Source organism: Aulostomus chinensis, chromosome 6 (assembly GCF_037954235.1).
Source record: "Aulostomus chinensis isolate RoL2024-O1b breed Wild chromosome 6, RoL_Achi_v1.0, whole genome shotgun sequence".
NCBI classification, from domain to species: Eukaryota; Metazoa; Chordata; class Actinopteri; order Syngnathiformes; family Aulostomidae; genus Aulostomus; species Aulostomus chinensis.
The window spans coordinates 16,166,783-16,238,871 of record NC_141325.1 but is presented as its reverse complement, the minus strand read 5'-3'; the positions used below and the strand labels follow the sequence as shown (position 1 = coordinate 16,238,871).

Here is a 72,089-nt window from a genome sequence, read left to right as displayed (position 1 = left end):
GAAAACCCAGATGTACCAAAATTGAATAAACTGCTCACAATTCCATGAAAGTGTTGATCAGCCATCATACGTGTGTTTGGCGGAAAGGCCTCGAGGCACTCAGATGAAAAATACAGAATTTCTGAATTTGTAAATCTGACATAAGATGAAACCCTTTCGTATGTTTAGGGGCAAGTGAATACTGCCACTCTTTCAAGTGTATCATAAAAAACAAACCTGTACCAACTTCTAGGATTCATAGATTCACTTGAGTTGGCCGTGAACAATGCATTCTCTAAAAGGCCAAGACGTTTTGAAATGCCACCAGCAAGTCAACCTAAGCTTGAGTAATTCTCGGTGGCAGTACGTTTCAAAGCCCAGAGTGCATATACACACACTGTAAGTGGCGTTGTTCAGCTCAGCTTTGACAAATACTTTTGGCAAGCAGAGCCATTGTAATGCCCCCTCTGTTAAATGCAGATACAAATATCCCTCAGCTCTAAACAGATAGGTTTTTTTTGGTTAAAAAAAAGATGCTTTATTGACTCTGCTGCTGTTGTGGTTCAGAATAAAAAGGGAACAGATCTTCTCTTGGGAGTGGACGCCCTGGGCCTGCACATCTACGAGCCAGGCAACAGGCTAACACCCAAGTGCTCCTTTCCTTGGAACGAGATCCGCAACATCTCCTACAGCGACAAAGAGGTTTGACTTTCTGTTGTACTTTACAGAGATTATACAGACATATCTGAAAAATATGATGAATCCAAATTGTCAGCCAAATTTCAACCATGAAGCTCGGTCATCTCTGAATGCACGAGTTTTTTTCGTGTATTCTACTCTTTTTTTCTTCTTTAGTTTACCATCAAACCCTTGGACAAGAAGACAAATGTTTTCAAGTTCAACTCCTCACGACTGAGAGTCAACAAGTTGGTGAGCTCACGAAAAAGTTCAGAGCCTTTTTTGGCTATTTAGGCAGTTTAGAAACCATTTGCAAATTATTTTTTATGATTTATTATATGTTAAAATTAAGGTGGATGCAAAGGCTGAAAGTGGTTGCAGAACTCGTGTTTTTGGATACAGTACAATATACTTTCTTAGTCGTCCAAAGAGGAAACTGAATGCCACCATAAAAATGAAACAGCAATTGGACAGTGGACATAAGGGGCAGTTCCTGCATCAAGATGAAAGACATACGGACCTCTTTGGGAGAATATTTCATAAATATCATTTTGTCTTCTGCAGATCCTCCAACTGTGCATAGGGAACCATGACTTGTTTATGCGACGGCGACGTGTAGACTCTCTTGAAGTACAGCAGATGAAGGCCCAGGCTCGAGAGGAGAGAGCCAGGAAACAGGTACAGATAATAGATAAGGAGAGAAAAAAGCATGGGGCTGCACAAAAATAAAGATTTTGTAAGTCATAAATACGTGTCATCCTTCCCTCGTTCTCACTCACCACCACCCCCCACCACCCTATTTGTGCTGTTCAGATGGAGAGGCAGCGCCTGCAGCAGGAAAAGCAGCTGAGGGAGGAGGCAGAAAGGGCCAGAGATGAACTGGAGAGGAGGCTGATTCAGCTGCAAGATGAAGCTCACATGGCCAATGAGGCTTTGGTAGGTTGCAGTAGGTTATCTTAAGCCAAAATGTACACACATACGCAAGATTTAATTTAAATTTTGTCCAGGTCAGTCCTCTCACACTGTCTTCCTTCACCTTCAGTTTTTATCCTCTGGTCATGTATTATTTCCTTGTTTTTTGTCTGTTTGCCTTCCATCTTCTCCCTCTATTTCCTCTTCTACTTTACTTGTCCCGCCTGTGTTCTTCTCCAGCTGCGTTCAGAGCAGACTGCGGACCTGCTGGCAGAAAAGGCCCAGATCGCAGAGGAGGAGGCCAAGCTGCTGGCCCAGAAAGCTGCCGAGGCTGAGACAGAAATGCAGCGAATCAAAGTCACTGCCATTCGTGGCCAAGAGGAGCGACGGCTCATGGAGCAGAAGATGCTCGAGGCGGAGATGCTGGCCCTCAAGATGGCCGAAGAGTCAGAAAGGAGGTGGGAACAGGAGGGACCGGATGAATGACTGTGGAGTTTACCCTTAATGCAACTTGCTGTGAGACTGTCAGCTCTGTCTCCTGCATGAACAGATTCTTTGTATCTGACTCACACACACACATCATTCTTTCAGAATATATTCCCACATCTTACTTACTTTCCAAGAGTTGTTTTTCCTCCTTTATTTGAAATGCTTTGAACTGAGGAAGCAGTCTTACAGCAGCATCAAAATGCAGTTCTTAAAAATAACTTTCTCACCTCATGAGCCTCCCTGACACCTCTGAGGAACTAGACTGTTTAATGTCAATGTGCACAAATACGCCACTGCACCTCCACTTACCAGAAGTCAGTTGATATACTCAGTTAGGTTACGCATTTAAATTGCTTGATCAAAGAAGGAGAACTTTAACTGGTTTAAAATCATCTAATTTTAAGAGCTTTGTTCTTTTCACTGCAGCGGAGGAGCAGGTAATCTCATGGTTGCAGCCACACAGCTTCCCTCAGAGGAAGAAAGGGAGAGAGCTTTAGTTCAGCCGCTCTCCCCCTTAGGTCCAGGGCACAGCGTTTAATTTGCGCTAGTTAATTGTTAGCAGTAGTATCAATTGATTGTTGGACTCCCTATCAAATAGTCTCTTTTACAACACACTGGAGCTCCACGGTGCAGTAACGGACTATTAGATCTGTGTTAATCCACCTAACAAAGCACTTTTATCATTTTTATTCTTTTTTTTTTAGACCTTCTGAAGTCAGATCAAGTGCTTACCATATCTTCTTTTGACATTTTTATGTCTCCACAGCAGCATAAGCCATGCGGAACTTTTTTGGGAGTTGTATGTACATCTATTCTGCACTTGCACCTGCAATTCATTTCTCCAGAATGCCTTGAGCTAATTTATCCACATTTGCTTTAAATTTCCACTGAGACACAAGGATTAGCTGAAGAGATAATGGTAGTGAAAGGTCAAGGACACCGTCCACTCACGGACCTACAATATCCGTCCCATTCCTATTATCATGATACCTCCGGGATGCCTTGAAGGGGATGAGGTTAAAGGTCAATTGCACTGTCAGCTCACATGTGTGTGACATCTGCCCCACTTCAAAAAACGTGATATCGCTAGGACACGCTGACGAAATTACTTCCAATTCCTCTCAAACTTCCACTGGGCTGCAAGGATGAACTGAAAAGATTTTGGTGCTGTAACAGGTTGAGGACACTGTGACAGGGACACATTGCAGAAGCATTGGATGTAGTAAATCTAGGTGCTTCTGAACTGATTCAGATAGAGCACCAACAATATCTTCTGTTAATATTTTAATTCTGTGTAATCAGAAGGAACGAGACTGGATGCCAGTCCATTTTTATTACAACACAGTCTATGTATATACTTACAATATGATTTTGCAGCCTCTACTTGAGAATTTATTAGGCAATCATTTCAAACAGGCACCATTAACCACTTGCCAGTTAGTGCAGTTTTTGGACGAGCACTTTCTGAACGAGAGAAATTTCAACCTGTGGCACTCAACATGTAAATGACTACATCCACTCAAGCCCTCGAGCCACATAGCTCCCCCACACCGACGAGAAAGTGCTGAGTGTTCAGTATCATGATCAAAAGAAATGTAATCATCTGAATATCTCGCGTTCTCACATCTCCGTGTGCAAATTGCACAGGGGAATAATGAAGTCAGAAATGAGTCCGCTTGGTTGATGCATGAATCACAGCGGTAATGCAACGACATTCCTGGTTTGTTGAATACTAAAAAAAACCCAAAAATCATTCATGAACAATCATTTCTGCATGAATTTGGGTAATTCTGCTGGAGGCGGGGGTGAATGAAAACATTTATTGCATGTGTGTGTCCCTCAGGGCCAAGGAGGCTGAGCAGCTGAAACAGGACCTGCTGGAAGCTCGGGAATCAGAGCACAGGGCAAAGAACAAGCTGCTGGAGATTACCAGCAGGGTCTATACGGTAACTTACACATACACATACACACACTTAGACCACATGGATAGTTTTTTTTTTTAACTTGAAACACACAGATGCCAAATGAACAAAGTCAAATATAGATTTTCATTTATCCAGTTAAAAAGTGGAATATCTGCAGGTCCCAGCTCCTAAACCATCAGGATTTGGTTGGTTGCACAGAGATGGTGCACTTCAAGCTATAGTTTAACAGTTTTGTCTCCATCTTCTGGCATTGACATTTATCACATGCAACGGTTGACTAATGCTAACGTCATTCGCTCCGCTCTTAACCAACTGTTACAACTGTTCATGGTGGATAAATTGTTGAGTTTCCCTGCACAGCGACTCATTTTATTATCAGTATTAAATCCATTTAATCTGGTATCATTTGGAAAGTCTTTAAGAGCTGCACAATTAAATGTTTGCCCCCAATTTAGCAAAGGGTCTCATCGCATGTATGGGTAGAAATATCTGTGAGCAGGAATTGAATTTGACTTTTTTTTTAAAAAATTGAATGTAAAATCACATAATTTGAATTATGAAAAACTTAATTCGAATGATGAAATCAGTTCTATACGAATGAATTTAGATTCAGATGTAGTCGTGATAATCATTTGGATGACTGAAGAAGAACAATCAATTGCATGTGCAGCATGCATCATTCAGTATGCATCATGGGAATGGGACTACAAACTCCAAATAAACATGTGCTCGTAAGCTCCAATCACAAAATTCTGCTTTGGTTTTAAAATCAATACCTAAGTGAGACTAATGATGACTACTAGGAACCAGAAAGCCACTGTAAATTTGATATTTTTTTTGCTGAACACTGGCATTGAGCAGCAGAAGTTTGAACACAGAAAAATGGAAGGTTTTTATTCTCATCTAAATAATTTTCTGGAGGTGCCTGCTGATGAATAGAGGTAGGAGGTATTAGCTTGAACACAAATGGCAAGATTGGCCTAATTTAGGTTCTGATGTCATCAATATATCATAAAAAATGAGTATTTCACTCCAAATTTTCACAAGGTATGCCCAGGTGTTTTTACCTGAAGTGTTAAGGCTATAACATTTGACTGCTTCAACGTGTAGTCATTTTGACCCTTTTTGGGTCGTCTTTGTTTGTTTTTTAACATAATTTCATCTGCAACTGTCCAAGTGAGTGCATCCAGCTGGCTGTGTGTTTCGAGGAGGTGATTCTATAAGCCGTCATCCATTCTACCCACCGAGGCAGCATATCAATGAAAGTAGAATTTCATTGGATAACCAAAACGCCACTCATTGTCACAATCACAATTGGCTCAGTCTCTAACTGCATGAATGGGGGAACTACGTTTCTCACCGCTTGTATTAGTAGCTCCTTGATGCAATATGGAAGCTCCAATTGGGTGAATGGAACAGCAGTCAAAAAGTTAAAGTTCAACAACCATCTATAGAGTGTTCAATACTTTTTTTTTTTGACATCAGATCTAGATATACCCTGTGAAATATTGATGGTAGTTGGCAGACAAGAATTGTAGCTTTCAAGTGATGTTCAGCATGAGTCGCTACATCGAAAGAGAAGGATGATGCATATGTTGTTACACTTGTGTATTTACTGGCTTTCAGTAGGGCGACACTTACAGCAGTCAAGACAAAGCACTGTTAAAGATTAATTTAGTCGTCGTCGTCGTCGTGCAAATGTGTTAGCAAATTGGCTCCTTCTGTAGCTCCTGCCAACAATGTATGGTATGAATGTGTGTGAATGTGTTGTAATATGCTTTGAGTGTTCAGGAGACTAGAAAAGCACGATATAAATGCAGTTCGTTTACATCTTGTTTACTTTTTGATATTACAATACATTTACTGGACGAACAAGAACATAACAAAGGATGTAATTATTTTTATGTTTTGTTTTAATTGCAGGCCAGATTAGATAAGAAAAATCAATATATTTCTTTGAGACCCCAGTAAATTGTGATGTCATCATGATATTTTACAGATGATGTTATGGATAGATTGAAAGTAAATCAAGGCTGACATGTGTCAAGGTTTGTTTGTTTGTTTGTTTGTTTTTTATTTCAATGTTCATTTTATTTTGGCACTGTGACTCCGCACATGTGATCCTCAATCTGAGCGAGCTTGACACAGACGGTCCCTGAGCTTATAAACCCCCCCGCTGGCAGAGCCTGAAATACACAACATTTGATGAAAATGAACACACATGAAAAAGAAACACTAAAAAAATTAACAGAGGGTAAACGGAGCAGGAGTGGACGGAGGTGGAGTGCTCGATGTTGGCTGATTTGTAGAACATATGACTGTAAAATCCCTTTCATGCCTGATGCACTACTGCACGGATTCATGTTCTTGTTCATTATAAGCCTACAAACCCTTAGACAATACACAGGTACTTGTACACGAGCATAAATTAAGTATGCACTCGTTATGTAGTACATGGATGCACAGCGAAGAGGGAATAGCCGTACATGCAGTCCCTGCTCCATTTTTTTAATGAACTGAAATAACAGTTTGGACTGAAAATAATGTTTTTTTTTCTCCCCCTCACCTATGAATAAAATCTATTATGAAGTAATGTCACTCTAAGGGCCAAGAATCAAGAGAGACTTAGCTTCGAGCTAATGAGAGCTGCTGGCAGCAGAGTCTCAGCAGTGTAAAGGTTGTGTTCTGCTACCTCAGACAGCAGCTACCAAACTAAATTACAAGGTGATGTGTACACCCATACTGCACTGGCACTGTAGGGTTTTCCACAACAGAAATGCATGTGAACTAAAAGAAGAAATGTTAAAGGTCAGTTCTTACATTTACAAGTAAAGCTGGGCATCGGGGTGCAACTGTACCAGCTACAGAATTAGCATAACTGCTTAAAAACATCCCAAGAATTAAAGGATTTCTGTTCAGAAAATGTGTATTTACTTGGAGCGGCCAGACAGCTGGAGCTCATCCTGGGCTGCTGAAAGGGTCTCACTCAGACCTAGAAAGTGGAGCACTTTATACCGGTTCTTAAATCACTGCACTGGCTTTCTGTGTCTAAGGATAGCGCTTAAAAACCTTTTACTTGTCTATAAAGCACTAAATGGTCTCAGGGCTAAATACATCTCTGATTTAGGTTGTGCATGTCAAGGCATTGAGACCCCCTCAGGTCATCTGAGACAGGTTTACTAAGTGTTCCCAGGATCAGAACCAAACAAGGAGAAGCAGCTTTTAACCACGGTCCTGAGTCTGAGGTCTGCTTACTCTGCTCATTTAAGGACTTTGCACATTTCTGTTTGCTACAGTTTTCCATTGAATCTTATATAACGGCTAATCCTTTCTTGTAGTTGTTGGAGGGGTGTTGTAGTATGTCATCATGAAATTTAGGGCAGATTAGTCTCAGTGCCACCTGGTGGCCACAGGAAATGACATGTTATTTTTACACTTTGATGTACCACTTCTGCTGGGTCGACCAGGTCTATCTCAAATTTGGTTGCGGACCATTTAAGAACTTGCCGATGGGAAGACTGAGTTTTAGCTACATCCCTGTTTCCTTGGCGAAGTGGCTGATTTAGATGTTTCCTCAAACAGCAGGAAACTGTAGAAACTACACTCTGAATAGACTAAGCTTTTCCAAATTTTCCAATTCTTTCCTAGCAGTTACAGGAAGTGATATTTGCACTGCAACCCTCTCTAAATTGGGCTGGCAGGGTTGTGGGTGATGCTCTTGTCTAACTTTTCGCTTGTTGAGCAGTTTTTGTCAGATGTTACTGAAAACTCAGCCTACCTCAAACCTTGTCCAGTAAATTCTACCTCAGGTGTAACAATTACTTCTTTGCTGTGTGGAGAACCGGCATGAGAACTTGATGTACCTGCTATTGATGGAACAAGCTGCTCTAGGCCTCTAGACCAGAATTTATTTTTTTTTGGGGAAAATTTTGTGCAGCTGAAATAAAATACTCCATCTCAAATAAATCCAAACACACATTCACTGGTGAGCGTACATTCAAAAGGCCTACCAACCCCGGAACCTCACTATACACTTAACAGCTCACGAGGGAAAGGTCCACGCAGACACACACAGCCAAGCACAAATGCACACTATTCTCTGTTCCTATTCCCATCTTCCTCTGTCAAATTGCCCTCTTATGCTCTGCCAGAGTGTGTTGATGTTGAATGTATCAACCCTGTAGTTTGGATTCATATACCAACCAATGGATTTACATTTATATTGTGTATTAGGTGCGCTTCTTATTCAGCCGACCCCCGAGGTGGCATGTGGCCAATGCATTTCAGACATTTGGTCTGGATGTGAAAGATTGCATTAGTGTATTCATTGTCCTTGGCCATCAAAGTCTTTCACTCCCTTCCTCTGTTTTAACTGCTCCACATTGCATCCTTGCACAGAGCTTCTCCATTAATGCCTTATTCCCCCTGTATATACCGTCTCCCGTCCACTCCTATATCTTCTTTGCTCACTTTCTCTTTTCGTCTTTCCTTGTTAATGGTTCCTCCTCTTTACTCTGTCCCATTTTCACATCTCCTCCCTCCCTCTAATCTTAGCCTCCGTCTTCCCTCCTAGTCCCCAGGACTGCCGGCTGACAGCATGCCTCCCGACCTGAGCTTCAGCAGGGAGAACCTCAGCTTTGACTTTAAAGATACTGACATGAAACGCCTCTCCATGGAGATCGAGAAGGAGAAGTGAGTGGCTGGCCCAAATATGCTGATGCTGCTTGATATTTTTGGTGACAGCAATTTTGCATTTTATACTTTAGGGGAATGTGAGGCTTTGGTTATCATTAAGATGAAAACAAAAAATTGGGTATGTATTTTGTTTGTTGAACAGTGTAGTCATGTGTAAGTGTAACATTTTCATTAGTATGCACACTTTCATTCAGGATTTCAGGTGTTAAATTGGCCCTTTTTTTCTTGCTGCCAGTAATTGTAGATGTGATGCAGTAGCAATTTCGTTAATGAAGAGATTTAACCTTGCTAAGAAAATGAAAGCAAGTAAGCCGTGAGAGTGTTTTGTCTGAAACGTGGCGCCAATTAAGAACATTTAACTCAGCACCTTTTTTTTTTTTTTTTTTTTAATCGTCTTAAAATACTTCAAACCTGAACATACAATTCCTCCATGTTTAGGGTTGAATACATGGAAAAGAGCAAGCACCTGCAGGAGCAGCTGAATGAGCTGAAGACTGAGATTGAAAGTCTCAAGTTGAAAGAGAGAGAGACGCCTCTGGATGTCATTCACAACCAGAACACCGAGCAGGGAACCAGCAAGCACAGCAACTTCAAAAAGGTAGCGACCAGCTTTGTTGCTTGTTCAGTGGACACATAAACACAGATGCTCCACATACATGTTTCAGAACAGTACACGCATGATTGACTATCCTTATTCATGCTTCATATACCCACACAGAACACATTTCAGGTCTGTACCATTTATTCGTCTGTCCTTGATAGCTGACGTTTATCCTATTACACGTGATTAAGAGAATTTCTTTAGCCGTTTACCAGCTATGTTATCAGCTTTAGACGTATGAAGGACAACGTCTTATGGCCGGCGCAAACCACTGTGCTACATTATTGTTAGTTTACTAGAAAGATGACCAAGGCTCCTCACAATCAATGTAAATACTTTCATGCTGTCATCTCCCCGTGGTGAATATCTTAGGACATTTAAGTATTAAAACTTTAAACTTAACAGGACAGAGGGAAAAAAAAAACTTTAAAAAGTTTACTCTCCAGCATAACTCCTTTATATTAAATACTGTAATCATACAGTGCAGGCATACCTGGCTTTTAAAAGGAGATGGATAAATTCATGTTACGTACAAAACTCTCATATGAATAATTGACAAGTGACAAATGACGCCCTTTTTCCACTCCGATTATGAATCATTTCACTAATTTGAATAGATTAGAATCTCCCCCAAAGGCACTTGCACCATGTGCTTTGGACCATGCACTATGGTGCGTTTTAAATAGGGCCTTAAGCAATGAACTCTTAGTGGAGTCATCTCATTTTACATGATCTTTCTAGGATAATTGCTTATTAAAAAAATATGATGGTTCTCTCTTGTATAGCAGCCATGCCTCAGTATCCGACTATGTTCCTCTTACACATTGATTCTCATATCGTCACTTCATAGAGACGGTCTCCACTTGGCCCCGGGAGTTTCTTCGATGACGGAGCCCACTAGGGGAGTGGGAGGCATCACTCATTTTCTACTATGACCTGTAAAAGTGCACAGTTATTACTGGCCTAAAGTTTGGAGAGAAAAAAAACAACAACCTTGCAGAGTAAATACCAAGCACTTTTTTTTGGGGGGGGGGGGGGGAGCAACCTATGTCTTTGAGAATAGCCAATTCATCTCATCCCAGGGCCTGAATACACTGTTCTTCTCCGCCGCATTCTGGCTTCGTGATTATAAGAAATTACATAAAAGCGAAGAAAGTGACAGCTTGAGGGATATTTCAAAACTGATTGGTCAGAGGAACTGTTCAAAAAAAAGAGTTGCTATTTCTACTCTCCTCTGATGAACTAGCAAAGTAGACTCATTCTCCTTTATCTTCCCACTCCAATATCTCTATAATTTCAATAAAAGTATAAAGCAAAAAAAAAAAAAAAGTCCCAGCCCTCCTTCATTCTTGTCTGCTGGTGTAAAAATACGAAGGAAGCACTAATTGATTTTTACTTGGTGATTAGTCATTCAGCTGGGAGACCCATTGGCATGCATGTTGAGATTGAGCTAAGCTGAAGTGTTAGTTTAATGTGACCTCAAGTGGCAGGCATTCATCCTGCTGTTGAGGAAGGCGGATGGAGTGGGGGGGGGCTGGTCAGCTTTCCCCAAAAGTAGTACAAAGTTTAGGGCAGGATGAGGTTGACCAAAAAATATTCAAAGGCAGAGGAGAGCTAAGTGCTCAGAATGTACTGTGAAGTTGGCGAGCAGAGACGATGGCGGGGAAAGAAGAGCAGAGCCAATGTGGAACGAAACACAGATCTCTGAGCCAGAGGCATCAAGGCCGGCTGCACGTCTGTGCAGAGCTTTCTCCAGTCAGGCTTCCTCTCCCCCCTGGATGATTAATGAACGGCCCCTTAACACGGCCCAGCGCCTTTGCACTTATACCAGGCCACAGGCTCTCAGGCTTCTCTGCTCCGTTAGCAACAGACCTGCTGGACGGGCTCATTCTCAACAACAGAATCAAAACATCAGAGCTGGAGTCATTCCGTGTGAAGTTTCCCTGATGGGGGACTCGAGCAAATCCAAAAAGAAAATATATTGGAGAGGATGGATTTGCACTGCACTCTGCAGAATTCTATTCCTCACCGCCCCGAGTCCCCGTGTTGAAGAGAGCAAGAATTCTTTATTCTGTGTATTAATGTTGTGAAGTGGAATACAAAAGAAGGTCAACAATTGGTTCTGCTCTCACTGGGCTTCTCTGCATATTAAAACCTACAGAAAAGTTTGCTTCCAGTTCCAATGTTTGGCAGTTCACATTCAGGGGCTTTACAGTTGCAATCGAGTCATTTAATTGGTATATTTTTGTTATACCATTATGCAAGAACTGAAAAAGAATCCATCTATTAACAGAGGCATGTCCACCTCCAGACAGGTGGGTGGTGCTACGCCCCCTTAAAGCTGATAGCATTTATTCTGTCCTCTGGTTCGCTGTTTAAGTCTGACACACAATGAGTCCATCTGCGCTGTGTGATCATTGTAATCAGTCAGAGTTGCCACACTGAACACAACTGTGACATCCGGAGGGACAACGAGTCACTGAGCTGCGCAGGTCTATTTTTCTTTTGTCATCACGCAGCGACGCAGTTATCCACGTATTTAGAACCTCTATAAGGAACAGCTCAGTTTGCGCCGCGATGCGGCCAGAACAACCACCCCATGGGGCTGGTAAAAATCTCACTCTGTGCTGCTAGCAGAATGCCAGGTGTGTTTTCGACGTTAGCTGTGTTCACACATAGCCCAAACTGAATTTTCAGTTCGCTTTACTTAATGGAGTCTGATTGCTTGATCGTTTGTGTTTGTCTTCAAACTAACTGGCAAATTTGTTGCTTCAGGTTGACTATTTTCAATTTGTTTGTTCAAAGAGGTTAAAATGCATCGATCGCTCTTCAAATTTTGCACGTTCATGCTACGGTATTGGCATTATGCCAGCGTCAGAACAACTAATTCAGTTTGTGTTTATCAGTGTGGAATATCAAACAAATCAGCCAGCGACGCACTGCATCCCCGTTGAACATCGGACTTAATTGTAGAGACTGAAGAAAAACAGATGAGTCCATGAGCTGACATGGCAGACAGTTTGTCTCCTCACTTAGGACCAATGATGACGCCTCTCTGCGTGTTGCACTGTTCGACCTCCATGTTTAATACCGCAGCGGGATGTGTGGAGCATTAGCTGAACACTTCAGATGATTTTAGGCCGAATGAAGCAAATACACACTGGAGAAAATTGTTTACCTGTTACCTCCTTCTTCCTCCTCCTTCCTTTATCTACTTATGTTGGTCTGACTTTGAAAAATATGACTTCGGTCAAACGAACAAATCTAGTTTTAGTTGTATTAACACGATGAATGTACTCGTTCTAATATAATGCTAATGGACTCATTAATACCGAAAACCACTACCAGGAAACTGGCACACGTGCGCTTGAGGGTTCCTGTCAGCAAGGACAGTAGAACGTGATTGGTAAACATAACGGCGCAAATCCTCCTCTCTTATCACCCACATATTTGGATTTATTGAAGTCCACCATGTACACATGTCCCCTAGCTTTTCTGAAATGTCCTCTTTTATCCTGCGGCTTATATTGAATGTGACAGCTTCTTTAATCCCCTTACCCTGCAGATGTTGGAGACAGGTAAAAGTTTTCCCACCACAGAATTAGGCTGAGTGTTACTGTAGATGAGCCAATGGTCGACTCGCTGTTAAGGGGTTAAAACACTGCCTTTGGCCTGTATTAATCCATCACCAGCTCATTTAAACCTAGAGAGAAAACAATTAACAGTTCTTTCTCTGACTGCATTGATCCACCTCCCATCCTTGCCGGCCCCGTCTCTATGATTGTAGAAAACTACAGATTTTCTTTGCCTACCAGGATCAGTTCTGAATGAGCCTCATTTGTTTTTGTTTCACTGGGTGAAATGAAAGTAGGAAATATATGGGCGTTGGGGGGGGGGGGGGGGGGTGCTTTCATATACCATCAGTGATTCATTCCTAAACAGACTAATCTCAGAGGGGATTGATTTTTTGTCAACACAGCAAAGTGCACTGATACTCTCCGCTGAGCCATTATGATCACTTCATCTTTTGATTAGCCAAAATACAACATCCACAAACATGTTCTGCAGGAATGTGCTGGTACGTCTGGTGCATTTCAAAATTCACTCCGGCGTTCATTAGACACGTGCTGTAACACTTGGACATTTTCACAGTATAATAACTGGCTCTGAAAATTACAACGCTGCAATTACCATCCATGAAAACAAGGCGCCAGATTTTTGTGCCTGTACGAAAACAGAAAATTGATGGGAGAGCTGATTTCTGCACGTGACCTAGCAATAGGTGAGTATAGCGGTTCATAATTAACACGAAGAGCACCGCACCAAGATGGATCTGCTTTGGTAACATTCCAAATAAACTAACGTGTACAGAATATAGCTCTCTCATGCCACTGCCAGCTTAATTTGACGCCAACACACTTCATCCTTTTGGTATTTTAATCTGAGATGTTTACTTGTCATGGATTATAATAACGATAATCCGAGAATCATGTAGCACTGCTTCAGCCTAGCACGTTATTTAGGCCTGCACAATATTTTTGCCGCTATCCGATATGCAAATATTTTGCAACTTATTCGCTCAATAGCTGACATTGTCTGTGTAAAAACACGTTTTAAAAAATGGTAATTTGTTTTATACAAAAGAAAAAAACACTTAAAAGGCTGAATTAAAAAAAAAGTGAGTTTGGAAAAAGTTTTTCTTTATTTCTAAAACATTTAGAGAAGCCCATTGTTGAGTTCTTTTAACGACAAAAAAAAAACCCGACAAAAAAACCCCGAAGAGACTAATCTTACCTGCCAAACATGATTTCAGGATTTTATAGGGTTTGGGAGAAGCTCTGTCAGTTTTCTTTCACCCAGTAACCCTGTTGACAACCCAGCTTGAAGCTTTGCCTTGCAGTTGATTTTTCCATGCTGTTCGCGTTGTGAATATTGTCAACTGGTTTTGGCAGAAAGAGGGAAAGAGCGGGTGCACATTTCTCTGACATCAGTCTCTAATAAAGATTTTGATTTGCCATAGTTATTTCACTGCTTGCTCTGCTGCAGTTTATTATTGTCTTGTTTGTTTGTGTTGACACCTTCTGATTTCTTCCACAGCTGACGCTCCAGAGCACCAAATCCAGAGTGGCCTTTTTTGAAGAACTCTAATATTATATTACCAGTTTAGATGCTGTTGGACAACTGCCAAGAAGCTCTCACGTCCACATTCCAGGTCAGTTTAGGTAATTGACCACTTTCTGTATCATTATGTTCAATTTCTTAGGAACCACTGTGAACCGCTTCACACAGAAAAGCTTTGATCTGCACCATCTTCAGGGGTTGCATTTGGTATATGCACAAACAAGGATGCATGAATAATATTCCCGCACTAAATCTCACATTCATAGAAAAAAAAAAAATCGTGTTTACAGAGAGTGTGTGAGGAATATTCTCCAGGAATATGTTTGAAGCGAACTTACGTGTGGGCTTTATGAAAGCTGAAGAATAAAGGAAAATCATGCAAAAAAAAAAAAAAAATCATATGATCTATGAAGGCTGCTGAATCACTGTGGGTCGAATAAGACGGTAGAAAGAAAACCACCAGAGGAACCAGGGTTGAACAGGAAAAGGAACTGATGATATACTTAATATTTTGCAGGGCGAGGCTTTGCATGCTGACCCAAATATTTGATGTATATAGTTAGCCGCTATATGCGGGAATAGATTGTATGGTCATTTTTCTACTTTAATACTGACAGTTTGATATATATACCACTACATACATATGCCTGCAAATATCTCCAGATATAATAATATAAATATGTTTTTTTTTCTTAAATGTGACAAAGTTGTCACATCATGCTGCCTTAGGTTTCTTCTTGTATCTGAAAAACTCATGATTCAAAGAGAAGTTACACGGCGTTGCTCACGCGTCACAAAGGTTCCCTCGATCCTACAGCTTCTAGGGTTTTTAGTTTTCTTTTTGGGTTGTTACTGAAAATAAGCTCTGTGGCAAACCAAAGTTTATAGTGACATTTTGCCCAGCACGCTAATCTTCAAAAACGAACAACGCGTTTAATGATTTTTGAAGCATAAGAGCTAATGTTGAACAAACTAAACCACAAACGCACGATTTCTGTCTTCGGCAAGACAACTTCTGTTTTTTTAAGACACGGATGAAGACGTTGTTGTGCCGTAGAACGACATCTTTACATATCTTAAGCTTGTGTTATTCACGGACCTTATTTCAGGCATTTTATTGAAAACTCATCCCAAAATCCCCCTGACTTTGAGAGGAGGGAACAGGACGTTCAGCAACGCTAACTCACGTCAACGTTTAAGGACTCATTCCTGTGCCACCGTGTTGCACGGCCACTTATTGCTACCTATGAACCTTGTTTTCTGCAGGAACCATTTATGATTAATAACAGATTTTCGGGGGGGTTCTTTGACAAGAGCATTTGTCCATGTAAGCTTTTTATTTTGTGCATTTTTTTTCCTTGTGCCTGTATATCAAACGTTATACGTAAGGGCTAATAGGACCAACATCTTGTTTACCCAGAGAAGACATGTTACTTATCTAGCTGCGCCCAGTGGCTGGAGTACTTGATGAAGTGTCCTTAAAGCAAGGGACAGGGTGCACGATGCTCTCATGGTCTTGAAAGTGGACCAACAGATAATTTGAACGTGGATGGAGGAACTGTGATTATTAGATGTGAAATTGTGTCTTATGTGTTACGTGTGTTTTACGTGTTTGTGTACGTGAAGACAACCACTACTTTTTCTAAACTGAAACTTGCATCTTTTTTGAAATAATGTGTCTTCTTGAATTAATGTTCCATCTCCCTCTGAAAGCAGTTTATTTTTGAGAACATGATGGAATCAGTATTTACATAAAACTTTGGGTGAATTAAAAAGTACCATTCCTGTGAAACACATATGTACACTTTTTTTTTTTTGTGCGTGTAAAATAAATAAATATAATCTGACATTTGTGTGTTTGAGGGTTGTTTTTTTAAATCCAGAAATAGCTTTATGTCAGTTATTTTGGCAGACTTTGATGAATGTGAGCTTTGATATTGCCGGTGCCAAGAGCCTCTTCCCCCGACCCAAACACACATCTAGTTACACCTTTGAAATGAATCAAAAGTTACGTAAGCACCCTCCATCTTGTGTCGCATCACATTGCCTGTTTGCTTGACTGACAAGGTCTTTATGTGCGTGTGCTCACTGATGAGAGGGTACAGCGGGGTGTGTTTTATGCCCTGTGGCCTGCGCGCTCGCTTGTATTTTATGCCACCTGTTAATGTGAGATTGACGGCTCTGAGTGGCACTGAGGTCAGGGGCTTTCTCCCAAGCTCTGTCACCTCTGGGTTCACAGTCAAGAAAGGCCCCTCTTGGCTTGACAGTGTTGTGACAGAGAGGCATCTTCAGGAGCCAACTGTGTCTCTAGGGGCCTGGTGCTGAGAGGGACAGGGGGGTTTACAGCCTGTGTGTGTGTGTGTGTGTGTGTGCGTGCGTGCGTGCGCAGGGGGAGACATCAAGCAAAATGACACTTAGAAATTCTCATTGCCACCTCCTCCTCGACACTACCATCTAAAACAGAAAAGTCCTTTTTTTAAGAGGAAAAATATTGCTCCATTCTTAAGGATCACAGTTTACGTCACACACACACACTGGCATTTTTCTTGCAGTGAATTTTAAGAGGTTGCCGGTTCACAGCTGGATGAGGGGAGATGATGGAAACTGCTCAGCATCTGCCAAAGGCTTGAATATAGAGCAAGCCCACACACAATAGCACAGAAAAACACCTGCATCTGCAACCAGGTGGAAGGTTGGATGCACAATATTAACATAACATCAAAAGTCATTCATAAAATTGCTTGATTGCCAAATGTAAATCTTCCAAATCACCAATCCAGAAATCCATACACACAGCACCATCTCTTGGAGCTTAATAATTACCTGTCTCAATAAAATATATGCTGGATTTCATCAAAAGATGCTCAATGATATCAGCTATGACACTGAAAGTTGGACTTCCAGATCCCGCATCCAGGATTCGATGGAGATCATTTCCAGGGACTAAGACTCCTCTCCGTTCTTGTCCTTAACTTTTTCACATTGAATCGGGGAATTTGATGATCTGTATATGGCCTGAAGTATAATATGTAAGAGCTATATCTTAGCCATGGCCTACTCTGTAGGATTCAGGATGTATAGTCTCATCCAGTTCACCTCCAACAGTTAATCACTTGCTCTTTGCAATATTTCTGCCAAATTTCATCCAGATATGTCCATTCATTTTTTACTGCGTAGACCAACAGCACCACAACAAATTCCTCGTATGTGTAAAATCGTACTTGGCAATAAAGTCTTTTCTGATTCTGATTAGATATCCATCAGAGGGAGAAGGGATAAAGTAAGTGTAGACTTCTTCCTACTCCTTTTTTGGACATGTTTTGTCTTCTCGTTATCATCAGGTTCATAATACAAACTCATTTTGTTTAACTCCCAATGATTGCTGACCTCCTCTTGACCAACAATTTCAACTCTTAACATTCTGCCCAACGATAGAACCGCAGCTGAACTCCCTGGTGTGCTGAAACGTTGATCAATATATAAAAACAGAACCACAAAAACCTTGCTCTTCACAACTTAGTCCACATCAAAAGTTTGTATTGGTTTGAGTGTGCATGTGATGCCCAACTCTTCCTAGTTTGGATTCCATACCTGGCGCCACTTGGATGGTTTAATACTTCAAAGTATCTCTTTTCACATGCTTCATCTTCTGTCCTCTCGTGACATGGTGAGCTCCACTCTAAGCCATCTATTGTAAGTTTTATCTGCATGGGCTCTGCTTTCTGGAATCTACTGCCATAGGCTAATCTCTTCCTACCTGTCCTAAAATATGTCTGCTAAGAAATTCCCTCCTTTTTTTTTTTTCTTTTAACACCCAGGACAAATGCTGAAATATATTAATAAGTTGGCAAATGAATTTGGCTATTTGTTTTCTGTTTTTCTAAGGAGTTGAACGTTTGGACAAAGTGTAGTATTGAACGAACGTACCATGGATGTGCGAACGTAGATGGAGGATTCAGAGAATCAGCATCGGGAGATCGCATACTTCCACCAAGGTGATAGGGAATCAGGCTGCACGGTGGTGCAGTGGTCAGCACTGTCGCCTCATAGCAAGAAGGTTCCAGGTTTGAGTCCCGGCTCGGGCACGGGGTCTTTTTGTGTGGATTCTGCATGTTCTCTCTGTGCTTGCGTGGGTTCTCTCTGGTACTCCAGCTTCCTCCCACAGTCCAAAGACATCAAGAGAGGACGAGGCTGATTGATACTCTAAATTGACCGTAGGTGTGACTGTGAGTGTGAATGGTTGTCTGTCTCTATGTGTTGGCCCTGTGATGGACTGGTGACCTGTCCAGGGTGAACCCCGCCTCTCGCCCGTAGCTGCTGGGATAGGCTCCAGCCCCCCTGCGGCCCTTAACAGGAATAAGTGGAAGACAACGGATGGATGGGATGATAGGGAATCACCACAGAAGTGGAAATTAAATAAATACATTTAATGCAAATAAACTTATGGCTTAATGTAGATTCAGTATTTCCTCCATGACTAGCCGGCTGTTCCCTGAGGGAGTTTACCCCTGAAACAAAGGTTGCCCTTGTAATCCAGTACTCAAGTCTCATGTTACAAGTGCCTCATCCCTAAACCTGAGCGCACATTCTAGACTCTCCTACCACTCTGGTTTGACGGAAAGTGGTGATCTGCCACATCTAGAGTTTCAGACTTTGTCTTTATCATTCTTTTTTTTTTAAATGCTAATCTTCAAAACCATTGTTACAATTAAGATTAATTGTTGACATTTAAACTTTATGACAATGATAACATGTAAGTCTTCCATTAATCCACTTTTAGATATTATAGTAACCTTAACCCTTGAACACTAATGTTAAAATTAGTAACACCATAATTAACGTCAGGTATATTTTACCCAATATAATATTCTGATAAAACATAGTTTTCATCAAAATATATTGAAGTACAGTGGCAGGGTGGCGCAGTGGTTAGCACTGTCGCCTCACAACAAGAAGGTTCCAGGTTTGAGTCCCGGCTCCAGCACAGGATCTTTCTGTGTGGAGTCTCCATGTTCTCCCTGTTCCTGTGTGGGTTCTCTCTGGTACTCCAGCTTCCTCCCACAGTCCAAAGACATCAAGAGGGGACGAGGCTGATTGATACTCTAAATTGACTGTAGGTGTGACTGTGAGTGTGAATGGTTGTCTGTCTCTATGTGTTGGCCCTGCGATGGACTGGCGACCTGTCCAGGGTGAACCCCTCCTCTTGCCCGACTGCTGGGATAGGCTCCAGCCCCCCTGCAACCCCTTAACAGGATAAGAATAAGAAAATGGATGGATGGATGTTGAAGTCCAACACTGTAAGCCAAATTGTCAAATTGAAGTAGTCTTCTTTAATTTCCCAATATGCTATGTCACATAAAATGGAAAAAGGCACTATGAGGGACAGCAGCAACACAATGAAAATCACCTGACGTTAGTGTTCTAGGGTTGAGGTGAATGTTCTGACCACTTTAGTGCACAGTTGATGACATGCTACATATAATAAAAAATACATAGAAGCAATGTTAAGTCCTCCAGCCTTACTGACTGTGCCAAATGATACCTTTGCGCCCTTGGTATACAGGCAAAGTCAAGCAATTGCTCTGCAATGTCATTAAATGAACAAAGTGCAGATCAAAAATATCCATCCAGGGTCATGGGGGGGGCTGCCTCAGCTGTCATCAGGCAAGAGGCAGGGTTCACCCGTCAATTGCATGGCCACATAGAAAGAGACGGCCACTCACATACAATAGGAGCAATTTAGTGACTCCAATTAACCTAACGAGCGAGGATTTTTTTGTATGGGAGGGAGCAGGATTACTCAGAGGGAACCCACGCTGACACAGGGAGAACATGTTAACTCCTCACAGAAAGGCCCTGGTCGGATGGTGGATCCACAGAACCTTCTTGCTGTGAGGCAACAGTTCTAACCACTGCAACACCATGCCACCCCCAAGTAAAAAAAAAGAAGTCAAACATTCGCAACCCAGAAAGTACAAGAAAAGTTTTTTTTTTCCATCAACCCAATCCATTTCTTCCAGAAAAAAGACACGTTTACATAAATAGCAACAATTTTCAATGGGTTCTAAAACCCAGGTATGAGTTAGCATGTAACCTCCGCTTCCCTCATCTGAAAGTAAACGGGAATTTTGAATTGTTTTTTTCTGTACACGCCCCAGATAAAATCCGTGGCACAATTAAGTTTAAGATGTTTTAATTTTTTTTTAAATATCTACAGCATAAGATACATCAATAAATACCCTGAACATAAATTTTAAAGATTTTTATGTCTTAAAAACAGGGAGTATGTAAGCCGGTTTAGGGGGCTAAGAAATTGGGAGTTTTTCGAGGACGTAAACGTCGTCACTCTTAAAACAAATGAACATCATGCTTAGTCATGTTGATGTTTAACTCATGCCTCTGTGGTGTAGTTCGTACAAAGCCTGTTAGCTCAGTGAATCCAGTATTTGCATTTATGCCTTAAAAATCCTGAAACAGGTGTCCATTTGTGAAACTTATATCATAGAAGATAATGTGTAAATCTCATATTCTTTTGTTTGTCGTATAGCTTTTTTTTCCACTCATAATCCGAAATCCAGTGTAAAAATATCAATTTCTTGTTGGGGGAACCCATGGTGACGCAATCATTGGGGTTTTCCAACCAAAATGCACCATCTCTGCAGAAATCCTAGCTAAAGACACATAAGTCCGCTAGCATCAAAAATGGTATGCTGGGGTGTGTGGCTGTCTGCCACCTCCAATCCTGCTTTCCTCCACCAAAATACCATCACTATTGTCCTGCTGACTTGATTTTATTCATGTTGAGGAAAGTGGGATCTGTGATAGTGCAACTACATGGAGCACAAGATAGATTCTGACAAATACTACTACCCGTCAGCATATACCATAGAGGCTTTGCCAAAAGTCAAGTTAGGACATGCTCTGGACATGCCCACGAGCTAACGTTCTCAGATCATTCCCCTCCTTTCTATTCTGTTTCATGCTGCCGTATATCAGAAAACAGCAGTTTGACCCTCTTGAAACGCTCTTTCAGCTGGACCTTAAGTCATTAAATGTTAGACTTGTAGTTGACGAGCAGCTGAGAAGACCGACATCTGGAATGGTAGTTTAGCTGCTTCTTAATCTGGGAATCGAAATCACAACAACGTGCTCTGCAAAATCGTCCTGCCTTTGGGATCAATTTACTCTTTCATCACTGTCTCAAGAGCTGAAATCCTTCTCTCGCCTCTGTCTGTGGGTGCGGTGCAGTAACCTGCTCCTGTGGGAATATATGTTCTAGTCTCTTGATGTTCACGGTGTCCACGTGCCATTCCTGCTTGTCTCTCAATGCTGCTATTTACCCCATAGTGATAGTCACCTCACTTTACACATATGTTCAGTGAGATTAAATTTCTCCCATTGATCAGGGGTGAATAGGATTTGAAAACTTGGGAGCATCGCTGTGCTGCATGAGATTGCTGACGCATGTGTATTTCTTTCAAATTCATGCACCCACAGTATGACAGACTGATGTGCACACGAACTGAATCATAAAATCCTTCTTGGTCCTTCAAGCCAAATTAGTATCCTCTTTCATTCCAGGATGTCGGTGTCTCCGAACGAAATACCTGTGGAAAATCGCCATGATTGGGTTAATTATGCAGCCTGCAGTCAGCAAGGATTGAAATGAGTTTGGTATTTTTGGCTGAAAAAAAAACAAAAAAACTCTTCCTTTTCAAAAATGTGAGCTTGTTAGAGTGAAGGAAGGCAGCTGTCTGTTGCTGTACATCTCTGCACTGCTTCATGTGGTTTTTCTCATAACCCTGAGATAATGATGAACTCTATTCTAATTGCCTTGCTCCAGTATAAATTAAAATATGAATATCTAATTGTGTCTCTCACCCTGATATGGATCAATCTTCAGTAATATCCGTTCATTTTAAACTCATCTGGATCCATTATTTTCTCTTTTATTTGCTTTTACATCTGTTCTCTCTATCTTCAGGGGGACGGCGCTGCGTTCGGTGTCAATGACCATCATGATCACCTCTATTATCTTTATATATTCACAATTATCTCTGCACCAGAGGATAAAGTGTGCCATTTGTAGAGCAGTGTCAATGCAGTGAGACTGTTAGGGAGACATTGCCTAACATGAGAAGAAGTCAGCCATGAATCATTAATAAGTGGAATACTATTTGTGAATATATTTTTATTTTATGACTGATGAGATCGTGAATTAAAATGATATGTGTGTGTGAGGGTGTGTTGCAAAAACTCATTATGCATGCACATACCCTCAGGGACTTTTCAATGCATCTTTACCTCACAATTTCACTCTTTTTTATTTGCAAATTAGGTTCCTCTTTACATAACCTCCATTCTAATCGTCTCATCTGATGGCGTGACAGATGGAGCTCAGCCCCTCTCTGCTACTCAGACTAATGGTCTGACCGACAGGCCACTGGTGGCTTGTTTGGAAGTGTCAGACTGGTTCTAAAACAGAGTATGAGCAGAGAAATGAAAAAAGGCTCTGGGAAAAAGAAAAAAAAAGTCTTGAAGGTATTAATTAGCTCGTATGAAGAATGTGAATGTGTTTCCCTTCCTCATCCATCTTAACCTGTTTAACTGACCCACTTCTCCGGCTAGCAACCTGTCTGAAGAAATGTTGTGGATGTTGCATCAGAGCAGCTCAGGGACATGATATTTGCATATGATTTTTTTTTGTTTTTCCTGCTGGAGGCCTTTATGGCTCACTCACTCAGTTGTTAAAATCCCCTCACCTTGCAGTTTATTTCTACCAGGGACCCACTTCGGGGAAAAACAGTCTCCCTTGTTTGTACATTATTTTTAACACAGAGGAAGAAGAGGTCAGGAAGTCACAAAACCACTAGACCGACAAAGCGCGTTCAGACATTGTAAACATGTTGTTTTCTTGCTGAAGATTATATTTAATTTATGCCAACGCTCTGGCCCGTTTCCTTTTCAATATGCTGTATCAATTGAACAGATCGCAGGTTCAAAACAAAAGATTAGATCAGTTGATGACGGAACATGGTAGACATTGGAGAAGCTGTAGCAACTGTAATTGGCTGCTCTATTTATGATTTTTGCACAAGTGCAGCAGCAGCATAGTCGTGTCAGGTGCCAAGTGTCGGGGGGATCTCTCCACTAGATACCTCCGTATTGATTAAACCTCCGGAGACAAGACTGTACTTTTATACGAATGGCACACCGAGCTTCTGAAGGCAGACTCCAAGAAATTACTGGTTGACATCCCCAAGCTAAGAATTTCCAACTGTCTTTTTGTTTTTCCTTTAGCTTCTCTGTGTTGTGTGTTTAAGACTCGTGTATTTTACCTGACGAATGGGAGAGAGTGGTGGAATCTCTCAAAAAGTAAAGTCCTTCAAATTTTGAAGTCATATACATTTTTTTCAACTTACTTTCTATTCTAAACTTCAATTTCACAACATTTCAGAGGGAAATATCATTCCTTATGTTGAAAATACTTAACACTTGGTGGAATGTATTTGCACCTACGACATGTTGCTGTGCTGGTTTAAGTATTTTAAGAGGTTTGACCTTAATTTTTGCAGTGAAAAATGTCTTGGTACCATCCCACTATCACACAATTTAGTTGTGAAAACCACAGACTTGTCATCTTTCTTCATAAAAAAATGTGAATTTAATTGTTATTGTATTCTTGACTTATTGTTTGGAGATATGAACACACAATCACTATAATGCTGAATTTAATGCCATTGAATCGGTATTTTAAAAGCAGATGGGGGCTGGAATTTTATTAGCACTACAGTGGAGAAAATTACTATTATTATAATGCATCACTAGTCATGCATTACTGCTGGATAGCAGGTTTCAGAGTTCTGTCAGCTCCACCAGATATTGATTCTGCCTTCTAAACTTCTCACATCAAATTGTTTTTTATTTATGCAAATGATCCAATATCAACATAAGAAGTGCTAAGATGAGAGAAAAAAATGGAAAAAAAAAACCCTGAATACAGCTGTGTTCATCAGAGATTTATGTATTTCTCCCTCAGGATCTCAAGAATTCTCAGCTTTAAATGGCGTCTCCATATAAAAGTGTAAATGAGTTCAAACTACAGCCGCTACAACAGTAACACACTGCTATGACACTAATGCGTCAGTAATAATAATCTTATTATGTCATACACAATATCAGTCAGAGGGACCAAAGCAGTACTTTTATTAATAATTCTGTGCTTTAGTCTAAGCAGGCTTTTCACTGTAGGATATATATATAATCAGCAATTTCTTTATTCCAGTATTAATACCTAATAATAAATTTAATGAATACAAGTGAGTGGAGGGTCTCTTATTTGTAAGTTCTTTATTGAATAAGCAGGGGTCCCTAATTTTTTTCCTGGGGGGACCAAAACTCAATTTGAATGGTGGGATGCATATTCTGTCGCTGATATGCCTTTCATTAATCTACCACTGTTTCTGCCTTTTCATTTTCTTTCTTACTTCACTCTTCTTCTCTTCTGACTTCCTCATGAGTTCATGAAAAAATAATGTTCAGAACTGCACATATTTCAAGAGTATTTTTACCTCACAAAGAGAACACTTCATAAACAGTTATTGACATCATTTAAAATATTATTGTGAATTTGATTCATTTTCTTTATTTTTTATTTATTGTTGGCCAAATCGAACCTTATAGCGGGTTTAATTTGATCTTCAGGCCCCCTTTTGAGCTAATTCTGCTGTGCTATGGACCTCGAATGTACAAAAAGTACCAAAACATATCCATCAACCACGCTGTATGAGCAGTTCCCTCATTACCATAAATAGGCACTGCAGTGAGGTGCAGGCCTATGTATCAACTAGAAATAGAGGCCAAAAAAGGACACAATTTTCTACCAATCCTGTTTTTAAAATAGATATATTCAAGAGGAAGGAGCTGGTCGGGGCTGTCGGGTACTCATGCTGGTTCCAGCCTTTTCATCGGATTTATTGATAATGACAGAAATAGACATTATCCCCTGGCTTTCTTCTTCAAAAAAGCACAAGAGAAAATATGAAAGTGTTACTGCTTGATTTTATTTGTTCTCTGGGGACTTTGGATGTAATATAGCGTTATGTAACAAGCAGCGATTGGAGCACAGGAAGCGGTGGAGTTGTATTGTTCATTCATTCATGCGCCTCAGTCTCTCTCCAAGATGCTATCGTGCTAACATACGGGGGTGGCAGGCGTCCCAGTATGCCTGCTTGACAGTCAGGGATTCACACACATATTTGGCTCAGGCTTCTACTTACTTGCTGCCCCCTTTCCTCCGTTTCTGCAAGACAATGTCGGGCCTATAATCTCTATTTTTAGTCTGGCAATTAAAAAAGGCAAAGTTCAATTCTGTTTTATGTATTTTTCATCTCATCTATAATCTATATCTTATCTTCTCCTCCTCTGCTGCTGCTGCTCTCAGCATTGACCAAAACAGAAAATTCATCAAAAGCTAAAAAGAATAAAAAAGTGTAATCATGTGACCCACTTAGCCCACGAGCAAACATACAATAACTCCCCATATGTTGTGAATGTGTCTAGAGTAGTACAATTAGGAACTTTTCATAGCCATACTTGCCTCAGCAGTAAGGCTCTGTCATATTTTTGGAGGTATCTTTTTCTCGTTGAATCACATCAACCCACCTCCTCTTGTCGTAGGTTGTGGTTTGGTGACCTATTTGTTGGCATTCAGGGAGTGTAACATTTTCTTGTCAAGTCTTGGATTCTCACAGATGTCATGGATTTGCATAGTTGTCTGTTTGCTGCCTTCGCTAGCTTCAAACGCCTCATTATTCTGTCTCTAAGGTTTCTGTGGAGAACTCTGAAATAGAGCTGGTATTTTACCTGTTATTGAAATTATAGGCTACATACAGAGATAGTGTTGTTCATGCAACATCTTCACTAACTGCCAATCGCTCAGATTTACTTTAAAGATGATGTTCCAGGGACAGGTGCAACACCAACATTACAATGTCACATGAAGGCAGGTGTATTTTAGAAGGCAACCACTGATTTACTGACATGGATGAAGCAGTCTCATCCCTATTTGTCAAAGACCAACGTTTGGGAGCCCCTGTGACATCCACAGCCGACTTTGTGAGTACCCCCTCTGCAACGCTCGACAAAATAGATGGCAAATCCATCATCTTTAGATTTTAATGAAAGGGGATTCGCGATACAGGCAATATGGTGTCACCCCTATTCCTTAACCCTAACTAAACAAAGAATATTAGATAAGTAAGCAAATAGGACCAGACATAAAACAAAACTGTAGGACAGAGTCCTGCATTGCAGGTTGAAATGAATGAGAACATTGGAGAGGGCAGCACGGTGGTGCAGTGGTCAGCACTGTCGCCTCACAACAAGAAGGGTCCGGGTTCAAGTCCCGGCTCCATCACAGGATCTTTCTGTGCGGAGTCTCCATGTTCTCCCTGTTCCTGTGTGGGTTCTCTCTGGTACTCCAGCTTCCTCCCACAGTCCAAAGACATCAAGAGGGGACGAGGCTGATTGTTACTCTAAATTGACTGTAGGTGTGACTGTGAGTGTGAATGGTTGTCTGTCTCTATGTGTTGGCCCTGTGATGGACTGGTGACCTGTCCAGGGTGAACCCTGCCTCTCGCCTGAAGGAAGGTGAGATAGGCTCCAGCCCCCCCCCCCCCCCCCGCGACTCTTAACAGGATGAGCCGTAGATGATGGATGGATGGAGAACATTGGAGACACAAGCATGCAATGCAGAAGGGGTACCCTCATAGTCAGCTGTGGGTGACAGGGAGAGTTGACCAAATGTTGGTCTTTGACGAATAGGGTTGAGACTCTGTTCGATGAAGAGGCTGCAGTTTTGTCAGGAATACATTTTTAGGGCACTAGTTTCTCATCACAGTGGCACCTAAGTAATTTGAAACCTAGAAAGTGATAAGAAGGCACATTTCCTTATTCAATCTCATCCTGTCCATGTAACGGTTTAATGTATAGTGTGTATAGCTTACAATGGCGGAGAAGTTCAAATCTTCTTTTTCAAATCTTTTCTGTTTATCCATTGGGATTTCTGATCTATTGTGACGTCTTCTCTTGTCGAGTTTACTTGCTGTATATGTTTGACAGATGTCCAATAAATTTTGGCATGATTGCAATCGGTTTAATTTCCAGCCTCTTTCAGGTCTTTTTTCTAAAGCCGCTCTGCTTGAAAATGTCCACCGTACTGTATATCATGCTGCAAGAAAAAAGAGGCTGTTTAATCTGGTTTTGCGGTTAAAGAATGAGGCTTGTTAGCTCTCATAATTGACACCTGCTGCTCACTTGTAAGGCTGTCCTCCATCATTGAGTGGTTTCAAGTGCGAGCAGGTGGAAGAGATTGGGAGTACGCTGAAATCCCGGTAGATGAGAAGTGTTTGTTCCAAAACAGAGGCCAGAAAACTTCAAATCAAATGTCTCAGCAGCTGGTGGGAGTGATTTGTGTATGTCAACAATCCTAAAGTATCCGAATTATGACTTATTAGTGCTTTGGGATAAGTGTTCCTTTTTTACAGAACCACATGAGCCCCACACTTGTCTGCTGATGTATGGAGCTGGCCTGGCACATTGACAACATGGAACTCATTCACAGTTACCAAATCATGGAGACACTGCAGGCAACACTCCAGGGTTAGTGAAAAATATCAGACCGATGCATGATGATACCCTGCGTCACCACTGCTCGGTTCAATTTCATGCTCACTGAGCACTGAAGCAGGTGCTCACAAGTCCACCCGTGTATTTGATTCCACGGGCAACTCTCCAGGATTTGTTTACCTCTCAGCTTGTCTGGAAGTGTCGACCAACCTGGCCGGAGACCTCAGTCGCCCCCCCCCCAGTAGACGCAAATCCCCGGGCAAAGAGCTGTCCACTGATATCCTGTCAGCTCTTACCACACGTCTCTTTTTCCGAGCATGTCTCTTATCTATACATGGATTAAATGCTGGTGGCAGAGGTAAAGGGAATGAGTTTCAAGCTAATGTGCCATGAAGTGATTTTGCCTTAATTTGATTGATTGATAAAGATTTAGCTTAAGTCTTATCCTGAGAAGGATAGATCCCAGAATTTTAAAATTATATATATATATATATATATATATATGATTTATGGGGCAGCACGGTGGTGCAGTGGTTAGCACTGTCACCCTCTCCAGGTACTCCGGCTTCCTCCCACAGTCCAAAGACATGCATGAGGGGACGAGGCTGATTGGATACTTGATTGTAGGCGTGGTTATGAGTGTGAATGGTTGTCTGTCTCTATGTGTTGGCCCTGTGATGGACTGGCAACCTGTCCAGGGTGAACCCAGCCTCTCACCTGAAGGCTGGAGGTATAGGCTCCACCCCCCCACACACACACTACCCTTAACAGGATAAGGGGTAGAAAATGGATGGATGGATGGAACTCATTTCTGAACTATTTAAGGAGCCTGATTATAAAAAGATATGTCTGGAAATGCACACTTTGTGAAATATGTTTTGCTTATTTTATTCTTCTCAAGACATTTTCATTTGTAACAGATGAACTGAAGGAAAGAGAAATTGATATAATTTGCAAACATAAGATAAAATCCGGTGTGCTTATTTTCTCAAAATACATCATCATAGACAACAAAATAAAATTTGCTACGGAAAAGAGAACAATATAAGGGAGGAGGGAGAGTCATTTGCCATCATTTAATCACAGCAACCTGCATTTATGAAGACTTTTATGTCTCACACTGTTGTTACTAATTGCATCATTAATACGCATTACACATTTTGTTTAAAGCATCCTTAAATTTGTCCGTGGGAAATTGCTTCTAACATCCCCACAGATGTCGAAAAGCCAATTATTTCACCAAGTCTTCCGGTAAAATTAAACAAACAACAAAAGACAAGAAAAGAAGAAAAGGCAAAGTGAGTGAAATTGGCATTTTCCTCCCTCTGGCCTGTGTGTGACCACTAAAGGGACAGCATTAACTCACATTTTTGTTTATTTTTTCTTCACACATGAGTGATTTTAATTTACAAACCATTTCAACTGGGGGATATCAATACAGAGGTCCGGTCGGCTTGGGAGCTGATGTGTGCCTGGTTCTACAGGGGTAATTTCATTGGGATCGTCTACAATTGGCTCTCCTGCCTGTTTCCATTACCCTCAGAACTAGAGGAAAAATAAACAAGGTGAAATGAATGAGAATGTGTGGTGAAAGAGGAAAAAGCCGAAGGGGTGTTACAAGGAGCCCTCGCTGTCTGGCTGTCATGGTTGGCTGAGCAGTGTTTTCAGTTTGGAAGGAAGCAAAGTTTGATGTTGCCAATAATGTTCCTCTCTGCTGCTGTTGTACAGAAGTGCATCAGTCATTGCATATCGTGTTTGAATATGTTTTGAGGAAATCACTTGGGTTTCCTCTGCTTTACCCCTTGACCAATAAAACCCTGCTAATATATGGCTTTAGTCAGGTTGTCAACAAATGCAGTAATCTGCTGTCTACTTCCAGTGTGACGCTATGAAGAGGGACTTCAGTGACCGTCATCTCAGTCAAAACATTTAAAAGGATTTGCCTTCAGGTGAAAACAGACTGGAGCAAAAAGCTATAAAATTAGAACCGTCAAAACACTGTCACTGGCCTCAGCGCTGCTTTCACGACGAGCTTTCTAATTTACTGTCAGATCATCTCGTCACTCCTGTTATGAGACAGAAGTCACAAGTAGCATCTCAGGAATAAAAAAGCTTGTTTTACAAAAATTGCGATCATGTCTTTTCTAGCTCAAGTAAATTCAGCTGATGCAGCTGACAGAAAATGTAACCTATTACAAACAAACAAACAAAAAACACCCTCTTGAATTTATTTTGCATGTAATAAGTACAATAAGCTGGAAATAAGCACAATTTACATCACCTGTAATCTTTTCCCATGATCTTACACAGGTACTTTGATGACATCATGTGATCCCAGCTTATATAAAGCCCGATGACATCATTAGATTAGACATGACAAATATGCTTGACAAGACAAAATTTCTACATTGTTATTTTTTACTTCATTTTTTGCAGTCGAGACGTCAAAAGCAATGTACCAGAAAAGACAAATAAACAAAAAAGCCAACAGATAAATAATAATGATAAAATAACACAGAAAGGCAACTCCTCAGCTCACTATGAGAAAGGAGTATGTGTGCACGTGTGGGTATTTTTGATCTTGAAATATAATTACATAACTATTCCAGTGTCTTCTTGATAACCGGGTTAAAACACTCACACGCACAAAAAAAATAAATAAATAAATAAAAAAAAACTTCTCTCCTGTCTGTGCAGGTAAAATGTCATTATCATGTTATAAAACCTGTTTTCCTCTCTTTCCAGGGTGATAAGTTTTTGCCATTGATAAAATACAGTCAGCACTTACGTAAGTTTTGTAAAAGCCAGCCTCCTCATGCAGGCTCCGCTGAACGTGCAGCCTCTTGCTAACTAAGACCCCTCACTTCAAAGGCTTCTCTGTAAAAGACCGCAGGCTCCGAGCTTCCTTCTCTGTCCTTTTCCTCTTCACTCTTTAAAACAAGCAACTGTTGCACTTGATTGCCGCATGTACAGTTTCTAAAACATGAGATAACATATGTTATTATTCTGAAAAGGCGTGTGTGCAAATTCAGCGCTAAGGAGCAAACGAAGATTAAATCAAATGGAAATCAAGACTTGTTCACACTGCAGCTGTTGGCTTGTATTTTGAAGGCGAAGCTAATCAACACAATCATAATGAATTTTTATTATCAGAGTTTTCATGCAACACTATCACTCACTTGTCAGCTGCTGCTGTGAAATGCAGAATACTATAATATCATTACATACTTACTACTTCTTTGCCAACATGTCTGTCTTATTTTTAAACACTAATTATCTGATAGAGGCAATTTAGATGAGCCAACCACTGAGAAGCTTTGCATTTCTGAGCCTCTAGAAATGCTCAACACCTTCTCGGCGATCATGTCTCTTACCGTTGTCAAATTTTACTCTGAATTTCTGTTCATGAATAATTTGCAGTCAGCAGAGTGGCCGCAAATCGATAAAAAACAAACAAACGTGGTGATGGTTTTTGCACAAAGACGTGCACAGGAAACACAGCAGTGCTGTTGAGATGCTGAAGCATACGTATCAGCAGGACAGACGTAGCCTTGAGGTGTCTTCAACTTGTCAATGACTGTTAAACGGAAGCCAGAATGAGAGTAGAATTTTTTTTGTGATTGTGGGGATATGTTTGTCAAGTTCAAACCCACATCTGCATCTATTTGGCAAAGGTCTGACTGACTAATTTGCTCTGTGTGGTGCTGAGAACAATTACCCTTACACCGGATGATTAATTGTATGAGTAAATGGTTTCATGTTGAAGGTCACACATAGATGATGGGTGTCCTTGAGAGGATCCGTCTAAAAGCTTTACCCCCTATTAATAAGCTAAATGCACCAGTGACGGATGGATTGTTCCACAGCAAAGTAAGTGTAAAAAAAAAAAACCCAACAACCCAAAAAAACAAAAGTGCTGCTACTAAAAGCAGCATTCATTATTTGGAGGGCCATTAAAGCTAACATGCTATAAACAGTTGCTTGTCCACATAGTAGCATTCATCAGCAGTGATTTGTTCTATGGCTGCTGATGAGTAGTCCAAAATTTGCTACCCTCTCAGCTTCTGTGCACCATTGCTCAGGAGGTAAAGTGAACTGAAAGTTTCTGGTTCGGTTCCCTGGTACCCAGTATCCTTGAGCAAGACAGGCAGCCCTTAATTGCTCCTGATGAGCTGGCCGAACCCTTGTGTGGCAGCCTCAATCGGCAGGGTGTGAAAGGGTGAATGAGGTAATGCTGTAAAGTGCTATTCTGGACAGCACAGAGCTCCGAGGTTGAACGGCCACCGAGTAACTGAAGGCTCGTGGGATCGGTCCTTACTTCCCTCGGTGACTGTGTCAAAGTGTCCTTGAGCAAGATTCAGAACTCCTAATTGCTCCTGATGAGTAGGTTGGCACCTTGCATTGCAGCTTCCACCATCGGTGTGTGAATAAGTGAATGGAAAGAAGCAATGTTGAAAATCTCACGTTTAAATGTCCAGAATAAACTCCATTTACATGTATGCCCATTTACTATTTAGTGGACTCCACCAAGCTACTGTGTCTGACTCAGCTTGCCGCCATCGTATTCGTGACAAAAATTCACAAACTCTGTCCACCTTTTGGCGTTAAGCTTCATAGCATGAATTAGTTTTTACCAAAGCCTGTTTGCTGAAAGCAAAATACTGTATGAGCTGGAACAATCTCTGTGGAGCTGAGGGGAACTGCAGTGGTATGTCAGGGTTTGTCAAGTGAGTGCCCTGTTATTATTTAAAGTATTGATCTAGCTGTACAGGTAGCCAGGAGCTAGAGCTGAGCAGAATGATTCATTACCTTACAGACCTAACCTCGCATGTAAACGCCGTCAATTAAGCGTTTCGGCCCACAGAGTTGTCACATTTGCATTTATATATTCAACTTCAAACCACTGGAGAGGCCTCTGAAACCCTGTTAAATAACTGGGACAGTTAAGAATCATTCTCAGCTTCAAGAAATTTGAAAACTTGCTTGTATACTTAAGTTTGAAAACCCGAGAAAATTTAAAGAATTCTCAGTGCTTCAGACTAAACTTTGAAAATTGGAGAAGCTTGATAAATATGGGTCCTGGTCTCCAAACCCATGATCAGACACTCTGGGTGGTCACATGGCACAATCATGACACGAACAAAGAAATTGCATTTTAGAGACAAAAATCTTGTGAACTAAACATTTTAACACTTCGAGAACAAAAGCGAAACAAACTTTTTTATGGATCCATTCCTCTTTACTGAGCAGTTCAGAAACAGACATGTCACCATAAAAACAAATACATTCGACATGTGCTCATATTCAGATTCTTTTAAGTTTAAGAATTTACAATCAGCGTCTGTGGCCTGCTCCTACGGGATTTCGATCATTCTGTAAACTTTAAAAATGCTAACACAAAAACTATAGTGAAGCATAGCATCATCTACTGCAGCGATGAATGGTTTATTGGATTCGTTTCATAGTAGTTTTAGGTCGTTGATAACAGGGGAAAAAAGAACAATACAATATGAAGACAAAAGAAATCCAAATCTTGAATGAAAGGGAGCGGAAGGAAGAAAAGTGATATTTTCTCTGACTCATTTTAGCAAGAAATCAATTTACAAAGAGCAAATTACACAAAATAAATCAAATATCTACGGCCCACACAGTCACAAAGGTTCCTTTGTTTTTACAATTTGTATTTTTTTATTTTTTTTTATTTTAAGATTTAAATATTTTAGGTAATCGAATTTGATGCATTCGATTATATTTTTATCAAAATACTCGTTTTGATTAGCGGCACGGTGGTGCGGTGGTTAGCACTGTTGCCTCACAGCAAGAAGGTTCTGGGTTTCGAGGATAAGGGTAGAAAATGGATAGAGGGATTTAATTATTATTATTAATGATTTTCTTGCATGTCCTTTCAACGAAATGCAACCAAATACAACCATTCACACTCACAGTCACACCTACGGTCAATTTAGAGTGTCAGTCAGCTGAGAGCTTTAAACATGTCTCTCAGAATACTGTAATCTATACCAATTTATAAAATTTCCACAATTTCAACTGAAAGAAGAATGGATTTGTTGGAATTTGATATATTTACAACTGATTATTCTTATTGATCTCTTTTGGAAAAAGAAACTTGACTGTGTGTATGTTTTGCAAGCATTTTACTTCAGATGTCAAACAATCATCGCGTGATAAAATATACAGTGCTTTGTAATCTCATGAATTCTTCACTTTGTGTGACAGAACAATTGTTTTTTTTCACTGTTGCTTCGTCAGGTTCATTCGTCAACTATGCGTGACACCAACGGGTGAAATAAGCGATTACAGGGTCACGTGACCTCCCCAGTTTCTTAAACCCATGCAAAATAATTTGTGCCAAGTAACACCAATCACATTGACACTGAGCTAGAACTACACACACTCCCATTGTGCCGTGATTTTCCCTCTTTTTTGACATGATATGATTTGCTGCATATCACCAGCACCTGAAAATCAAAAGGCTGTGCACAGGGACGTTATTTCCTTACCGAGAAAATGAAATGCCCATTTTCCATTTTTACCTTTTCAACATTAGCGCCTACATTTACAAAACTTTAAAAAAAAAACCTCATTTGCTATTTTAGTTCTATCAGAAATGTCAACATTTCTTTCACAAAATAATTAGGAAAAGTTGATTTTTCTTCATTTCTTATGAACGTTTTTATTCTTTAATATATGTAGCATTCGTATCCTTACTATTTTGATTCAGTAAATCACTACAGTATTCCTTGTAAATATCACCTATCTCTGCCTTCTTTGTCCTCAATTTGAATTTTTTAAATATGATAGTTTTTTTCTTCTTGCCGGTGTTTCATGGTCTTTTAGTCATCCATGGTTTGTCAGTAGTATTTTTCCAGATAACTCTCCAAAATTTGGCTTTTTAGTTTTTTTTCACACAAACCCGCTAATAAAATAACGGAGGAATCAAAGGTTGTATTAACATAATTAACAGACACTCCATCCAAACACTGTTTTTTAAACTCATCCTCCAGTGCTTCCAAGGCTTCTACAGATCTGTTAATTAATTTTTCCTTAGTTCATTCTAGTTTTACAATCATAACTTTTTTAGACTGTTAAAACAGGTGAATGATGACTTACATCAGTTATCAAGATCCCACTCACTCTTTCCCATCATTACATTTGTGAAAATATTGTCAATAACTGCTGCAGTCTGTAATGAGATTCTTGTTGGTTTAGATATTATTGGAAAACAGACCCAAAGTAGATACAGGATAGTTGAATTGTTGTTTTTTTTTTAACATTGTTATAGTCTCCACACACAAAAACCCCTGTCTAAACAGCTCCGTTATTTTGTCTGTAAATGTCACCGTGCAGGAACCTGATCTATAGAGAGCACGGCTCTCAGTGTTTTCATTTCCTCAATTAGTTGGATTAGTTGTTCCTGCTGCACTGAAAGGTTTGTCAACTCACCTGACACATGGTCTCTTTGTTTTGTGTTTCTTCTTTTTAAATAAAGCAACGCTCAAAGAGCACATAGAGGAGTGTAGCTGCATGTGAAGGAGGAAGAGATGGACAAGCACTGTACCAACAGGACAGGTGCTGCTTTTAGTCTGGCCTCTCTTCTGAAACCTGCCCAGCCTGGTGGGATTCCTGCCGGGACGGTCTTCAGAGTCACGCAGAACCACAAGCCCCCCCACCGCGGCAAGGTGACAGCACATAGGGGAGGAAAAAAAGGCCGTGGCCACGTGCCTCAGGCCATGTAGGGTGCCAGTCTTGTCCACCGTCCTCTCAATCGGTATCCCAAAGGTCCTACAAGAACATTAAAAACATATGTAGCTGTTTTCCTGTTGATGATTGTTAAAAGTATATTTTCATGTAATGACTTTCGAGTGACATCACACCTTTACTTTGCTAAATGATGTTGAAACTTGCTTGGAGCAGCTGTTGAGGGTCTTCCTCATTGTTGCACGTCTCCCACCTCAATCCCAGTCGCTCTCCCTCGATGAATCTTTCACAATCTGATGAAATGAAAGTGTCAGAAAATTGCTTCAGTTAAACAGTCGTCTTGTCAGTAACATCTGTGTTTTCTTTACCATTTCATCCTCCATGTTGGAGCATGATTTGAACTCCATGATTCTTAGGGTACTGCTGTGGTTGTTGTCCAGGTTGCAGTGGTGGACCATGTTGGACCTGACCGTTGGGCTCTGGAACCACAACAGCTTGTTGGGATCCATAAATGTGAGTTTACCTGCAAAGATAGAAATTCAGAATTTAGTTCCCTGCCTCTACAAAACAAATGGGAGTGAAAAGACACATATCTGACTTTTCTCGGTCTGCGGACTGTGTGTGTGTGTGTGTGTGTGTGTGTGTGTGTGTGTGTGTGTGTGTGTGTGTGTGTGTGTGTGTGTATACGGCTGTAATGGAGCTCTCAGACTTATCTTATGTGACACTGGGAACTCTATTCCCAGGCCTCTGGTTGGTCCATGTGGGGATGAAGTCTTGTCAACTTGAGTAGCGTGACAGCAAACAAAGAAGTTGAGCCTTTGTTCTGGAGACATAAGCCAGCATCAACAGTATTTTGAATACATAAACCACAATTATGTTTACATATCAAGTCACAATCAGTTGGAAGATTGTTCACACTCGACAAAATTGATTCTGTTCAATGTTACTATTTCTGTCTGTTTTAACACTGCAGCTCTTTCTGTTCAGGGACTCACTGTTTGTTACCTTCAGAAACATGATGCTGGACATCTAGAGCTTCCTGGTCAGCAGACACAACAGGCAGAACATCTCCACATCCAGTTCTAATGGAAACACAACTTAATTTATAGTGACAAACAAAACTGGTGTGTTAATTGAAATAACTGTCAGGCTCTTCAAAATGTGTTCTAGGAGATAGTTGCTCAATTACCTGTCAGGATGGTGGAACGCTCTTCCCAGCTCGTCGTGCCATCTTTGTACCGTCCTCCTCCATGATGACGCAGCAACCTGGAGGACACTCTTGTTCAGGGAATGGTCTTGATGTCCTCTGACCAACTAATGGGACTTCTGTAATGTTCCTTACTCTTTGCCTTTACTTCACGTGGTCGCAGCTTTCCACCGCCACTCTTCCTCTACTTTTCTGACAATGTTGATCTCCCTGTGTTAAGGATCTCTCTATCTTCGCTGCACCTGTCTTCCATGCTCAAAGCCTTCTGTAGATTTGCTCTCGTCTGACTTTTGCCCTGGACTCAGTTCACATTAGACCATTCAGTTCACTCTAAACGAACATATTCAGTAGGTTCCTCCTCTGCTGTGGGCCTGAAGCAGCAGCGAAACACAGCCGTGATTTGAAGAAAGGTTCTGCAAATTCTTCTGAAAATTGAAACACCAGTTGAGGTTCCTTTGTTTTCATCTTGCACCAATGGGTTGTCTTTGTCTGATGTCCAAAGGTTTTCATCTCCAGGGTCCAGGGATTTGTCTCCATTCACTTGGTCGTCTGCAGCGGAGGGTCGTTTGCCGACATTGACATTAGATACCACTAAAGGTCCACAGGTTGTAGAGGCGTTGACATCATCTTCTGTCCTGTCCTCGACTCTGTAAATGTCCATCATGTGCTGAGCGCTGGTAGCGTAGGAGCTGCTGGGAGCATATTTGGTCAGGTGGGTGAATTTAAAAAATGGATGCTGGAGAGCTTGATGGGGAGTGAGTCTTTTGTCTCCCTCAATATGCAAAAGCCCCTTTAGGAGGTCCACAAAAACCCTCCTGTCCTGGAACTCTGCTTCCCCTCCTTCAGGGTAAATGTAGACAAGGTTGTCCAGTGAGCCAGGAAAGGGAAAGCAGACCTTCCTCTTCTTAGGTTCCACTCCGCTGGCTGCAGCATACTCATTGGGAGTCTTCAGCTTCCACTTTCTTCCACTAGCATTGTCAACCTCATTGAAGAAGTGGTGGGTATACACTCCATCCCTCAGTAAGCGATCCTCAGGCTGGCCCAGCACCTCAATCATCCTCCTCATTGACTGGTAGCTGGAGTCTACTGGAAATAGGTTGTCTGCCAAATAAAGGAAGGCCAGGAAGCAGCCAACCCCCCAAACATCAATGGCCTCACTGAATGGAAGGCCGAGGGTAACTTCTGGTGCCCTGAATCCACCTGGCTGAATCAACTGTCCCACTTAACTGCTGAGGCTGGGATGGCCTCCCCAAAGTCGATCAGTTTGACTCCGAGGGGCTGATTGCGCTGATCGACCAGCAGTCTGGTTTGATATCTGTGTGCAGGACACCTAGACCCTTCAGGGCGTCCAGGGCTACAAGATGCTGGTGTGCGATGGGCCGAATCTGGCAGAGAGACAGGGGAGTCCAATCTTGTTGCTCAACAAGATCATACAAGTCTGTGTCCAGCATCTCGAATGCCAGACAGTTATGTCCCATACAATTGAACCTTTCATAGAAGTGGATGACATTGGCACGGGCGGGGTCCAGGTCCTGAATCAAATGCAGCATCCTCATCTCCTTCTCCATGTCTTTCAGGAACTTGATATTGTTCTTTAACATTTTCACTGCCACAGTCTGCATGTTTGCCAGATTAAGGCACCTGGCCACTTTCCCGAAGCAGCCCTCGCCGATGAACTCCAGGATGAGGTAGAAGGTGGAGTTGCTTTGGAGGGTTTGTCCTGCCTGGATGTCTGTTGTGGAGTGAGAACACGTTCAATCAGCTAATACACATGAACACACTCTTGAATTTAAACTTTGTGTGGCGTTATAAGATCAAGTGGAGACAGCAAAATGTGCTCAAAACAAATTATTCATCTGTCTATGAAGTATTCACACTTATCTTTGGATTTGAACAGGACAATGCTGCTTTTGGCTCATACTCCTGTCTTACTGAGACATGGCTTTTCACATACACATATTGCTTGCGCCAACAAATAATAAGAATTGCAGTGTTAAGAAGTTTCCTCTCTTTCAGGATATAAAAATAGAAGTGATAGCAGTTAAGATCTGTGAGGAATAAAGCATCTAAATTCACGGTTCAAACATGAAAAGTTGTCATCACCATGGCAACCTGTAATCGAAGCTAATGCTAGCTGATCAGATTGCAGTGGTGTTTAGTTAAAAACTTGATTTTTTTCATTTAACTTCTAATTTTGACCCTTTTCATTGTGAAAACATACAGATTGATTGTGTCCTACTTTGAGTGATGAGCTGGTATCAATAAAGTTTCATGAAAATATCACAAATTTAATCGGTCTTGTCTGAACATTCACAGGAAATAGTACATGGACCTTGATGGAGGACTTAATTCAGAATGCCTGTACATGATTGTTTTGTTTATGTTAACTAGGAATGAATGACATTATACATAAGAAGTAAAAAAAGACAATATGAAATAACCTTGAAAGCCTTTAAGTGTCAAACATTGGTAATGATTTCTGAACACCATTTTCAAGACTTGTCCAATGAATATAACTTGTAGAAAAGTGATCCAGAGCGACTCTATCAGTTTATTTCAGTGAAACATTTCAGAGTTGAGGCATGTTGTCATCCATTCAGCATCTTTCACTCTTACCTGAAGTGTTGGAGCTGTTGGGTGAAGCCATTCCTAAAGTTAAATCTTCCCAGTAAACCTAAATCAAGGTCAGAAATGAATTCCTCTTTGTGAAGTTTTGAATGCGTTGAACGTTGAAGTCTTAAGACAGATGGATTTAAAACTGAACGCGCTTACTTAAACAGTTGAAACAGGATGGGGAGGGGCGATACCTTGGCAATAGGCTATTATCACATGAAAGGGGCGGAGCCATAACTAGATGACCAGTCACCGACATGGAGAGGTGGTGAGTCATAGTGTTGACCAATCAGAGCTCTTTCAGGAATTGAAGCGATGAGTGAGGAATTCTGGGTAATGGGTTTGCTTGCTAATTTTTTATATTTTTCAAAACTGAATGATGTTGTACCAAAACATACAAAAATAAATAAATACATATTCAACGTTTGTTGACGGATATATACACATGACAAATATAAAATAATGTAAAACTTTGACAGAAATTGAATTAACTAATTACTCAAATGAATGCAACTAGAAATATTACATACATTACATTTCGGAAGTAACTTGCTAAGCATGAAATTAATGCATCTCTCTCTCTCTCTCACACACACACACACACACACACACACACACAAACATTCATTATCATGTTAAATTGACATCACCTAAAATTCACCTTAACAAGGACTCACTAAAAGAAACACAAATTTTCAGGGAAAAGCACATCTTGATATGATGGGATAATAGCTCACTTTGTGTTTGAAACATTCGGCCAATATCTGTGTAAAATAGAAGATAAATCCAGTGAACCAGAACAGTTTTATACATCTTTTTTGAAATTTAGGTTTGTTTTTGCACAAAATGTGTTAGTTGACCTCACTGTGGAGGATGTGTTAAATGCAGAGGACAAATTTTGCTGTACAATGTACATGTGAAAAATAAAGACTTTTCAACTGAAAGCTCATTCCTAACTTCTGTTGGTGACTGTATCAAAATGTCCTTGAGTCAGATGCTGAACTCTTAATTGTTTCTGATGAGTAGGTTGGTACCTTGCATTGCAGCCTCCATCAGTGAATGAGTGAATGAAGCAACATTATAAATGTAAGCTGTACAGGTACAAAGATATACTCAATTTACATGACTTCACATTTACCATTTAGTGGACTCTTCCAAGTAAACTGTGTCTGGCTGACTTGGCTCCATCATTTTGCGACATAAATTCACTCATGGACACACCAAGGCCAGTTCACTCACTGTCGATAAACACAAGCACACAATCATGTTAAACTGATTTGTCACCTAAAAAGTCTAAAAATGTTCTACTTGTTAAAAGTACTCACAAATACAACAGCACAAACTAAGGAACCAGGATAAAAAAAAAAAAAACTAAAAAAAAAACTTGATATGTTGGGATAGAAGCTCCCTTTTTCTGTGGAACATTAGACCATGATCTGATAATTATCTGTAACAAAGTAGGTGATAATCCTGTGAACTGGAACAATTTCATACATGATTAATTTTTAATTTTTTTTTCAATTTATTTTTGCTTGGGTATATGACAGTACAGAGATTCACAGTAGGGGACATTCTTTATTGCTCAAAACACATGTATCATCACTGGTGTAACAAACTGAGGTAATCTAAGGACGATAAAGTGAAAACATTATGTTAGAATAACAAAACGCAATACAAAAACCCCCCCCCCAAAAAACAACTGTCAGTGTCACAGCTAGGAGGACGCATTCATCCTGCAGAATACCTTTATATCACAGATATTTTAAGGTGCATTCATGTTGCAGATTATTCAGTCCATGAGTGTATCCTAAATCGCATACTTCCATACTGTATACTTTAAATTTTCAAATTGAGTATACTAAGCATACTACGTACTCAATTGAGCAGTGCGTGAGTTTCAAGGGTGCAGTGCTGTCCCAAATCACATACTTTTTTTAAAATTACAACTTTATCAAATAAACAACTTCCATCGTCGTCTTCCGCTTATTCCTTACTAGTAAGGGTCGCGGGGGGGCTGGAGCCTATCCCAGCGGCTACGGGTGAGAGGCGGGGTTCACCCTGGACAGGTCGCCAGTCCATCACAGGGCCAACACATAGAGACAGACAACCATTCACACTCACAGTCACACCTACGGTCAATTTAGAGAATCCAATCAGCCTAGTCCACAAAGTGCATGTCTTTGTACTGTGGGAGGAAGCTGGAGCACCAGAGAGAACCCACACAGGAACAGAGAGAACATGGAGACTCCATAGAGAAAGATCCCGCACCAGAGCCGGGACTCGAACCCGGAACCTTCTTGCTGTGAGGCCACAGTGCTGACCACTGCACCACCGTGCAGCCCTCAAATAAACAACTTGAGTATACAAATAATAGTTTGTATATAGGAAAGAATTACGAAAATGCCTTCCAGGGGGTAAAAATTAATGCATTGCATACAATCAAACAGTTTATAGGTAGTACAGATAGTTATTGTTTTTGCTGCCTCTTTGTTAAGTGAGCCACAAATAATTTTTTATATAAGAGAGGGTATAGATTAAAAAAATGTTGACGGACTGGCATTTTTAAGAAAAATTGTAGTATCGTCAGCTAGTTGGTTGATGATGACCGCTCTGCCTGCAATGTTTATACCTTTCAGTGCACTGTTAGAAATATAAGAGGCAAAAATTTGAGTGCAAAGTAAAAGAAAGATAAAGACTAATTGGGCACCCTTGGCGAACTCGCCGTTTTAAATAAATCTAGATATTGGGGCATTTTCCATTCTAATAGAGCTATTCGCATTGCCTTGATAGCATTGCAGAAGATATGACCGAGGCCAATCTTTTCTAGTGAGATAAATATGAATTCATGCTCAGTTGAATCCAAGGCTTTGTAGAAGTCTAGGAGGAGGATAAACGAATCGTCTGTTATTAGGTCTGAGTAGTCCAGAATATCTAAAACAAGTCTAACGTTATTGGAGATATGCCTGTTCTTCATAAAGCCAGACTGTGTCTCATCTGTGATATCATCTAAAACATCTTTAACTCTTCTGGCCAGCAACAGAGCCATCATTTTATAACCATTATTTAAGAGGCTTATTGCTCTCCAATTGTCAATAGAAAGTCAATCTTTTTTAGGCTTAGGAATTAGAGTACTAAGTCCTTGGATGAGGCTTGGGGGAAGAGTGCCCCTTTCAATACTTTTATTAAAAACCTGTAACAAATACAATGCTAACCGAGAAGAAAATGATTTATAAAATTCCGCCACCAAACCATCAGTGCCCGGAGATTTATTGTTTTTCAGAAGATCAATAGATTTCAATACCTCTTCTTCAGTAAGTGGGCTATCACAATAATACCTATCTGAGTTTTCTATTTCTTTTATATTACTGACAGAGTTGATAATTTGGGTAGCAGCATCTGCATTATAATTTGAATTATACAGCTTTGAGAAGAAATTACAGCAGCATTGGGAGATGGTTTTGGTGTCATCAGTGACTGTACCATTTACAGTATATTCAGCTGATAAATAGTGTTGTTTTTAGATCTGTTTTTCTAAGCGGAAAAAATACGCAGAGTTCTGTTCGCCCTTGTGTATCAATTTCTTTCAAGACCTAACAAAAGCTTGGCGGTAAAGCTCATCAAGTTTGAACTGAAGGGTCATAAATTGCAATGTATCCTCCTCCACTTCATCTGGGGGTAGTTGATATATTGAGAAGATTTGAAGCATTAAATTTTCTTCTGCTGCTGCTTTTAATTTAGGCATCTTGGCTCCATATTGTCTTAGAAATTTACCTGTCTCAAATTTAAAGACTTCCCTACTTGTACTTTAGGATCTCTCATTTTTACCCTTGTCATTGAAATGATTTATTCCCAAATCGCATAATGTCTCGCGGTGCACTCACCGGAAATGACAACACTATGTGTTCTTCTTCTTCTTCTACGCCAATTTGTGACCGGCTAGCACCGCATCACCATCAGCTAATTACCGCCACCCTTTGCCTGCGTTTGTTTGTCGATTTTGAAGCAGTAAAACAGTAAAATGAACGGTCATCGCGCATTGTTACTCCACAATCGGCACTGACAGGGTGATTACTCCTTCTATTGGCTGAAGATGCAACGGTATGTAGAGTTTATTTGTGTGATGTATTTAGCAAAACATTTTGGTGACAAGTCATTTTATTTTTTCAAACCCGTGTCCACACAGAATTTCCAACTTGTCCCCGTTACTTAATGTATAGATGATTCTATACAAGTCAGCGTCGACCGACTCTCACCACAGCTGCCCGCCGCCATTTTTACGGATGAAATGAGTGCGGCGAGTGTCCACAGTCCCGTACTCAAAAGCCTGACCGCTTGAGTACGTCATCCGGGTACTTTTGCATACTCAATTTTCGCATACTATCCATACTTTTTTCCATTTTGAGTCGAGTATACTCAAAATTTTAAATATGTAGTATGGAAGCATGTGATATGAGTCCAAAGAAGTTCCCAGACTGATATCTCAACCTTACTTCTGTTATTTAGCCTGTCAAGCACAAACTCATATGAGGTAGTCTTTGTCAAGATGTTAGCCCATTCTTTTATTTTCATTTATTTTTGTGTGTGTGTTTTCCAGTGTTTGAGTATTGTCCTGGCGGCCGTGAGGATGCCCACCTTGATTACAGAGAGTTCAACATTCATTATGTTTTGAATTTGTATCCTGTGTCCCAACAAGCATAATCATAGGGACAATATCTTAAAACTCAACATTGAAAGGAAAATCCAAACTCTGGAGATGTTGGTTGATGATCTATGTCCCTTCCTAGCCAATTTGTTAGATTGTCTAAGATCTTTTTGCAGAAAAGTTGAATGCCTGGGCACTCCCAGATGCAATGAACTAGTGTTACGGTGTTCCTCTGACATTTCAAACAGAGGTTTTGGGTCCTGCTCTATTAAGCCTTTGTGGTGTCCAATAATAACTGAAATATTTTGTAATGTGTAAATTTTCCTTTGGCTTCCCTGATGTATTATCACTTAGAAGTTGTTTTTTTTCTTCTATAGAATACAGAGGCTCTGATGTGTTTCTCAGGCAGTTGGAGGTCGTCCACGATGTGATTTCCTCGATCAAACCGTATCCTGTTGGTGATGCAGTCTCTGATCTACAGATACTTCCAGAAATCTGTTCTCCCCATGAAATTGTATTTGTTTTTAACATCTGAAAATGACATAAATGCTCCCTCCTCATTTAAGTCTGCAAGATTACACAATCCATGAAGGTGCCAACCCTTCCAGTTTACTGATGTATTCCCTATGCCTATCATGGGATTATACCATAAAGAAGAATTTGTTGACAATGTGACAATTTCAACATTTTGTGTATTTTGGTCTATACCTCTTTACAATGAGACATGATAGGATTTAGAACCTGATCAGAATGTTGGGATAAACTATCAATTAGAGTAAATGGAGCTGAAAGTTCACTTTCAATGGTGATCCAATCTTATTGATTGTTCTTGCTTCAATGTTTTGCTAATTTGGTAATCTCATCGGAAATATGATATAATGATATAATCTTTTCATGATACAAAATTTTAATTTTATATAAATATACATATACATATATACATATACATATATATATATATATATATATACACACATATATATATACATATACATATATATATATATATATATATATACATATATATATATACATATATATATATATATATATATATATAGGAAGCTCCTCGCCATGCAGGGAGGATTTCAGCAGAAGTCAGAAGTCCAGCATCCTGAGGCTGTACACAAAGTGGGAACAGGGAGGACGAGGACTAGTGAGCATCAGAGCCACTGTGCAGAATGAAACATCAAAAATCCAAGAGCACATCAAGAAGGTCAGGGTGAGCTGCTCAGTGAATGCCTCAGACAGCTGAAACCCGATGAGAGTGAGAAAGCAGAGCAGAGGACGTGGACGGACGAGCCCCTACATGCCATGTTCAACTGACAGATTGAGGAAGTGGCTGATATCAAGAAGATCTACCAATGGTTGGAACATGCTGGACTGAAAGACAGCACAGAGACACTCATCATGGCAGCACATGAGCAGGCCCTAAGCACAAAAGCCAAGGGGGCCAAGGTCTACCACACCAAACCAGACCTAAGGTGCAGGCTGTGTAAGGATGCTCCTGAGACGGTCCAACACATAGTACTGGGGTGTAAGCTGCTAGCCACAAAAGCATACATGGAGAGGCACAACCAAGTGGCGGGATAGTGTACAGAAACATCTGCACCCAGAAGGGACTAGAAGTACCCAAATCCCAATGGGACATACCATCAGAAGTGGTTGAGAACAACAGGGCTAAGGTGCTGTGGGACTTCAGCTTCCAGACTGAAAAACAGCTATCAGGCAGCCAGGTTCAGACCCAGTAGAATTGTGAATTTCATCCATCCATCCATTTTCTTCTGCTTATCATGTTCAGGGCTGCGGGGGGGGTGGAGCCTATCCCAGCTGCTTCAGGCGAGAGGCGAGGTTCAGTCAAAGTCAACTAAGAGCACACAGACACCCTATTGTCTCACTGGGTTATGCTTGTCCTGAATGATTATGTTGAGCAATCACTGTACAACAAAATACTTGCTGACATGTTAATAAAAAATACTGCCATATTTACAGAATACTTTGCCAGTTTCATATCTATATGGCAAACCACCTCCGAACCCACTCCACTACCATGTAGAGGTTTCATTACCCGATGTCAACAGTTTTTTGAGCTGAAACCACTCGTGTTTTATACTGAACCTACATGGCCAACATCATATCAGTTCTCTAAGGCTCTTTCTTGGACCACAGCTTTATGGGAGAAGTAGGCTTTCGTCTGTGCAAATTCTGCTCTTTTTCTGGCAAAATAAGGAGAGATTTCAGCCACGACGCAAGTGATAAGGATGAGTTTTCAATTAAATTCTGTACAGAAGCGCTGACAACCACCTTCACCTATACCTTAACTGAAAAAGTCAAAGATGAGTTATCCTCTTGCGATGTTCCTGATTTGCTTGACGAACTAATTCCACCAGTCATTCCCATCAATAATTACATCTGTGAGTGCAACATGGAGAGAAGGAGTGCTCTTGTGCGTCTGATTTATCCTGCTCCTACTGTGAAGTGCAAGGAGCTTGGTGAAGTTTTCAGCAGGCAGAAAGCCTCCATTGTACCTCTGCATGGACCTTATGACCAAGCACTTGATCTCCTCCCTGGCACAACCCCTCCTATGGACCGCTTTTTCTCATTGTCTGGGCTGGAGACCATAGCTATGAACAGTCGGTCAGTGACAAACCAGCCTGTACAGTTCAGTGGATCCTGGATAGCTGTTACTGTTGAGATCCGCTCAACTGGGTCCCACTCCCCAATGTTGCTAAAAAATTGTGGTTGCCTGAAACGTGGCAACAAATGTTCCAGTTTCCCTGCTAAAAACACCAATATATCCTAATGTCTTGATAAAAAAAAAAATGACCTGCCTTTTTTCACCTGAAACGCAACTTGAAATGGAGCTTCTATCTCCTCCCGATTCACAATTACATGGGTTTACTATACACATTAATTGCGTTTGGCAGGAATAATGACAAATTTATCATGCTTCTCTTCAGTCAGAATTGCTCAACTGTTGTCTCCTTTTGAACAAAAGGCAGCAGATATGCCATTCTGCCTGTCCTCATGTAACCCAACTTTAAGGTTACTCGTCCTGTCCATGCATCCCATCTCATGTCCTCAAGAAATTCTCTGGATTCATCACAGTGTTCTTGCCAAGGTCAAGATTGTGTTTTCAGGCTGTGAAATCTGACACACATTGGACAAGCTTGTCATCCATCACGCGTCATGGACAGTTGTCAACTCGTTGGTTACGCATTTAAAGGTTACGTTGAACAAGGTCAAACTGTTTGTCATTGGTTGAAACTGATTAAGGTCTGACAGAGACAGCCAGTTATGACACCTAACAAGAGTGCAGATAGAGCTGCGCAGGATTCTTCCTCCTTCTAAAATTGTTCTGATCACATGCATTTTGATTTTTCCTTTTCAAAATATAACATCTAGAGTAAAAGAATTTCCCACGTCATCCTCTTCTTTTCTTTTTATTGTATTCTAGTGCTTTCTCACCTTGTTTTTTGTTAGTGCTGCTGTTATGCAGTCCTTTTTTTTTTTTTTTTTGGACTGATACACTCCTCTCCAGGTGATGACTTTTTTTCAAAGTGGACTCTGCCGCAGTACCATTGCAGCTCAAGTGACAGTCTGGAAACAAATTTGTAGCAGAGAGAAAGACAGGAAGAAGGCAAGGGGGTGGCATGGTTGCTGTGGGGTGGGGAAGGCATAGAGATGAAAAGATGCCTGGTGCGTGTTAAAATGTGTGTGTGTCTCGTGAGGGAGAGAGGTGAGCAGCAAGGTAGGGAGAGAGATGGAGTGTCAAGCAGAAGAGAGAGAGAGAGAGAGATAGTACAGCAAGAGAATATCCCCTCCACCCTCGAGTGAAACCTCAACCGACGTGTTGTGCAGAATCTTAATGGACTCTACTGTCAGATACGGGGATTTTCCATCCAAATCTCTAGACATAAAAGGCGCACAAATACACACAAACGCACGCATCAGTGAATTAGTCGGGGATGGGGAGCACACTGAAGGTGATAGCATGTTCCACTGTTTATTCCTGTGCACTGAAACTGAAGATTTTAACAATCAATATCTTGTTATTTACTACTGATAGGCCATTGAAATTGCACCAGCGCTGATAGGGTTTTTATCACACACGTTAGCATTGAAAATGAATTGCGCTATCACAGACATGCATGCACATTTGTCAGTAGGTCAGTTTGGGAATTATATCAACAATATGTGCAATCTAGCAATCAGGATTCAACAACAACTTTCCTACTGCGGCACTTTTTCAATAATTGCAGGAGCCAAAGGCTGGCACAGTGGGGAAATATACTTTCTGTTTGACACGTACAAACTGTGTCGTTTTATACCTTTGTCTCTGCTGCTGTTGGAGTCTTCAGTAAAACTCACTACAAGTTTACAAAAAGACAGAATGTAAATAATTATTTTAACTACAGAAATTTGGAGCTGGTAATTCGGAAAAAAGTACAATTAATCCAAAATTAAAACTGAATCTTGTAAATGATAGGCAGTGGACTGATTCACAATTAGAATAATTCTCTTTTGTCAGAGTCAGTTATACCTACGTATACCTGACAGAATCCACAAGCATCAATTATTGAAGATGAGCTGCGCACACAACTCAACCTGTAGCACATGAATATTTTGTATTGTGCCTTGACCACACCCAAACACACACACACACACACACACGGTCCACAGACTGAAGACAGTCAGATGTGTCTTTTTTTTTTTCCCTTCCATTGTTCTGTTTTGTCATGTAACAAAACACTGAACTTGCATCTTTGCAGGTAAACTCACATTCATGGATCCTACATCCTGGACCTCCCACCCCAGCAGCACACTCACAGTCATAGAGGTAATATCATGCTACCACATGAAGAATGACTGGTCAATAAAATGTCTGTTGAACTGGGGCCACATCCTGATATCCTTCCTTCTCATCAGATTGTGAACGATTCATCAAGTGAGAGCAACGGGGATTGAGCTGGCAGATGAGCAGCAGTGAAGACAACCTTCATCCGTTTCTTCAAGCAAGTTCAACATCATTCAGCAAGAAAAGGTGTGAAGTGACTTGAAAATCATGAAATGAAAATCTGAATTTATTGTTACCAACAAAAGTCGTCAACAGTAATAAGCTTTTCCTCCCCTATGTGCTGTTACCTTGCCGCGGTGGGGGGGCTTGTGGTTCTCCATGACTCTGAAGACCGTCCCGGCAGGGATCCCACCATGCCGGGCAGGTTTCAGAAGAGAGGCCAGACTAAAAGCAGCACCCTGCCCCTCTAGATTGGGGTTTTGGTACAGGCCTTGTCCATCTCTTCATCCTCCTCCTCCTCCTCCAAATGTAGGTACATTATTCCATTTTCACTTTGGGTGTTGGTTTCTGTAAAAGAAACAACCAAAAAAAACACCAGCATTCACTGCTGTGTTGGTAATGACATACTTTGTTGTAGGTTTTGTATTTTTCTTTTTAAAGTTTACATATGAATGAAATCCTGTGGGGACTCAACTGTAAAAAGTTGCCAGTCGAGCTTTGAACAAAATAATTCATAATTATTTGTATGTTTATTTTTGATGTATCAAGTCTGTTTTTCTGAACTACAACATAAAGAAAAGACAGAATTAAAAAACAAAACAAAAAACTTTGTTTCTCTACATGTCAGAATGTTTAATTCACAAGATTATTGCCTCTAAAAGGATTTCACAATTTTTGTCATTGTTATTATTGTGTCCAGAGTTTGAGACATTGACTACAATTTTGGTTCAGGCCATATTCTGAATTAGGTGTTGACATTCATTGCAGCTGTGGGAAAATGGATCATTTACATGTTGATTGGCATTTTCCAAATAAAGTTTCTGCTCCTTTTCCAGTTTGTTGCTAGGCAACTTTGCTATATTTCTGGTTGACGCAAATGGTATTAAACTTGTTCACAAAAGGCTTCACAGTTAAAATAACCTACAAAATGCCTCATATGTAGTAAGGAAATGTAGAATAACTACATAAACTCTACTTCACGGATTTATTTGAATTAAACACCCCGATCTCTTGTTGTCATGGAAACATGAAAACATATCCATTTAACAGGGCCAGCTATGCAATTCCCACCTCTACCAAAGGTTAGAAATTATTTTCTTGGGAATTGAACAAATGCAGACAAGAAATAAAGGTCTGTTGAGCCCCATTTTCTAATCAGTGTGTTTACGACTAAATAGCTTGTGGTTATTGGTTGCTTAAATGTGCAGAGATTAAATTGTTGATTGTTGCTGTGGAGCATGTCAATCAACACATCCACTCACGTCTATCACTGACATCAGTAATACTACTGGCTGGCGCACAATTTCCCTGAAGATAAAACTGGCATGTATTGAATGTAAGTTACTGCTGTTTAAACATAAGGAGGTCTCCATCAGGTGGTGAACAGTACCAACAGTTTTTCAGTAACTTTCATAACCCTACATTTTAAAACATTAAACCATATTTTCTTAACAAGTGATTTGTGTCTAAATTAACCTAACCAGAGCTCAGCTGTTCTTACAAGTCATCAGACATTGTTTTTCCAGTCATGCATTTCATTTCAATAAGCTGTTGTCCCTGAATAATGGCAAAATAAAGTTTCAAAATAGCAAAATGATTGTATGCGGTTGAACTCAGGATTATGTGTGTTCACCATACGAGAATTGTAATTGACTTTCTAGTAGCTGTTTTCATGGTGCTTGTGTAAGTGTGTGTATATATATATATATATATATATATATACACACACACACACAGTCAATCTGTGGTAGCATTTGAGGGATCAATGGAATCAATCCAATTTGAAAAAATACAAATAGTGAAACTCCATTACCCAGAATTCCTCACTCACCACAATAATTCTTCATGTCCTTTGATGCACTATGACTCACCACCTCTCCATGTTTGTGATTGGCCATTGAATGCCGGTTGCCAGGGTAATGCCCCTCCCCTTCCTGTCTTCCTCAATAAGTGAGCATATTCACTATTTTGAATCAATCTGTCTTAAGACTTGGATGTGTTGAGGCAGAATCTTTTTGTCTCACGCATTCAAAAGTTTACAGGCAGATTTATAACACTTTATTTGAGTAAACTGTCAAGAATCAGACTTGAGAATTCATTTCTGACCTTGATTTAGGTTTACTGGGAAGATTTAACTTTAGGAATGGCTTCACCCAACAGCTCCAACACTTCAGGTAAGAGTGAAAGATGCTGAATGGATGACAACATGCCTCAACTCTGAAATGTTTCATTGAAATAAACTTCCACGGTCGCCTTGGATCACTTTTGTACAAGTTTTATTCACTGCACAATTCTTGAAAATGGTGTTCAGAATTAATTTCAAATGTTTGATATGTAAAGGCTTTCGTTGGTTACTTCATAATTTCTGTGTTTACCTCTGATTTATAATCTCTTTTCTGATGTGTTTAAAATAAAATAATCATGTAAGGGCACTCTTAAGAACTCAGACCTCCATCAATGTTCTTATAATGTTTCCTGTGAATGTTCAGACAATACTGATGACATTTTTGACATTTTTATGAAACTTTTATTGATGTTAACTCATTTCTCAAATTAAGACACACATGAAACAATGTGTTTTATCTATGAAAAGGGTCAAAAGTTGAAATTACACAGACAGAAACGTCATTAAAGTTTCTTTAGCTATGTGGTTAGCTTCAATGGCAGGTTGCTATGGTGATGACAATTGTTTGTTTGAAAGGTGACTTCAGATGAGAGAATCGGGTTTATTACGCATAGATCGTAACTGCAAGTTTCCTCCTTTTTTATATCCTGAGAGAGAGGAAACCTCCAAACACTCTAATTTTAATAATTTGAGTTTCTGTAAAGTTTAAGCTAAACAAGCCAAGCTAAACACCTTAGCAGTCCGATCAGTAAGTAGGTTAGCTTCAATTGAAGGTTACCATGGTGATAACTGTTTATGTTTGAAATGTGAATCCAGATGAGAACATCAGCTTTATTTCTGACTCTGCTGTCACCTTCTTTTTGTACATACTGAGAAAGACATAATTGCTGAACACTGTAATTCTAATTATTTGTTTGTGTTGTCCTAAAAAAATCCTTGTCTCACCAACAATGGAGTCTGATGCTCATGGAGCAAAATGTCTGTTGTAACATGTGGTAGAAGGCAACTACTTAAACCGTGTCCATGAGAACTGATATTTGTTGCTGTGCCCAGTTAAACAGACATAATTACAGTGTCTAATCATACTGATGGTTAAATGTCTCACAATGTCAACAAGAGAAAAATGTGTCATCCTTGGGAAATGTAATGAGTTCTTGCTTGGAACATACTTGACCCTTCAACCAAGTTAATTGTATAATCTTGTTAAAATCCAAAGAGAAGACTGGATACCTCTTTCATGAATGAAAAAAACTGTATTAAACACATTTGTCATCTCCATGTGAACTTATCATGACATACAATTTTAAATTTCAAGAGTGTGTTCATGTGTATCAGCTGACCCAATATCTCTCCATAACAGAGATCCAGGCAGGACAAACTCTCCAGAGCAACTCAGCTTCCTACCTCATCCTGGAGTTCATTGGCGAGGGCTGCTTTGGGAAAGTGGCCAGGTGCCTGAATTTGATGAACATGCAGACTGTGGCAGTGAAAATGTTAAAGAAAAATAACAAGTTCCTGAAAGACATGGAGAAGGAGATGAGGATGCTGGGGATGATTCAGGACCTGGACCCCGCCCGTGCCAACGTCATCCACTTCTATGAGAAGTTCATTTATATGGGACATACATGTTTTGCATTTGAGATGCTCGACAAGAATTTCTTTGACCTCCTTGAGCAGCAAGGTTGGACCCCCCTGTCTCTAAACCAAATTCGTCCTGTTGCACACCAGCTGCTTGTTGCTCTAGACGCCCTGAAGGGTCTGGGTGTCCTGCACACTGATATAAAACCGGACAATATCATGGTGGTTGATCGGCACGAGCAGCCCCTCAGGGTCAAACTTATTGACTTTGGAGAGGCCATCCCAGCCTCAGAAGTTAAGGTGGGACTATACGTTCAGCCAGTTGGCTCCAGGGCACCAGAAGTTACCCTCGGTCTTCCATTCAGCGAGGCCATTGATGTCTGGGGGGTTGGCTGCTTCCTGGCCTTCCTGTTCCTGGCAGACAATCTATTTCCTGTTGACTGCAGCTACCAGTCAATGAAGTGCCTGACTGAGTTGCTGGGCCAGCCCGAGGATCACTTACTTAATGATGGAGTGTATACCCATCACTTCTTCAATGAGGTGGACACTCCCAGTGGAACAAAGTGGAGGCTGAAGACCCCCAGCGAGTATGCTGAAGCCCACGGTGTGGTGCCCAAGGAGAGGGTGGCTTTCTTTGACCTTCCCAGCTCATTAGATGGCCTGGTCTACATTCACCCCAAAGGAGAGGCAGCAGAGTTCCAGGACAGGTTGGTCTTTGTGGACCTGCTAAAGGGGCTTCTATGTATTGATGGGGATGCAAGACTCTCTCCCCATGAAGCTCTGCAGCACCCGTTTTTTAAATTGAGCCACCTGACCAAATCCACTGATATCAGCTCCTATTTAACCACTGCTCAGCAAATGATGGACATCTGCACAGGACAGGACAGGACAGAAGATAATGTTAACACCATGGCAACCTGCAGATCTTCGCTGGATTCTGGTGTCAGTATCACCAAACAACCTTCCCTTGCAGACAACCATGTGAATGGAGACAAATCCCCCTATTCAGAAAGTGAAAACCTCTGGTTTTCAGATGACGACAGTACCTACTGGGCTTCAGCTGAAGACAACAACTCCTGGGATTCTTTTGAAATTAACATCTCCTGGTCTTCAACTGGGGAAACTAACGTCTGCTTTAAAGATGAAGATGAAGGCACCTCATCTTCAGATGGAATCCATGAAGACAAAGGCACCTCATTTAATGGAATAGATGAAGACAGTGATTACTGGGCTTCAGCTGAGGACAACGACTCCTGGTCTTCAGATGGAGACGACTCCTGGTCTTCAGTTGAAGACAACAATGACAGATTCAAAGATGAAGACGAAGGCCCCTCATCCTCAGACAATCAACAGAAAGATACAGTCACCTCGTCCTCAGATGGAAGACATGAAGACAACGACCCCCAGTTGCAAGAGGAGGACAATGGCGCCTTATCTTCAGATGGAAGGCACCGCTCCAGTCGCATTTCAGTGGTCAGGAGGATTTACAGAAGGTTTCGTGAAATTACTGCTGTGTTTTGCTGTTGCTTAAGACCTGCAGTAAAGGACTAACCTCCAATTCATTAAAAACAGAACATGAACATTTATCCTCAATGATCAAATATAAACAAAGTCCAGGCCAAAAATCAGACAAGGGGAAATCCACAGGGTGCTTAGAGCAGGGAAGGCGGGTGCTGCGGTGCCAGAGAGATCCTGAACATAGGATCAATAGATGCATGGATGCTGCCTCATCATGGAGGAGGACTACCAGGATGCCATGACGATCTGGGAAGAGCGTTCCACCCTGCTGACAGGTAAGTGAGCATCTATCTGCTGTACATTTTTATGAGAATGATGTTTTTTTATCTATATATATTAACGCTCCAGACAAATAGATCACACCAAGCTTTAGGTATTTTTGGTTCATTACAATAATTTGAGTTGCGCTTCCACCAGAACTGGATGTTGAGATGTTCTGCCTGCTGCGTCTGGTGACCAAGAAGCTTTAGACGTCCAGCATCATGTGAATGGAAGTGAATCATGTTTCTGCTGTTTCTGAACAGTGAGTTCCAGAACAGATGAGTGTGAGTTCATGTTTAAGTGTAAATTTGTTTTATTTACTCAAAATAATGTCGACCCCTGCTGTTGTCTCCAGAACTCAGGCTCAACTTCATCATTTGCTTCCACTCTTCCCTCAGAGGAGCAGCCTGTACCAAGATGGTAACCACTACTGATGACGAGAAGTCATTCCCAATGTGGACCAATCAGATGCCATGGAATTTATATCAGCATCACGTGGAAGAAGTCCAGCTCCATTACAGCAACACACACACACACACACACACACACACACACACACACACACACACACACACACACACACACACACACACACACACACACACACACACACACACACACTGAAGAGGTTCTGTAGAGTCATATAACAGAACACTGAACTTGCATCTTTGCAGGTAAACTCACATTCATGGATCCTACATCCTGGACCTCCCACCCCAGCAGCACACTCACAGTCATAGAGGTAATATCATGCTACCACATGAAGAATGAATGGCCAATAAAATGTCTGTTGAACTGGGGCCACATCCTGATATCCTTCCTTCTCATCAGATTGTGAACGATTCATCAAGTGAGAGCAACGGGGATTGAGCTGGCAGATGAGCAGCAGTGAAGACAACCTTCATCCGTTTCTTCAAGCAAGTTCAACATCATTCAGCAAGAAAAGGTGTGAAGTGACTTGAAAATCATGAAATGAAAATCTGAATTTATTGTTGCCAACAAAAGTCATCAACAGTAATACAGATATGACAGCTAATTGTGTTTTGAATGTGTCTTGCAGGAACTTTGGAATGCTGATTGAGAGGATGATGGACAAGACTGGGACCCTACATGGCCTGAGGCACGTGGCCACGGCCTTTTTTTCCTCCCCTATGTGCTGTTACCTTGCCGCGGTGGGGGGGCTTGTGGTTCTCCATGACTCTGAAGACCGTCCCGGCAGGGATCCCACCATGCCGGGCAGGTTTCAGAAGAGAGGCCAGACTAAAAGCAGCACCTGCCCCTCTAGATTGGGGTTTTGGTACAGGCCTTGTCCATCTCTTCATCCTCCTCCTCCTCCTCCTCCTCCAAATGTAGGTACATTATTCCATTTTCACTTTGGGTGTTTGTTTCTGTAAAAGAAACAACCAAAAAAAACACCAGCATTCACTGCTGTGTTGGTAATGACATACTTTGTTGTAGGTTTTGTATTTGTCTTTTTTAAGTTTACATGTGAATGAAATCCTGTGGGGACTCAACTTTAAACTTTAAAAAGATGCCAGACAATCTTTAAAAATAAACATACAAATAATTATGAACTATTTTTTTTCAAAGTTTCAAGTCAGTTTTTCTGCACTCCGACAAAGAAAAGATGGAATTAAAAAAACAAAACAAAAAACTTTGTTTGAATTGTGGTCTCTACGTGTCAAATTATAATATTACTCACCAGTCAGTGTTTTCCGTTGTTGAACCCGGAATTATGTGTAGAGTAGCTCAACTTCCTACCTCTTCCTGGACTTAAGCGGTGAGGGCTGCTTCTGGAAAGATGCCAGGTGCCTTCATCTGATGAACATGTAGACTGTGGCGGTGAAATTAAAAAAAAAAAAAAAAAAAAAGTTCCTGAAAGACATGGAGAAGTCACACACAAGCTTAGCCCAAATGGCATGGGTGCAGCCGAAGGCCCGAAGTAAGGATCATCTTTCTGCCTTTTTTCCTAATTTCACATGAAGGAACCTCACTGTCATCATACTTCCATGTGTCTGCTGCATTGACCTGAAAGTTAAACAATACAGATGGTTTAGGCTTTCAGTTAACGCTCGAATTGAGATGTTTGGCTTGTCAGCATTCATTGTTAACTTAGATTACATGATGGTAATTGACAATCCCTAATGTTGCTAATCTGTCATTTTGTTCTAAAATAGCAATATATGTGATAAATAAATAAAGATATAAGGGATATTTGTTCCAGACCTCTATTCATATATGCAGATTTGGACAGTTAATTACAGTGTTTTGCACGTTTAAAAGAGAAATAAATGTTTTTAGCTTTGTACCAATTTACAAAACCTCCGACCCTTTACTCAAGATCCCAGTAGCTTAGCTTATAGCTGGGCGTCTGCACACAACCACATCTCCACAGTGGAGGGTTTGGCTGTGTTATTGCAGCAGTGGACACCTCTAGTGGACGGATATCATGATAATGTCAATTATGTCCTGATGCCGAGATTGTTTTAACCGTAGGTTATCACAACAAGCAGTAACTTTGGGCAGCATTAAGAAAAACAAAATTAAAAAAACAACCACTAATGTTCAATTAAGATGTCTTTCGCTCACCCCAAAGTATCAACTTGGCATCCTCTGTTGTTCAGAAAGTCTGGAGTCGGCACTGATCCACTACTGGGGAGAGAACTCATCAGGCCATCATCAGGTGGGTGAGGGGTTTATTCCTCCATTTTTCTAGTGTTTCCCTCTCTCTTTTGGTTTTTATCTGTAGATGTTCAGGAAAGATATACAAATGAGAACAAAATGAACACAGAAAGAAGGCTGTAGAAGAGTAAAGGGACCCAGAGAGATACAAATAACATGACAACACTTACCTTAGGAAAATGACTGCAGACCGCAAAATAATTTGTGGTTGTGGCCCCGCGCAGCTCTCAGACAACTGCAGATTTTGTTAATGATTTTGCTGCATAAAAGTTTCCTAACTGATCCTGCAAGCATGAAAAATTTCTGTGCCTTCGGAAAATGAGGGCTCGGCCTTGCCTAATTATTCCTTGGGCCTGTATCCCCTCGAGTAAAGCACTTAGGAATCAAACTAATTGATAAGATGTGAAACTAAAACTTAAATAAATTTGTTCATGAATTCAAGCTGGTGGTTCTTAACCAGCTCATCAGGTGGGGATTTATTCTAAAACGTACGTTTGAGTCTTTCCGAGCAAGTAATACGATCCTGCAGCAGCACATTTGGTCACTGTCCAATGAATACCACCCATCTCCTTAGTTTTATTTAAAAAATAAGTGGATTAAGTGTTGGCTAAATAAAAGTGTCTTGCTTCTTAAAATAAATAGCCATTAAAAAGTTCACTTGATTATCTCGGAAATTAATTGCCAGATAAAAACAAGCAGAGCTGCCTGCACAGCTCCTTAAAAGTTGATATTTTGAATTATCTTGTAACAGTTTTATATTAGATTATATATGATGGCAAATGTTTAATAGATGACGATCATAACTACCAGAGACAAACTGCATGTAGCTTGAAAAATACTTGATGTCTGCGATCAATATCATTTGAAATAATTGTCAGTTGAAAGTGAGCTTGTGTGTATTTATGACCGAATGGATCTACCCAAGTCACTAAATTGTCCATTTGTCATCACTGGCAAGGACTCTCCCATCACTCTTCAAGATCCACTACAATTTAGCATCAGGCAATGAGTCCCGTTACAAAATGCGTTCTACAAAGAGCTCCGACGTCAGCGGTTGAAAAGTGCCCTACCATGCCCTCATTAAATCTGCAGCTCGAGAGGGATTTAGCTTCCGGTAAATTAGGCCCAACTGTGACAGTAGTTTGGAGGGCACCACTTTCCTTCCTCTGAAGTTGAACACAACTCCTGCATGTTGATGAATTTGCTGGCATTTGCTTCTTGACTGCTAGAACCCAGAAACCTCTGACACTGCTGTACGGCAAAAAAAAAAAAAATTCCTAAGTGCACATTTGCATAATGATATATAATGTTGTTTACATCAAAAGGAGAGGCAACAATTAGCAAAAGCCAGCAGAGAAGGGGAAGAAAGACACCTGTAGAGATAATGAGCCTTAACCTTAGAATACCAATGTTAAAATTAGTAGCAGCATCACTAACGTCGGGTATATTTCACCCGATATAATATTCCTGATAAAATATAGTTTTCATCAAAATATATTTAAGTACAACAGTGTATGCCGAATTCAAGTACTCCTGTTTCATTTCTCAATATGCTGTGTCACATAAAATAGGTACCATGGAGGACCCTAGAAAAGGCTCCAAAATTATATAAAAAAATCATGTAATCATAAATGAGAAATTTCTAAACAAAACAATAATGGAGCTGGGAACTTAAATGGCTAGACTCACATGACAAGAATTGTGTGGGTGAAAATCACCCGATGTTAGAGTTCTAGGGTGGAGAAAAAGACCTGCATACTGTACAATGCAAAATGAGATCCTTTTTGAAATGTTGATTGTGTATGTATTTGTTTCTCTACTTTTGCCTTCTGAAATGCCTCAACTGAAAAAAGTTGAATAGCCCATTCAGAATAAAAATGCTCCATACAAACACATAAATGTCCCTGTACCTGTGTGGGTTCTCTCTGGGACTCCAGCTTCCTCCCACAGTCCAAAGACATCAAGAGGGGACGAGGCTGATTGATACTCTAAATTGACCGTAGGTGTGACTGTGAGTGTGAATGGTTGTCTGTCTCTATGTGTTGGCCCTGCGATGGACTGGTGACCTGTCCAGGGTGAACCCTGCCTCTCGCCTGTAGCTGCTGGGATAGGCTCCACCCCCCTGTGACCCTTAACAGGATAAGTGGAAGAAAATGGATGGATGGATGGCCTAAACTGAATGAAATTTCAATTAGTTTCAGGTAGTTTTATCCCTTCCATTAACCAAAAAACAGAATTGTATGATTCAAACTGTGAAACGGGGTGTAGTCTAGCTGCATTTTTGCACTCTCTCTCTTGACACATAGGTGGTGATCTTTCTTCGCGTGCGCGAAAAGGTGGTCAACAATATATATACATATATGTATATGTATATGTATATGTATATATATATATATATATATATATATTTATATATAGCTGAATATAATCGCCTTCTTAAAATAATTGCCTGTCATTTTTTTCAAGTTTTTCAGAAAACACCAAAAACTGGAGACAAAACATCACAAGGAGTTGTTTTAGACAAAAAAAATTTTTTTAAATCATGATAAACATAAAAGGAACTATTGCGCTATACAGACCAAAGCATCTGCGCAGTTGATCAATCACATGATTTATTCATCATTTTGCGCACGTCACACATCTGTTTGGATTAAATCTGTTGTTGCATGTAACATCAGCCCAGATTGATACATCATCACCATTTCCATCAAATGTAAACTGCTGTCTCGAAAAACCCTCAGTCGGAATGATTTCAGTCAGAAGGAAAAGAACGTGCATTTAATAATGAGCCTCACGCCATACCTTTTTATAAACGACAAGAACATCGCGTTTATAACGTATCTTGCGCTTCGTCACATTGGGCGCTAATTCAGAAAAAATGATTATGACATAAGAAGAACACGATACTAATTGCTTCATCTTGCAGTACTTGATGTACAGTAATTTGAATTGTGTCCAGCAGCTAAATTTTAAAGAGGGAAGCTCAAAATGATCTCATTCTTCAAAAAGAAACCATACTCTATGAGCCATTTGCTAGAGTTAGTGCAACTTTGCAACAAAGACTGCTTAGGTTTTAATTGAAAATGAACACAAAATGATTTGTAATTACTTCTCACCTTATCTTCCTCTGTGATGGTTGCTATTTTCTCTTATTCTTCTGTTATCTGGTGGCAATCATTGGGTCCAGCAGGGAATATAATTGGCTGGTTGGCCGAAATTTTCAGGCTATTCTCATTCAAATTATATTGACAAAAAGTAATGGATTATTATTCATAGTTAAACAACATAATGAGCTTATGTCAAGAGTGAATAGTCAGGGCATTTTCCAACAGTTGCTCTTTTGTTAGCTGCCAGTGATTGTTAGCTCCCAGTTTAACATGGCTGGATTTTTGTGACATCTGGGGTTGCAAAGAAGTAATGCAAGAGGTGAAAAATGTCTTTGTGAGCTCAAGACACATATTTGAAAGACAAAATACACTTGGATGAAGTATCATTTTTAAGTTCTTCTCCCACAGGCCTAAAGAAATTCTACCACTACTAACATCTGCCTTGTATCTGTAATGAGAGAGGGGTTGGTCATTCACTGGTGGAGGAGACCCCGCAGAAGACAGTCGAAGAAGGATTAATTAACTCTGGCCAACACACAATGAGCAGTCAGGATTGTACCATCAACAAGAGCTCACTAAAGCTTGTGGAAAAGTTGCTAACTTCTCTGTTTATTTGTCATCTCAGTCTGTCTGTTTGTGTTCAAACAGCACTCTAGCTTTGGCCACTCAGCTATGGGTTTTTAAAACAGACTGGAGCATCCATCCATTTTCTATAGCTTAGTCCCAGCAGCCTTCAGGCGAGAGGCGGGGTTCACCCTGGACAGGTCACCAGTCCATCACAGGGCCAACACATAGAGACAGACAACCATTCACACTCACAGTCACACCTACGGTCAGTTTAGAGTATCAATCAGCCTCGTCCCCTCTTGATGTCTTTGGACTGTGGGAGGAAGCTGGAGTACCAGAGAGAACCCACACAGGAACAGGGAGAACATGGAGACTCCACACAGAAAGATCCCATGCTGGAGCTGGGGCTTGAACCCAGAAACTTCTTGCTGTGAGGCGACAGTGCAAACCACTGCACCACCGTGCCGCCCTCGACTGGAGCATAAAATATAAAATAGTTACCATAGAAACACTGTCAAAATGCTCCTTGCTGATTTCCACTGGTTGTTTACTGTTTCCTGGTGTAGACTGTGTTTGTGATGTTTAATGTGACGCACTGGGAAGAAAAACAGAAAAGCAACTCCTCGCTGACTTTCACTGGGGAAGGGATCAGCTGTCTTTTATAAGCGGCGTATGAGTGGGTATGTGCAGTGGTGAAGAGTCATAGAAGACAACAATTCTCATCAGGAAGCTCTAAATTCTGGACTTGTATTGACTTTGTACACGATTTATTAGAAGTCAAGCTGCATATTGAGATAAATACTGCACAAATATACACACTGACAGCTAACAAGTGTACATACACAAATACTTGGGTGAGCAGACTCTCATTGACACTCATTGACACACGCAGAATCACAACTCAGAGTGTTACGTATGTGCCCTAATATCCTGCTCTCCTCTGTGTTTGCTTGTGTGTGGACTGCGTCTGGTCATCTCTCTCGCTCACACGTGTGTCCACTGAGGTTTGGTCACACCACCTGGGCATTATGCATGCGGCTGCGCTGTGGCTGAACTGGACAACGAAAATCATGCACATCTGCTGGAAAGATACTCAGCTCTTTTCTTTCTTTCTCATCCCAGTCCAGCCCACCAGACTGCTTTCGCACGCACACGCACGCACGCACACACACGCACAAACAGACAAACAAATATACCCCTAATGAGATTTAGTTGTCAAGGAATGCTGCTTGATTCATTACATGCCACAGGAACATGATGGAATAAACATGAGGCTGCAAACTCTCAGGAGAACATTTGCCATTTGGTGGATACGGGGTCATGTGCATTCATTTCAGGCAAGGTGGCCCCAGGGGTAAAAAAAAAGAAAAGAAAATTGTTTCTATTTTACAAGACTACAAATTGAGAACCTCATCAACTCAAATTTTTTTACAATTTTTTTTCTCACTGACTCCCATAAAGATTTATGTAGAAACTGCCAAGACTGTAGTAGTGGAACATGCCAATTTGCGCTCTGTTTTTGACACCGTTACGAGGCGCAGCAGCGGCTGTCCAGGAAGTGATTGTTGATTTTGTAAAGTCCCCTCTGGAACAGCTGTCCGATCATAATGAGTTTGGAAGTGGTGTCTCTCTCATTTGCCTGACAGTAAGTGGATGTCTTCCAGCTGGCAAATAAACCTGTAGAGCTAAGATTGTGTTAACATTATGCACCGTTCCATCCAAGTTTACTGCTGTATGTACTGTGTAAAATAATGTCATAAAGCACAGGATTTAGAAACTTTGATTCTACTTTCTTTCAAGATCAGCCTTTTGTTTGTTTGAATAAAAAGATCACACTCTCGGGGATTATTTGTTGCAACGAGAAGGCTTGTTTTGGTTAGTACATATTAGATTTTCTATCAATCAGATGCGATGTGTATTGTGGTAAAATTCTCACATCGAAAGATATGATCATCAGTGTCTTTGTGTAGCTCAGACTGCTGCACCTCATCAGCTTCATTAAGTTAAGTCAGTTTTAATTATATAGTGTCAAAGCAAAAGTTGTCTGACAGTTTTCAAAGCAAGTAGGTTAAGACCTGCTCTTTAACGTGATCCATACCATGCCAAGGCAGATTTGTCCCCTAAAGTCTGGTCTGTTTGAGTAGTACCAGCATTTGGACAGGGCAGTAATCTCTTCAGCTCTTGGTACAGTTTTCAATTCCAACTTCTATAATGAAATATGAAATCAGATCCATGGAATTCCTGACCAAATATCTGACTCATACAGCTCAGTTATGACGTAAGTGGGCTCATGCCTGGAGCGCTGTGAGAGCAGGCCAGCAGGGGAGTGGGAGCAATTATGTTTCAGCACAGCGTAAGGCAAGCAGGCCAAGTGAGTGCACTTTAAATGGATTTAAGAGAGCTGCCTTTTGACAGGCAGGCAGATATGTTGCAGCAAACTCTGGCTCTATGTGGGCGGCCATCTGCCTTGACCGGTTAGGGGAACAGATGGACAGATAGAGCAATGGACGGAAGAACAGCTGCATCACAACCAGTAACTATAACTGGAAAAATTTAAAAAAAAAAAAAAAAAAGATGAACCTTTTTATAGCACAGCACACATTTTTCAGATCTGGGCCTGGACACAATACATCCATGTAAATGAGAGGCACTGAAGTTGTACAGTTTGTCCTTTCACCGTTTCAACATCTTCACCGTGGTAAAATGTAAATCAATGAAGTAACAGTAATAACACGAATCAGACGACAGTTTGGGGGATGATAGCAAATTATAGGAAATGATGAACAAAATATTACTGCCACACTTTTTTTACCTGAAAACTCAACTAGAAACGAGCTGTAATTATTAAGGAGACTTTTCACTCACAGGGACTTTTGCCTTTTTTAAGCTGAGTGTTCTACGCAGTACTTTCCCACAGTAGTATATTGACTCATGTTGATTTGGAATATGGGGACAGTAGCTTGATTTTCTTTCTCCCACATGCTGAGCTGACTGTTACAGGTGAGGGGGAGACTCTGCAAATCTGATCAGAGAGATTCATCACTTCCTTGTGGCTGCATCATCAATGGATGAAAGGAAAAAGTCTTAAAGTCTCTGAGCTGTTGCGACGACCAGCTAAACTGAGGGAGAACAAAGAAGAACCGAGACAAGTCTGTACCATGGAAAAGCATCTACTTGAAGGGTCTGACTCATTTGTGTCAACGCGGAAATTCAACGCGAACAATTGTCGAACTTTAATAATACTTCAAATCTAACTTTAGGTGTATTTCTGTTGCAGATGCTGTAAATGACTGACGTAATCCATGAACTGAAATTAGATATGCGGCGTACAGAGGCTTTGTGTTGTGTAACGGTAACAACAATAGCGGTGATCAAAAAATAATAATAATAGGCACCTTTCAAAGCACCCAAGGACACCTTCTAATACATCACAAAATGTATAAAATCAGAGAATAAAAGTGACATCAGATATCAACACCTGCTTGATAAAGTTTAGATTTAAGTGTTGGCATAGGTGCACTGTGCCATATTAAAATACTAAAAACAAATTCAATCCGCCATTGCATATTCGGTCTCCCACAACTTTGAACTTGGTTAAGCTATGAAAACCCTTGCAAACCAGGTTTTTTTGGTGTTCTCTTTGGGCATGACCCTTCATGTTTCATGTATTTATTTATTCGTCTAATTCCTTGTGAAAAATCTTAATGAAGGCGGCAAAGGGAGATTAGGTTTTTAATGGCATTTATCTGACTGGCAACAGGATTATGCAAAAAACTATGAGGCTGATTTTCATCAAACTTGTTGGAGGGGGAGTAATACAGGCCAAGGAAGAATACATTACACTTTGGAACAAATATAGTTGTAGTGTCTCTTGACGGCAACAAAAAATTACATGTTTTTTTTACACATGAATATATTCCTCTCAGAGTGGGACGACCCGATCCATCTCGCACCTTGGTGGTGGGTCGCTGTGAAGAATGAGTTTTCTTTAAACTGTGGTAGGGAAAGTGCTCCCTGGATGTCTCTTGTGTCTGTATTATGGGGGCGAAAAGATACTTTCACTTCATTTTGAATGTAATTTTAAGAAGCGGTTACATATAACTTGATGTTCCTTACATAATATCGTTCCACCCTTCAAATCAGACCTTGGTTTTTAATATTAAATATGCTGAACATGCTACAGCTCATATGTTTTAATTTGAATAACTTCATAGGCAATAAACAAGAGCACAGAGATATTTCACATCTGCACTATTCACATTACTCCATATAACTGTATAGCTCGTTAATTTTCCTACCGGTATTGCAAATTAAAATATGTGATGCATGTATGAAATTTAAGTAATCCTCACATTTTCTTTTCTAATAAATGATCGTAAGACTTGTTTCAGCTTCTCCTGTCCATATGATGGATCTTTGTGTATCTTCTTTCTTCTCAGTTTTGACAAATAACTTCACGGTGTCTTATCTCAAATGACTCTCTAACGCTTCTGTTGTTGCATGAGGCCCCTGCTGTTAACCAAAAATATATTTGCCTTCTCCAACATGTCAGCATCACCACCCTCAACGCTATAAGACTAAAAATATCTCATCACAAAGATTTCCCCTCTGTCTCATTCACTTCCTTACAAAGTCTTCATTTAGCTGAAGCGGTGACGCTATATTGATTCGCGGCATAAACTTAGTGAAGGGCTTGTCTCAGGACTTTGATTGACAGCACGGACTCATGCCGTCAGTGACGCCAGAGCTGTAACATTGAGTGTAGGCTGCAACTGAAATCAATCAAGATCACTTAGGCGTGACCAGCTCAGCCTGTCTTCTTATAACCATATCTGTCAGATCACTTGACGGGAGGAGAATTGACTTGACTCAAGGAGGAAGGGACGACGTTAACGTTGTTGAGATCCATTGTTTACTTCCTAGTCAGACCGCAGGCATGGCAGCAACTGTGGAATAAAATACTGACAATATTAATTCCCAGCATTCTTTCTTGTTTTTGTTGTTGTTTGTGAAATTAATTGAATAAAATTAACGCATAGTTTGTCATCTCTCTTTTAACAATTAATCGATGTTTGTGGCTGCAGATAAGAAGATCATAAAGAGACACAAATGGTCTGTGTGGTCCAGATACTTTTGGCCTTGGAGTTTCCTTCACAACACAGTTTAATTTTCAAATGTTTGTTTACATGCGACTTACACATAAGCTGACGTTCTGAATAGATGTCTCCAGTCTGGGACTCTAATCAGTTGTGTTACATCTGAAAAAGGTCTGACCATCTAGAGTTCAGTTAAAATGGGTTAATCCTCTCTGAGGAACCATCAAAATTAGCCTCCCAGCCACAGTCACGGCATACCTTTCATGAAAACTCAGTCTTTCAGTAATCCATGACCAAGGTCTTAAGGTGTTTCTGACCCAATTGAGATGGATTTGTTTATCGGAGTGTAAAAATTGTGTGATTTCCTGTTGCCATACAGTGTTGCTTTGACTATTTACTCCATACATGCAACACTCCATTCAAGTCAATTGATTTACTGACTGGTTCCTGTATGATTGTATTACTGATGCGAACAAATGTGCCATCGCTGTAACTCGTGTCATTGCTTGTTCTTTGTCATGGTTTCTGAGCCAGTCATGACAGCTGTAATTTGTATACATGAAAAGACATCCAAGAAGAAGAATATGAGAATGCGTCTTCTTTCCTGGCTGAAGTTAGATGGGGACACATATTTCATCAGATTGCCTGTCCAATCTGCAATAGAATGCATCTCCCCTGTCTATAATATACACAAGATGAATTACCATCCTGTGTTTTACTGCCTCCACCAAGGAGGTAATGTGTTCCCAGATGTTTGTTTGTGTGAATGTTTGTGAGATAACTCGAATGCAGTTGATGGATTATGGTAAAATGATAGAAAATAGGTTCAGGAACAATCGATTTGGTTTTGGAATTGATCAGACCCCTTGACATATCTTTGGTGGAGTTGATGCACTCTGTGTGCCCATTAGTAGTTTACTTTGTAACCCTTTTATCTGATTAAATGTAGGCTATAGGTTAGTGTCAATTCAACAAAGCCTAATTTGACAATCCCAAAGTGATGCTGTCTAGAAACCTCTTCTCAGTGTTAATGGATGCAGTCTAGCCTTGACTAAAAAAACAAACAAGAACGATTTATTTTTATGACAGCACGGGGCTGGTATTGTTTTACTCTGCGTGTGCTTGTGTTCGTCATGAAATGTGGCCTTCGAGAAAATGTAGCAGGAAGTACCACAGTGACAGGTTTTAATGTCTGTTTATTGTCTCATTACGCCAGTTGAGAAAGAAATAAGTACTCCAAGTCCATCGATTCATAAATATTAACCATCTATCCATCCATCCGTCCTGGGTTGGGGAACCCTCAAATGTTCCTTCTCCAGGCCACACTGACTAGCTCTGACTGGGGCACCCTGGGACGTTGTAGTCCCTCCACCTGGGCCTTTCTATTACACTCTCCTCCTGGCTAGCCTAAAACACCTCACGGGTCCCTTATGATGACTTAACTTCTCATTTTATCCTGGATAAAATGGCTGGATCCTATCCCAGCAGCCTTTGGGCGAGAGGCAGGGTTCACCCTGGACAGGTCAAATGTCAAGTCCATCTCAGGGCCAACACATAGAGACAGACAACCATTCACACTCACAGTCACACCTACAGTCAATTTAGAGTATCAATCAGCCTCGTCCCCTCTTGATGTCTTTGGACTGTGGGAGGAAGCTGGAGTACCAGAGAGAACCCACACAGGAACAGGGAGAACATGGAGACTCACACAGAGAGATCCTGTGCTGGAGCCGGGACTCAAACCCGGAACCTTCTTGCTGTGAGGTAACAGTGCTGACCACTGCACCACCGTGCTGCCCTGTAGTCTGGATAGAAATTCTAAAATAAATGCAGTCTCATGCCACAAAAAAAAGATTTTTGGGGGTCTTGTAGCAGCCAAATCATAAACTCATAGCAACAAATGCTCACTACTGAACTCAAAAAAAAATCTCATGCAAAATGAAAATGGTGGGTGAGAAGAAGAAGATAAGTGTCATGCATCACATTTTGGTTGTCTTCACTCTTTATGTTTTGAAAGCGTGTAATGATGCAACACAAAAATAACTGATAATACTATTCAAATGTATTACAACCCAAGTCTGTATTGAAAGTTTAGGGAATAGAAAGTACATACAAATATGCTTAAAAATCTTCTCAAAGTGAAAGGTCACCGAAAAAAGAAAATTCAGTCATCATTTATTAACCCTCATGCTGCTGGAAGGTGGGATGAAATTTCTTTAGTCCACAAAACACTGCTGGAATTTCACAGATGGAATCTTCCAAGCAACTTAAGAGAATTTTGCCCAATTTTCAGTTTTTAAATATAAAAGTAAAACAACATAAAACCATAAAATCTCTCTATATTGCTCATGTAAAGTCAAATGCCATCACGCTACCATGGTTTTAGCCTCATTAAAACGTTGTGACGTTTTTCAAAACAATACTTTGCATTCTTCTCTTTTGCAAACTACAATAAATGTTTGTTAAAACCTTCAATTGACCTTTATCCATGAATAATTTTACATGACATATCATTTGAGGCACATATGGGTAACTTATGTATAAATGCAGGTAAATCCCATCCTCCCATCTTTTAATGTTATTTTTTTAAATATAAAACTATGTATAAAACTTTACCGTGTCTTTCATCAGTATTTCATCAGTTACCTGAATTACCTTGCAACAGTTTACCGCTCGGATGGAGAGGACAGACCGTTTCAGCCAGCGTTGTAAGGAAAGGAAAGGCGTGAGATGGATTTTGTTACACTCTAATGAAGGCTCTTTACCCTCCCGTAAAGCACACAGTTTGATATTTCCCGACAGGCAGAAATACATTAGCCTCTGACTGTCCTTTTCCCATTTGACAACATTACACAGCCAAGCGGAGGAGGGGATTAGGACACAACATTATTTTTACCGTCTTTTTTTCTTTTTATTTAAAGCTTTGACTGACATCTAAAGTCACTGCCCACACAGAGTAATGCTTGTAACAAATCACCTGCTGATGGACATCAACTGGCAGGAATATATAAAATATTAGTTCACAAGAGAGCTGGATTCATGATTTACTTGATCAGCAGCGGGTAAAGGATGATTTATGATTCACTTTGTGCCAACCGATCCACGGCCAACTCAATGAATTGGTATGCGGTCCAAGTAATGTTTGTGGTTCACTGGTTGCAATCAAAGGAGGAGTTATTATTATACCAGTGTAGCTCCAGCAACAGAGAGGGAGAGAGATGTGTGTGTGTGTGTGTGTGTGTGTGTGTGTGTGTGTGTGTGTGTGTGTGTATATATCTGCTGGATTTGCTGTGAGTGGCCTAAGCTTATCTGCAGAGTCCAAAAGAGGAGGTTCTTCTTCTGCTGATGTATTGCAAGTCTGTTCATAAATCTTGCTGTTGACAGAGAACGAGTGTGATAAACTACAAAGATGGCTGCTGCTATGTGCTTTAGGTTCACGCATTACATTTTTTACATAAATAAGAGACAAACAATTGTAACACAGATTTTGTTGAATCAACATAGACAGACTGAGCTCCTGAGTTATTCTAAAGTGAATGTTAGAACTCTAGCTGTAATTTCAGACCAAAAGAAAATAGATTTCAAAGTCAACACAAAGACAGGAATTTCTTGCCAGACAATGAAATTTGTGAGTCCATCGATGCAGTGTTTGTGCACCCAGAGCTGCTAGAGTCAAAACTATTTACACTAAATTTCATACTTAACCACTACAGATGCAGGCCAGTTTCATAATGGTTTGTCAACATAAGGCTATTGTCGGGCCGTAATGGTGCATGCTAGCTGTGGCACTGGATGCTGGGAGCAGACGGTGTTGACAGTTGGGACTTCAGCTACATTGTGTCCACTTACAGTTTTTCAACCATTTATCCATATTTGAGCTAGCTAAGGAACGAGTCAACCTCTGATTGGTTGGTATTTGGTGCATTTTGGTTTCTGTGAGTGAGATGGATCAGGGTCAGAACCAATCAGAAGAACAGACTGAAGGGGTTCATATCCCCCAGTTTGAGATTTAAATACCTTCACCTTGCAAAAGAAACCTTAAATGTGCATAAAGAGCACAAGCTCCAATTGATGCGCCATCGCTGTATCTGTTTGAAGACTTTGCAGACACGCCAAAGGTGGATGATGAAAATTTTGTCGAGTCTCTGAATTGTTTTTTGAGCTGTTTTCTTTTGCTGACCCCGTTCATGCTGTCACCATCTCCATCATGTTATCTTTCTCACTCATCAAAACTGCTCTGAAGCTGTTGCTGATAAGGTAGGATGGTCATGAGGGCTCTTCAACCCCCTGCAGGCACTTAATACATCTCTTATGTTGCTTATGTTGCACTGCTCTATGTGTGTGTGTGTGTGTGTGTGTGTGTGTGTGTGTGTGTGTGTACAGTATGTGCAACATCATAGTATATGAGGATTTATATTTGAATCCTGTCTCCAATTGGCACCGACCAAGCCGTGCTCATAAAATCTTGTAGTTTCATTTTATATGACTGTCACTATTAATACCCAGTTAATGTCTAAATTATGTCTGCCTGGATGAAAGTCTGTGCTACTGAAAACATCCATATTCAACAGCAATATAGAGGTCTTCAGTTTAGAATTGTACTTCATGTGTTTGTAGCTGTCAGGGGATTTACACTCCATGATCACCAGCATGCACAGTGTTGAAAATGGAATTATGGTTGAGAGGATAGATGCAGAAACTGCTATAGTTTTACACATATATAAAGATAGACAGACAGACAGACAGACAGACAGGTAGATAGATAGATAGATAGATAGATAGATAGATAGATAGATAGATAGACAGATAGATAGATAGATAGATAGATAGATAGCATAAAAAGTTAATATACTGCCAATCCCCTCATGTGCTTGTTCTTTGTTAGGCACCTGCAGCAAAGACGACAGGAAATATGTTCCACTTGTTAAGTTTGTGTTTGGTATTCATTAGTTTCATTTCCATCCATCTGTTTTGATGCACACAAACTCCCTGCTCATACCAGTGGAACAACTCTTAATATACACATGTGGATAAAAATGCTAATGCAGATGTGTTTTATAAGCAGATTTTCTTTAAACCCATGGTCACCTTTATTATGTAAGAGCAGGATTTGATGAAGAATTTGACTTTATCCTACTGAATCTTCTTTGTAAAGAGGATAAAGTGAAAGCTGCTCGTGCAGCCGGTCAAAGAGTCTGACACAACAAATAAAAAATGTAAAGTTATAAGAGTTTTAAGACATAGAAATGAGGTTGTGTTATGCTCTTTAGCGTAGGAGTCATTTTTCACCTCTTGTCCGGAGGAACTGTTGTTCTTTTCAGGAACAGCTTGGTATTTGTACATTTTTTGCTCGTTGGATGTTTTAGGCTTCCTATATGGTGACCCTGAGAGCTCAGTGAGCTGCAATTTAAGAAAACTCATATGAATAGAAAAGACATTGAACTTGACAACACTTTACACATGCTGCCAGCCTGCTGTAAAGTCTGCACATGTAAATAAGTGATATTATCTAAATTTGCCTTCGTTTTTTAAAGTGTAATACTCCTTTCCACAACTTCATCCATTTATGTTTGTTTAGTTATAAATTTTGGTCTGAAGAGGTAGAGAGAAAATGTATCTTTTTCCATGTGTTTTTCTAAGTAGCATTAACCCTAAGAGCATAGTACAAATACATGTTTTACTTCACTTTATGTTTAGTGTCCTTTAAATTTTTCAGAGTGATGAACATGTTTTGCAACATTCAAAGGCGTTCTCCATACTTCACCCTGTTATAGGCAGTGAACATCTAAAATAGTAATGTCACGAGTGACTGCTGAGCTTTCCACACGGCCGAATATGTCAGTTGTACAACATGTCACAACTCAGCAGCACAGATTGAGTGGACAGTAGAAGAGGGAGTAACATTGGGTCCATCTGTGTCGACGCCTG

At 40.5% G+C, this 72,089-nt stretch overlaps 2 protein-coding genes, 1 long non-coding RNA gene and 1 pseudogene across 4 annotated transcripts in view; 3 read left to right on the top strand and 1 right to left on the bottom strand.

Annotated features, from left to right (window-relative positions):
* nf2a (NF2, moesin-ezrin-radixin like (MERLIN) tumor suppressor a) overlaps nt 1–16,272 on the top strand; it is a 33,439-nt gene extending 17,167 nt beyond the window's left edge. The window contains exons 8-16 of the mRNA XM_086206805.1: nt 547–681; nt 835–909; nt 1,222–1,335; nt 1,471–1,593; nt 1,810–2,027; nt 3,902–4,004; nt 8,557–8,675; nt 9,117–9,276; nt 14,377–16,272. Of these exons, the coding sequence (XP_086062931.1) occupies nt 547–681; nt 835–909; nt 1,222–1,335; nt 1,471–1,593; nt 1,810–2,027; nt 3,902–4,004; nt 8,557–8,675; nt 9,117–9,276; nt 14,377–14,427 (1,098 nt within the window). The 3' untranslated portion in view covers nt 14,428–16,272. The remainder of the gene's footprint in view (nt 1–546; nt 682–834; nt 910–1,221; nt 1,336–1,470; nt 1,594–1,809; nt 2,028–3,901; nt 4,005–8,556; nt 8,676–9,116; nt 9,277–14,376) is intronic.
* Nucleotides 16,273–33,256: 16,984 nt separating this feature from the next.
* LOC147260292 (homeodomain-interacting protein kinase 2-like) lies at nt 33,257–39,756 on the bottom strand (annotated as a pseudogene). Its single transcript, XR_015116551.1, has 6 exons — nt 39,572–39,756; nt 36,938–38,687; nt 36,754–36,830; nt 36,117–36,571; nt 35,925–36,041; nt 33,257–35,832 (listed from the first exon to the last, which is right to left on the bottom strand). The product of XR_015116551.1 is annotated as a homeodomain-interacting protein kinase 2-like (transcript).
* Nucleotides 39,757–51,236: 11,480 nt separating this feature from the next.
* LOC147260291 (homeodomain-interacting protein kinase 2-like) lies at nt 51,237–54,481 on the top strand. The gene is made up of 2 exons (XM_086205220.1): nt 51,237–51,401; nt 52,713–54,481. Exons 1-2 carry the CDS (start codon nt 51,371–51,373, stop codon nt 54,479–54,481), a joined length of 1,800 nt encoding a protein of 599 aa, XP_086061346.1. The 5' UTR covers nt 51,237–51,370.
* A 695-nt stretch (nt 54,482–55,176) lies between these two features.
* On the top strand, nt 55,177–55,819 carry LOC147260290 (uncharacterized). Its single transcript, XR_015116279.1, has 3 exons — nt 55,177–55,451; nt 55,541–55,655; nt 55,770–55,819. It is a non-coding gene; the product is annotated as an uncharacterized LOC147260290 (long non-coding RNA).
* The last annotated feature ends 16,270 nt before the right edge of the window (nt 55,820–72,089 follow it).

Bases quoted from the DNA above. Each gene is read 5' to 3' on its own strand.
- LOC147260291 (XM_086205220.1), top strand. From the start codon at position 51,371: ATGGCTTCACCCAACAGCTCCAACACTTCAG. The intron at 51,402-52,712 runs GTAAGAGTGAAA...TCTCCATAACAG, and splicing joins CAACAGCTCCAACACTTCAG to AGATCCAGGCAGGACAAACT.